The 60,948-nt window shown below is 45.1% G+C and overlaps 2 protein-coding genes across 2 annotated transcripts; both read left to right on the top strand.

Moving 5' to 3' along the window:
* Positions 1-18,497: 18,497 nt before the first annotated feature.
* On the top strand, positions 18,498-31,076 carry LOC119456292 (acidic phospholipase A2 PA4-like). Its single transcript, XM_037717985.2, has 4 exons — positions 18,498-18,640; positions 25,222-25,381; positions 29,499-29,648; positions 30,862-31,076. The coding sequence occupies exons 1-4, from the start codon at positions 18,526-18,528 to the stop codon at positions 31,034-31,036; spliced, it is 600 nt and encodes a 199-aa protein (XP_037573913.2). The 5' UTR covers positions 18,498-18,525; the 3' UTR covers positions 31,037-31,076.
* A 14,016-nt stretch (positions 31,077-45,092) lies between these two features.
* On the top strand, positions 45,093-55,337 carry LOC119455193 (phospholipase A2-like). Its single transcript, XM_037716624.2, has 6 exons — positions 45,093-45,202; positions 46,095-46,217; positions 46,683-46,855; positions 50,016-50,175; positions 51,687-51,836; positions 55,169-55,337. The coding sequence occupies exons 1-6, from the start codon at positions 45,162-45,164 to the stop codon at positions 55,335-55,337; spliced, it is 816 nt and encodes a 271-aa protein (XP_037572552.1). The 5' UTR covers positions 45,093-45,161.
* Positions 55,338-60,948: the final 5,611 nt, after the last annotated feature.

Genomic DNA, 60,948 nt, shown 5'->3' with positions numbered 1-60,948 from the left:
CGTGCAGACGCAAAGCCGGATTGAAACACCGTATGGTCTGGGCGACACTACGGAAGCGGTCCAACGTCAAATCAAGACGTCTGTGCCCGGTTATGGCATTGCACGAGGTCGCGGGTTCAATCACGACAATGGCAGCCGCCTTTCGGCAGGAGCGCAATATAAAAACGGTAGTGCCCTTAGATTTAGGTGCACGTAAACCAACACCAGGGTGTGTGAATTAATCCGGAGTCCACCGCGTGGCCTCATAATCTGATCATGGTTTTGGCACGTACAGCCCCGCAATTCAATGAAAGTTAAACACTTCTGCCACGATGCGATGTGCCATGTGTGGTAATGATAAGGCTCAACTGTCTTGGATATTATGCAAACACGTCTCAAGCAAACACGTCTCCCTTTATGTTCTGTGTACTAAGCAGACAAACAGCAGTGGTGCACGCAAGGTAACGTTTAACTCGCAACTCTCGTATTAGACTAAACGCTGAAGAAATAGCACATTCGCCGCTAACATCGCCGCTAATTATCGTCAATCAAAGCAAACAGCATAGAAAGCTTCGCTTGCAAACATGCCCACAATTATTGTTCTAAAATATTTTAAAATTAGATATATGCTTGTTCCGCCAAGCCACATATTTCTCTTTCTGCAGCAAAAAGTTTAGCGTTTCTTAGGGCTGACTTACGTTCAAACCGCACGCCACACCGAACGCCTGCGGACATGCGGAAAACTGCGCATGTCGCACACATCTGCACAAACTTAGGTTTACAGTGCTTGTGGGAACCCAGTGTAAACCGAAGTTTGTGCGCCTATGTGTGACATGTCCAATTTTCCGCACGTCCGCACACGTGCGGCCGGCGTTCGGTGCACTTGCGGTTTGAGCGTAAGTCGGCCCTTAATAGCTTCGGCCACTAAAGCGATACATTATGGCAGGTGGATTTACATTCTTATTGAGCAGCGAAACACACGTATGGGATTCTGTTATTTATTTTCAAAGGATGCGCGAGCATATGTCGACTTACCAAGTGAATGAAGGCAAATGATAATGACTAGTGAACGTCCATCACGACAATATAATATTTCTTGACAAACCGCAGAAATCTTTCCAGCCGTCCATGCCAATACGCGGAACCTTGTCTCAAACACTTTTCTCCACCTCTTACCCTGAGCACCTTTCCCCAACTACTACTGTGGAGTGGTGGACCCAAGCCATCGGCTTCGAGAGCCAGTGCTGAAAACTCTACCTGCGACAACAACGACAGTTTTCTATAAAACAGGTTTTCTTTCAACCATTACTGATTCCTTTCTTGAAAAATATAGCTATTTCTGAAAAGATCGTTCAGTGAAGAACGCGAACTTAAAACGTGGTGTAGCGCGTGAATGTTTTGGAGGATATTTTTCTTCCATATAATTTCGAAACTCTTTTTAACTGCACTGCATTTTTGTTTCTCAAGAAGTTCAGTGAAAGTGGTTGTTCTTTACCGGGTTGAATAAAGCACAACGTGATCTAAAAGAAAAACAATCTTTAGAGAGGATATCGAAATAGTTCCCACTGTTAACACCTTTGTACACAATACTGAATGGCAAAAAATATCTCGGAAGGTTTCTCAGCTTAGCAGTTTTATTAGACAATATATAGTTCTCGCCTTCTTAAGATTTCTTCAAGAAAGCTCAAAATAGGCATAAAAATTCCCAGTAGCACCCTAACAACTGTTAACAAACTGCATGAGTTATGTAAGGAAGAACTCTCTTCCGTCCGGGGTGCAATGTCAATACAGTACTTAAGCCTCTGGAAAATGTTTGTTTTGAAAAATTGCCGGCGTCAGACATCCCTGAACATGCATTTGGCCTGTCTGCGAAATGATTGACGAAGTTTCTGAAAATTAAATCTTGTGTATGGTTGGGCGATAACAACGCGAAACCAAATGTTGCGGTAATGGAGGCAAATTTTATCCGCAGACAACTTGAGCCTGGCTATAGAGGCTGGCTATTGCTCCACCTGAGCTTATCTTGCAATGTCACTGGTGTTTGTTGCCGCAAGTATAGGAAATCAGTGTCTCCTAATAACGAAATAGGAGAACATGAAGATTCATTGCGGGCTATGATGGACCCTTGCAAAACACAATGTGCTCGAGGCAAGCATGTGGACAACTTTCCTTCCATGTTTTCTCAAAGAGTGCGTACCTTTGCCGGGGTAAATTGGGTGTGAGCACATATAGGGTTCGATGCCTCCTTTCTCGTTGCATGAAGAACAGAATAAACAACGGGCACGCCCTGTCTTGAATAATCATGCTTGCGGATAGGCAGATCATAGCGTTATTGAATGCCGTCCAATTTACGCAGGTTGCCTCTAGACAGAACCACTTAGTTACGCAAGACTCATCTGGCGGAACCCCAAGGGACCTGAATTCAGTGCTCATGACAGGTTTCTTCACTTGACAACCGTGAATTTTTGTAGGATCTAAAAGTGTCGCATATGCAAAAAAAAAAAAAAAAAAAAAAACTGTCGCCAACATCTTCAGCTGTACCAATGAGGGTGAGGGAATCTACTGAAACCTAAACGTGAAAGCTTTGCTAGTGAGCTTGAAGTTTGGAGTGCATGAGTATTTAATATAGGGTGGTAAATATTTTAGCTTTATGTGTACCAGATAGAAACGGTGTCTGTTCTGGATACAAGAACCTAAAATATGAGATTCTATCAACGGCCAACTCACACACGACGATGATATTTTAAAACGTAAAGGTATGTCGGAAACAAGTAAGACATCACAAGGGGCGCCAGTTCCAGAACGCTATAATCGCTGTGGCTTGCTTATTGACTGCTAGTTAGCGCTCTAGTGTCTTGCTAAGAAACTTGCTCAGAAAGAGAAAAAGAAAAAAAGAAAAAAAAGAGAAAAAGAAAAACACGAGTGCTTGTAGCCTAACACATCTGATATGCACAAACTTAACTTATCAAAAATGACGTAATAATTTAGCCACGAAATTTAAGCCATGGGTGAATAGCGCATCATGTTGCAACCTCCCACATTGTCTAGTATTTTTTAGCCGCTTATTTTCCAAGCGAGTGATTGCGTTAATAGTCGTTTAGATCTGCATAAGAACTATACTTGTAAATATGGCTGTCATCTTGCTGACCAGTGCTGCCCTGTCAGGATTCGACAGGTTAGATAATTGAAAAGATATACCGCGTTTGTTTTCTGGGCTTCAAAACCGTTGAGGAACGAGAACGTAGGCTACCTTATAGCCGGCAGTACCAAACCCAGTTAAGAAGGCTACCCTTTCTTCATTGGACACACACAGACATACCGCCATATACAATATACAGATACATACGAAGTTTACAGAAGGAATATAATCATCAACAACACAATAATGAAGCTAACTAGATGCGTGCACCCATGTTAATTATTAGAGTTGATTACCACTGGTCAATAGAAAAGTTATTATACGCGCACACAGGATTGTCATTTTTCTAATATTCCTGAAAGAGAACACTTAATGAAAGTAGAGTTAGCAAAAATCTACATGGGGTTAAATGAAATAAATGAACCTGCTGCCAAAAGGGGAAATCCGATATGGTTGTCAAAGCACATCTTTGTTTCGCAGTCATGGCCATGCACCAAGTATTTTGGGTACAGAGAAATCCAAGTGGCTCATGTTATCGCGCCAAACTATTGATCATATTGAATATGATATGGAGCGAGGCTTAATAAAAAAAAAGAGAGCCAAGTAAAAGCATGAAGCTCTGTATTGTGCGTAAACTTCAAGAATGTTACTGTGGCATGAACTGTTGTATTTTCAGGGGTGACCTGACATCATCAAAAAAAGTACAAGTTCTTTAAAAGTCTGGGAGTGAAGCGTAGAGTTAAGAGTCACAGACTAGTTCCACCAACGAATGTACTACATTCTGTGTTTAATTTCGTACAGCGATTTATTTTATAGTAGTACTGGCACCCAGCATGTCAAGTGAAGCCACAGTAGTACAGTACCATGGCTTAGTTTTTTTAATCCTTCCTGAGACTCAGTATACCTAAGAAGTGAATATGCATGCTCACCGCTACGAGCAGTGACGTAACGCCGGCGGTTACGAAGTCTGCGAAAACTTCAAAGACAGCGGAGAAAACTTAGGGAACATAGTCATTCTTGGTGGGCAGCGAGAAAATGTGCGCTTACTTATTTCGATACCTGAGATTTCCCACGAAACAGCTGTAAGTGCGCAATAGGCAAAATACAACACCAACAACAATACAAAGGAAAAAAAAACTTTGCGTTGGACAGGTGCGCATAAGGAAATATGTGGCTTTCTTATGCAAATGACTGTCCCTTTCAGCATAGCCGACAACAAGGCTGCTGCCGCTGCTGAGGCCATTACAACTTTGCGGGAAATTGCATTTTGTTTAAGAGGCTGCTGTCAAATACCTAACGAGACGACCTGCGTGAAGTTGGTGCACAACTTTCGGGATTTGCATAAATAACGCTTCTCCTTTCAGCGACTTCTGATGTCGTTGGAGGAAAGTATAGTTGACTGCCTCGCACAGTTTACGTACAGTCCGCCTGCGAGTGTCTAGCGTAAGGAGAAAGGTCTGCGAAAAGCACCGATTACAGCCTTAGTGAGTCCTCTGCATTATAATTTTTTATTTCTGTACCTGAACTGGTCCCATCATTGAAGTATATTGAATATGGATAGCAACTTCAACATTGTTATCGTCACTGATAAGCCCATGAAGGTGGTCTAACCAACGATGTTGAGCCATTTATTAAATTGCTGTTGGGGCAAAGAGACCTGCACCGTATCGATAATTTGCGTTCAGTCTATATGTTTGAATTCTAACAGATCTAGGTATAAAATACATTCCGCAAATAGAATTTGCCTGCTTCGTTTTTAGTTTTTCCGGAGAAGTCCCGCTCGTTATTGCATGTTCGTTTCAGATGTTCATTTATGTATTGACTGAAGTTCTTCTTGTACCCCTGACTTTTTGAGCGATTCTCACAATTCACTCGTGACAAGTCTACTCTGCCGTAGTGCACAATATCACAGCCCTCGCGGGACAAAAAAAAAAAAAAAAAAAAAACATTACAATACAGAACTAGGTTTTTCGTGGACATTGACTTCGAGGGGGGGGGGGGGGAGGCATTTTTATTCTCACAACTTCTAAGAAACAATTGTGCACTGATGCTTCTTCGGCTTTGTGCACATTTGACAGCAACGTTGCGTTTCTTCATCGACATAATATGACAGACCACTTGGCATTTTTGAATGCCTGGTTAAACCACAGCCGTTATATGCGCACTTCGTCGTTGGAAGCGAGCTGGTGCAAGCACGTGGATTGGGTTCGCTTGGTGCGGGTAGTAACAAGAAATGTCGATTAAAACCGTTTTGCTGAATGCCGGGGACGCAATAAAAAATGCAATCTTGATTCAAAACAATGCAGTATGAAGCGAAAGGTTGTGAGCGGTAAGCGCTAAAGCTTCTTTAAAGACAGCAGAAAGAAAGTGCCGGTGACAACCTACAACCTACGGCAGTGAATTCAATATTTTGGCGAAATGCGATACCTGATTTTTATGTTCCTTATATGAAAAGCGCTATTTTGCCTGTTGTCCTGCGCGAAGAACGGGACAGACAGACAGACAAAGAACTTTAATGGAGGTCCTGAGAAGCTCTGTTGCCCCCTCTCAGGGAGGCGACGAAGCCGCGGGCCGCACCCACGTCGGGACGGGGAGAAGAACGGGACGTGAAAAGTTTTTCATACGAGGCGCTGACACTGCATTCACAATTGCCCACGGGAGCGGGAAGATATGTAACCATGGAGTTCCAACAAACTCGGACGTAGGAACGGTTACCATGTGTTGTTCTCCATGCACTTAGTGAGCAAATACAATTATCTAACGAGAACAGTAATGCAAAACTGAGGCGAAAATTCATATAAAAAGTTTATTTAGCTTTTCCTAACTATATCTATTTTCCAGAAATGCCATGGATTTCCAGAGGAGCCTTATTTATTTTTGCGGGTTATTACCTTCTTGGATGTGAATATTCTGCGGCGACTTTAGAGATCGATCGGTCTACCCCGCTGAAAAGCGCGGTGGAAGGGGTATCAAGTGTCGTGAGTAAAGCGGCATCTGCTTTAACAAACACGTAATTAACTTTTTTTTCTGTTGCAATAATACTTTCTTGCGGATTTCGCTGCACTCTGTCCTGCCCTCTTTTTTTCTCTTCTTGTGCATCTTGCGTAGGACGTTTACATTTCAAGTAACATTTTTTTCTCTTTTATTTTGGCAAGACCGAGTATAAACAGCGAGAAAGAAAATACATGATCAGATTGAAGTGTTTAAGGACACATTGAAAGTAGTGTTCGCTGGTGTCAATCGCGCAAAAAACAGACGTGGCACGAAAAAATATTTGAACCACTTGCTGAAATGTCCAATTTCATCGTTTCTTTCTGCTATTTACTGCGTGCGTCTTATATCCCAGTGCGCTCCAAACATAAGTGTTGTGTGCTTTGTGCTTGCATGACATTTTGTGTCTTCCAGATAAAAAACTCTAATTGTAGTTTGTAGCTCTGCCAAAATGAAGCCCTCAGTCTATATATTGCTCTCCTTCAAATTAGACGATAAATATTTTCATACTACTGTGACATTGCTGCTAACAAAAAATGTAAAAAGAAAGCATGCGAATTCAACAAGCCTGGTGAGGTCCTGTTCTTGCACCGTTCATGCTGGACATCAATATGTGGGTGAACTGCGCTCACACTTCGAAGGATTACCACCAGTGTCAAATAAATTCTTAGGATATCCGCAAGGTGTAGAGGAAGTTTCATCAAAGGCAAAAAAAAAAAATCTCATGCGCTCGAGAGTAACATTTAGCTCGTGACTTTGTCTTGCTCTCGAGTGCTGACAATCGTTTCTTTCATTTCATCGAACGAGTGTCTCGCCCCACGTAGATTAGGCAAAAATGGCCGCATCGACAATATCTAGCAAGGCCGGACTCGGGAGCATTCAACAAAATCAGCTGCCAAATTTTTGCGCTGCCAAAAAGCATTGCCAAGTTTTGGATGGTAGAAATGCAATCGAATCCCTTCGAAGCAATGCTTACGACATTCGAAATAAATTGGACCCAATTCGAAGGCTTATCTTCTTTTTTTCTGAGTCGCTGCGGAAGATACAGTGGAAGATAGGCATTTATTAAAGCGAAGTTTGCTTAGCGAAGCCACGAAAAATTGCTGATCATGGCTGGTCAGTGCGTCACGTGCGTAATAGAGCACGCGGGTGTGCGTAAGTTTCCATTAGGCCAAAGATGCAGGAATGAAACGGGAGATTATAGTTAACGTTACCACTCTCTTTCGCGTTGTACCTCTCTCTGCATACACCTCTGCTTATACTTTTTCCCTATACAAACATCAAATATAGCCTTTGTCCGCCGACGTATCGCAGTGTGCATCCTGTCATAGTCAGCCAATTCCAGGTCACATAAAAGTGGCTCTGTGCAGGAGCTTATACAGATCCAATTTGTCTGAATGAAAGCATTATCGTCCCAAGCGACGAAGGTCGATTCTGCTTAAAACTTGAACAGCTCAAGAAAGCCACCTGATTTCATACCTATTGCATTCTGAAAGAGCACTGTTCCGTGTTTGTCGATCGCACCTTCAATGCAGAACATCAGTTCATTGTGCGGGAGGAAGTAGAATAAATCTTTAAGTTAAACAGAAAACGCTCTGAGGTCTTCGTTAAGGGTATCCTTAAGGAAGGTAATCACATGGCCCGAGTTGTTAATTAGAAAAGGGTCGCCACCAATAAGAATTTTGAGCTTTGCTATTGCAAAGCTCGAAACCGCCCTCGGCCAGCCGCCCTTTTCAGACACTGTAACACGAAACGGAGAACCAAGTTTGTGGGTCTTCGTTCTAAGGAACGTTTTAAAAGGCAAACCGTCTTTCTTATCAATAGCGGGAGCTAGTGCATCCATTTTCACATTCTGGCACAAACGTAGTGCCGCGTTTTTGACCTTGACAAGTGGTACATGGTCGTTCCTCGTGAAAGTTGAGTTTTATGCCTCGAAAATTTTAGACCTGTATACTTTTACAGGGAGTGCAGAAAAGCCGTCTTCTTTATCCACAGGGGCTAGATGCAATGAATTACTCTGGAGGTAAGCGCCAGTCTTAGTAATTCCGAACTCACTGCCCAGTTGTCTGGGCTCCCTAATGACATCGACACCCGACTCCGGAGCACGATTACTAATCTTTCTCACCATGGCGAGTAGCTCAAGTGTCGACTTTTTGGGCTCGACCGCAAACTTTGGACCCTGGCAGGAACACGACGCACATCGTCAGGTAGAACATCTCCGACAGTGTGCATACGCAACGTTGTTTTCCAGGTGGCCTCGGCGGGAGGCACGCACGAAGCCTTGGTACCGTTTGTCGCCACAGGAAGTCCGTCGTCGGGTTGATTAGGAAGGAGTAGTGCATCCAATTTGCCGTGGCGCAACGGGGCTCCATACTGTTGTGAAGCCGCGGAAACAGTCATTCTGTGTATAGGCAGGCCTGTCATTGCCACTCAGACCCGAAAATATTGCCTATACCATCTTTCATGGCCGGCCGAAGGTTAGCAACCGCCGAACAACAACTAAATGTCGGGAGGCAGAAGTCTATGAGGTAGTGAAAACGAGAGGGCTCGTGAATGGCCCACGGCGTTCGCTGCGAGGGTTACCAGAATACTTGGGGCAACGGAGGAACAGTTAACAGGGCTCGAATAATTAGAAGTGAAGCTTGCAAGAACTGAGTGACAAATGTTGTGCACACACAGAAAAATATTGCTGTCGTCTCGATGAATATTGAACATGGGACAGTGTAAAATGAGACGCTGCAAGTTGGCTTCGCATACGGAGTGGCAGAAGGTGCTTATAGGGGGGGGGGGGGGGGTGCAGAGGCGTCAATGCCTTTAAACACGCAGTTGTTGGTCAGCGCAGTGTGTGTGTGTGTGGTTCTTCCTTTGTGTCTCCTCTTGAAGCGCTGTTTTGTCTGTGATAATGAACCAACTAGCTCGTCAGTCAATCCTTGCAAGCTTCAGTTCTAATTATTCGAGCCCTGTATAATGTTCCTCCATTGCTCCAAATATTCCTGTTACCCTCGCAGCCAACGCCATGTGCCATTCACGGGCCCTCTCGTTTTCACTACGTCATCGACCTCTGCCTCCCGACATCGTGTTTTTGTTCGGTGGTTTTTAACCTTCGGCCGGCCATGGAAGAAGGGTACGTCGGCAATATTAGCAGGTCTGAGTGGCAATGACAGGCCCGCGTATTCACAGAATGCCTGTTTCTGCGCTTTCACAACAGTATGGAAGCCCATAGCACCCCGGCAAATTGGATGCAGTACTCCTGCCTAATCAACCCGACGACGCACTTCCTGTGGCGACAAACGGTACCAAGGCTTCGTGCGTGCCTAGCGCCTAAGTCACTCGGGAAACAAAGTTACGTACAGTGCCCGCGGAAAAAGATTAGCACAAGCGACTGGCGGCTGGAGCGGCAAAATCACGACACGCGGCACAAGTGACGGGTGGCCAGAGTGGCAAAATCACGACATGCTTTCTGACGGCCACCCCTGCTTTGGAAAATGGAATGCGCCGCTCCGGTCACCAGTCACTTGTGCCGCGTATCGTGATTTTGCCCCTCCGGCCACCAGTCACTTGTGCTAATTATTTTCCACCGCGACTGTACACACTGTCGGAGATGATGTTCTACCTGACGTTGTGCGTCGTGTTCTGTACCGGGGTCCAAAGTATGCGGTCGAGCCCAAGAAATCGACACCTGATCTACTTGCCATGGTGAGAAAGATTAGTGATTGTGCTTCGGCCTCGGAATGTGACCGGCGCATCCAGCCCGTATGGTGTCGATGTCATTAGGCAGCCCGGACAACTGGGTAGTGAGTTCGGAAAAACATTGGGAGGATGCTTAAACTTCGCTTTTAAGAGTGGAACGCGATAGCATTCAAAGATCCCTGACGGCTACTCATGGTTCCCGACGACTGCAGCTTATGCAACCGTAATGGTTACTGGCAAACACTGGCGGCGAACGCTATGCACGTAGGCGAGCTTTCGGGTGGAAACACGGCCTCTTGCGCGGACCGATTCCGGAGGTTGTGCACAACCGCGCCAAAGAAATATCATTTTCATGTTTCCGTATTTGCTTCGCACTTTTAATATTTCAGTCTGAGAAGATTTAACATAAACGGCATGCGCTGTGGGTGTTTTGTTTCATGACATTTGTTTGTGGATTGTCATTCTCAAAATTCCGAAGAATAGCTTTGCCAAGAATGCACGACAAGGTATGAGCAACATTGATGATAGAATGGTGTGGCATAGCTAAACGTGATTGGGGATGATTTTCTCGGCCGGCGGGCACCAATGCCGACGCCGACGCCGGATTTTCTGCGACACGGGGCCCTCAACGCTATCGCGTTAATACTAAGACTGTCGCTTACCTATGGAGTAATTCGTTGTATTTAGCCCCTGCGGATAAAGAAGGCGGCGTTTCTGTACTCCCTGTAAAATCATACAGGTCTAAAGCCTCCGAATCCATTAACGCAACTGTCACGAGTAATGACCATGTCTCACTTGCCGAGATAAAAAAAAAGTAAAAAAAGGCGCTACGTTTGCGCCAGGATCTGAAAATGGATGCACTAGCTAGCTCTATTAATAAGAAAGACGGTTTGCCTCTTAAAATGTTCTTTAGCGCTAAGACCCACAAAGTCTGTTGTCCATTTCGGGTTATAGTGTCTGAGAAGGGCAGCTGGCCGAGGGTGGTTTCCAGCTTTCTACTAGCAAAGCTGAAAATTCTTGCTGATGGCGACCCTTTTCTAATTAACAACTCGAACCACGTGATTACATTCCGTACGGATACCCTTGATAAAGACCTCAGAGCTTTTTTTGTTGGCATTAAATATTTATTCTACTTCCTCCAGCGCAATGAGCTGATCTTCTGCATTGAAGATGCGATCGACAAACACGGGACAGTACGCTTTCAGAATGCAATAGGTATGACGTCAGGTGGCTTTCTTGAGCTGTTGAAGTTTTAGGCAGAATCGACCTTCGTCGCTTGGCACGATAATGTTTTCATTCAGACAAATTGGATCTGTATAACTCCTGCACAGCGCCACTCTTAAGTGACCTGTACTCAGCTTAGTACGACAGCATGCTGCTCGCCACTCTTAGTGATTCATACGTTATCAAGAAATTTCGTTACGTCGATGATTTTTCGGCGTTCTTAGATTGTAAACATGTTGACTGCGATTCAAATCTGCAGATGACCCTTGTTGTTTTTCAGTGCTTGACGCCCTTGAATTTAACCAATGAAACACTGGAAAATGAATCAGATTTCTTGACTTGAAACTTCTTTTTGGCCAAAGACATGTCTGCTCGTCATGTGAGCCAAGAGGCAACAAGCCGCTGCTCCCGTTTAGATCTGCGCACACCGAACTGGCAAAAAGAATTATTGTGTCGCATTGCTTTCGGAATGCAATCGACAAACACCGCACAGCTTCTGCAGACAAGTCGAGCGACTTTTGTCAGCAGGATATCCTGAACACGTGCTAATTTCCGTGGTAGGGTGTTTACTAAGGGAGCGCAATGACGCCAGCCGAAACCTGGCAACACAAGATGGCAGACAACGAAAAGTGGCTGTGCTGCCTAACCTGCACGAGGTATCATACAATCTTAAAATGATAGGTCAGGCTGCGGATCATAGTGGGTTTCCTTTCTGAGCCGCGCAAGTTAATTGGCTTATGCGCTAAGGCCAGCTCCGACACGCGCACGCAACGAGCGTGCATGACCATGCACAAAAACTGTTTTGTTGACTGTTTGCAAGAGTTAGTGTATTCGGTGCCGTTGACATGCGGAAAAGGTTTGTTGGCCTGTCAGGCAGATGTTTATTATTTTATTTAATCAATACTGCAGGCCTTGGTGTGGCCCAAACAGGAGGGGCATACAAATGATAAGAAAGCATATTATTATGCATCGACGGACAGGCTACGGGAGTGTAAAAAAAATCTTGCAATCTATGGAAATATCCCCTTGCATTGTCGGCAGTCGTGCATGCGCACCTATTTTTTCGCAATGTGAAGCAGTGCATAGACACTGCTGATAAATGCGCCAGGGAAATCTTAGAAGCTTTTGAGATTAACCGCTTAAGTGTTGACTGCGTCAGCGTCCCGTCTCTAAAGATGTCCAAGAAAGAAATTGATATTCTTGCCACAGCATTGTAATAAGAATGAGTTGGGCGCCAAGGCTATCCTTTGTTTTCCTTTTGTTCCTTGTGTGTTTCCATGGTCTTGTTGGTACTGCCTTAGTCCTCTGTATAAAAGGCTTACCAAGATAATGTATACGCAGACTTTGTTAGAGCACTTTGTGTGTGGTTCATCCCTTATGTGCCGTCTATAGAAGCGCTGCTTTGTCTTTGGGTCCATGTATGTTTTTCACCGACAATCGCAATTTCACAATTATTTTTGATAGACGCCTCTTCATGCTGCTAAACCTAGCGTCGTGTCCTGTGTGTGCTTCTGATTCTAGCGAATTGATATGAATTCTGTGGTTTTACATAGTCAGAACCACCATTTGATTATGAGGGACTGCCGTAGTGGGGGACACTCTGGGGTAATTTTGACCACCAGGGGATTTTCAACGTGCCACCAATGCACGAGACACGGGCGTTTTTGATTTTCTGTCCCCATCGAAATGCGGCCGCCGCGGCCGGGATTTGATTCCGTGACCTGTGCTTAGCAGCGCACCACCATAACCGCTCAGCCACCGCCGACGCGGGTCCCCGTTCTAGTCTTACGAAATTTAGCGCTAGTTAAGTATTTTTGATTGCCGCTATATTTTGCATAGCCTCCGTATTTTCTGCATCAGCGACGTTTTGTTGGCCTTGCTGCGTCACTTGCAGCCTACGTGACCCGCAGCAGTATCCTTATACCAAGGCCAGTATTCTGAAACACTCAGTATTTTATTCGTCCGTTTTTGCCAGCTCCTACGAGTTGCGTATGGTCCTCCAAATACCCTCTGTGGCGGTTTTACAAGAAAGGAGATCTTCAAGAGAGGAAAATCAGAATTAAATAAACCAAGAAAAGGTTTCGTATTACCCCCATTTTTGCGGATTTACCATAATGTACTTGGAGAATGGAGCATAAGTGCGAATCAGGGGTCGTAGATGGCCCCACGATGCTGCACCGAGAAATCTGGTAACAAAATTTAGGATAATGGGAAGTGCAAATCGACAACCCGCAGTCGCCAAAAAAGAAAGGAAAAGAAACAGAGACGGCAAATTGGAAAGGATGGAAACAAAAATGTAATTTGAGATTCACAAACATGGCAAGAAATCACGAGAAAAAGATCGCACTATTACAGACAGGGCAGTGCCTTGCTTTTTGAGGCCCGAACTTGCTGCCTGAGGACAAAAACCTGCAGGAGCAAATATCCGCAGCACGATGAAGCGTGCGTCTGCTGCACCAAAAGTTTGGAGACGACTCAACACATTTTAATGTAATACCAAGATATTCGCCATGACATGATCGTATAGAATGTACACTTTCTAGAAGCACTGGAATTCGAAGCTGATAAGAGCGTTAGCTGGTCAGTGGTCGAGATAGGCAAGAGACCTTAGAGTATTGGTGAAAAAAAAAAGGCAGGAGATAGATGGAGCCAAGTTTGTTACAGGCATTGTTAACTTTACAATACCGATACAGAGGTTTTATTAAAAAGATAGAATGTAAACTAGAGACAGGCAAAATGCTAAACTGCAGCATATGTATATAATAAAACCTGCGTAGCTCAAGCTGGCTAGGTGACTATTTGTCGCCGCCCCACTTTAAATCATAATCATCATTGGAGCCTCCTACATTTCATAGAGTGTGCGTGATGCAAACCCTTCTCAGATGCAGGCTCTCTATAACAAAACGCTGTACACTTTAAGCCATACATACTGATCTGGGGAAAAATAAGGGTTAGCGTTATACCGAAGCGACGCATACACTTACGTTCTTTATGAGAGAAAAGGGGATTACTTAATGGTATTCCGCAATGTTCTGCGAATGAGTAGGAGGTACAATTGCAGCTGACTAAATGCATTGTATCTGTAGGTTATTATTTAATTATTAAATGCGGCAGTATCTATCTATCTATCTATCTATCTATCTATCTATCTATCTATCTATCTATCTATCTATCTATCTATCTATCTATCTATCTATCTATCTATCTATCTATCTATCTATCTATCTATCTATCTATCTATCTATCTATCTATCTATCTATCTATCTATCTATCTATCTATCTATCTATCTATCTATCTATCTATCTATCTATCTATCTATCTATCTATCTATCTATCTATCTATCTATCTATCTATCTATCTATCTATCTATCTATCTATCTATCTATCTATCTATCTATCTATCTATCTAGCCGCCTACGTCTTGGTGATCTCATATCGTATCGTTAACTTGGTATTTTCCAAATATGGCATACTATGACAAGAGTGCATGGCGAACATAAATGATAGGTCATGACATGAATATCATGACATGTGTGTCATGTAGGTCATGAAATTGCTGCATACGTCTTGGTGCTCTCATGGTCGTTTCGTTAACTTGGTATGTACCAAAATTGGCATAGTATGACAACAGTGTATGACGAACATAAATGATAGGTCATGACATGAAGGTCATGACATGCGTGTCATGTAGGTCATAAAACAGCAGCCTAAAATGACACTGACCCAGCGAAAAAACATTAACACTCTAAAACCACTGAAATGAGTTCGGACGTGGGTACTAAGTGAAGGCAACACTAAAGGATGATGCTAGAAGTCATAGTCATGACCATGACTCAGAAAAAATGACAATGACTCAGCGAAAAAGATTAACACTCAACAACCAATGGAATGGGTTCGAATGTGGCACTGAGTGAATGAAAAGGCTAAAGGTCAGTGGTTGAAGTCATAGTCATGAGCATGGCTAAGGCTTTCGCCTTAAGTTCTCCTAGGCGTTCCAAAAGGGACACCTGAGGACTCATGACGTGAATGTGATGACATGTGTGTCATGTAGATCATGACAAAGCAGCCTACGTCTGGTTGCTCTCATGGTCGTTTTGTTAACTTGGTAGGCTCCCCTGCACACTGCTTCGCATAACATCGATTCCCACAGGGCGTGGATCTGCCGGCTTTGTTAAAATATGAATCAATGCATTCGATCGTATTTTCTTTCCCGGAGATGCTCTGTAGCAAATAAAGTGACTACGGTATCGCCTTATAGTCACTTCTTCGCATTCTGGCTTGGGTCAAAATCACCAGAAAAATGAATTGTTGTGTGAAGATTACCTTTATGTTTCTTATGTTTTCTCCCGAAGGAGTGGTAGTAATTCAATTCTAAGCCTGAAAAATACGGCCTTCACTGCGCGTTGCATAGCGCAGCTTCCAACACCGACACCGCGCTCCAATGCCGACATCGCATTCCAGGAGACCTGCTTCTTGAATGCGTCTCTCTCTCGTTCTCATAGCACGCAAAACCTCTTCACCTTTCAGAGCACGAGCGTACGAACGAGCCAGCTGTGGACGAAGATGACGACGCTCGCACGCAATCATATGGCTCGCATAAATGGATGCTCTGTTGGCGTGGCTAGTTAAAAAAAAGAAAAGAAACGTGGCTGTTTAGCCTAGTGGTTACGACGCTCGCCTTGGGACCGGGGGTACGCGGGCTCGAATCCCGCCTCGGCAAGCAAATTTATTTTCTTTCTTGGTAGTTTCTTGCTACGCACCACAAATTACGGCTGGCTTAAACAGCTTCGCTGTTAAAAAAAATCCGTACTGTGAACGTTTTGTCGGCTTGCATCATTCGCTGTATGCAGAGTTCATGCCTGCTGCTTTTACTGAGGTGCTTATTCTCAGGTTTCTACCTTCTCGACGCCATCGCATTGTGACGGACGTGAGGTTTGGAGGTCACAGGTTCGCCGAGATTTTCGAGGACAAAAACGGTGCCGGCTCTCTTACGTGCAACCTACTTGGAGACAGGTGGGTAGTGATGCGATTGTAAAACATGGTTTAAGGAAAAAAAAAGAAAAGAAAATAGGTCAACATGTGATAACATTCAGTTTTTGATGAGGGTACATACGAAGGAGAGAGCAATAACAGTTGTGAACAGCTGTGCCGAGAATTATAAACACTGGTTCTTTTTTTTTAAATAAACATTTATGCAAAACTGGCGTTAAGGATGATATTTGGTTAACGAATATACTAAGTTTCGCAGTGCGATGCTTCTGCAAACACGAGTACAACGACTGCATGCTGATAAAATATTGCTGCTCTTCACGCGTAGTAAGGTTTTAGCAATTTTATTACCTTATAACATAACCCTAAGGTAATGATTCTGCTGGGCGCAATGACATGACTGCTCCTTAGGTGACCAATCCTCATGCGATATTGGCATGCGTTATCAAGTGTCTACATTTAGTTAAAAATTAACGGAAGGACAACATGCAGAGTATTTCAGCAGCCATAGTTACTGCGACGTGTGAAAGGAAAACCGCCTCAGTATCCGAAATTTTTGGCACTGTGTGTCACCTCAACTAGGAGGTTTTATGTTATCAACGAAGTTGCCGATGCATTTGCAAGCAGTGCTGCTGAAACGACCTCAGTGGGCGCGCGCACTGTTTAATTTCACAGCGATTGTATTTTGCCGGGGATCTCGTCATTCGACCCAAGTGTCATTATTGCCATGTGCTTAGGAAGCTTCGAAACTCACGGAGCACTTTAATCCGTAGATGCGTAGATGTAGGAGGTCAACTCTCGGACTGTCTTCCAGTCACATCTGGTGTACCACAGGGCAGTGTGCTAGGCCCTTTGCTATTTCTATTGTATATTAATGATATTGTTGATATTGTTAAACCTGGTGTAGAAATTAGATTATTTGCTGATGATTGTGTCCTGTTTGAGGAAATTATTTGTACTAATTATTTCAACGACCTCAATACTAGTCTGGGTAATATACATGAATGGTGTAAACAATGGGGAATGTCACTAAACATAAGCAAATTCGTCTGCCTTCCAGTTACTCGGAAAAAGAATCCACTATCATATACGTACTTCTTAGGGTCTTTACCGTTACAGCAAGTAGCTACAAATATCTCGGTGTGATACTGACTTCTAACCTATCTTGGAATCTTCATATTGATAATGTTTGCTCATCTGCCTTTCGCAAGCTATGTGTCCTGAAACATAAACTTAGAACTGCTACTACTAATGCTAAACTTCTCTGTTGCACCTCTCTTGTCCGACCAAAACTAGAATATGCGTGCATTACATGGGATCCTTACACTAAACGTAACATTGATAGTCTTGAGCGTATTCAGAGAAAGGCTGTAAGGTTTATATATAACAAATTTTCCACGTCAGAATTTAACGCAAGCTAATGGCATACCACTTTTACAGGCACGAAGGCAAACATTTAGATTACAATTTCTTTTCGAACTTCTGAATAACAATCTAGCTCTAGATGTATCACCGTATTTATCACCCTTAACTAGCAGGCCCACCCGACACCACCAACAAAATGCGCTGACGCCATATTTTGCTCGCACTGACCTGTTTAAATTTTCTTATTTTCCAAGGACCATACACGATTGGAATTGCCTTACGGAGGCAAGTGATTGAGAGTTACCATTTTTTTCCTGCTTCGGTATTGGTCTTTTGTTGCTATTTGTTTTGGCTTTTGCTGCTATGTTTGTATTTGTATTGTCCACGCTGCTTGGACCTTGAGTCCGCAGTATTGAATAAATAAATAAATAAATCGAACGTGTGAACTGAAGGATCACGCAATCCGCCACCACACAGGACAGAAGTCGAAGGAATAAGCCGTGTCCTCATTAGGACTCGGGCAATGGAGCAACCATTCATACCTTCAGTGTGATGATTGGAAGAGCGGCAGTCCTACTTGATATGGCACTATTTTGTACTCTCCGTTGGATGACATAAGTAATAGAAAGTGCGGCCGTTTATAAAATACTATTAAGTCTAATATTTGAGCGTGAGATGCAGCATTGTTGAGTTATGAAATGCTCCTTTTTTATCCTTGTATCTAATGCGCTACCTGTTCAGCTATTATACGATATGTGCAGTATCACAGTGGATTTCTACATTTCTCACTTTTCTTTGCACCGGTTTCTTTGCATCGCTATGCAAAATCATAGCGACATGAGTTTAAATGATCGTTAGAACTGCTTACTTGAATATAAGCAGCAAATATGAATACTATTAATTTTATTAAAGCAAATCTGTACTTTTGCCATCGCCGACTTGCTTCTTTAATGACTGGGTATGGCAAGCAAAACGAAATTACGGTGACTGCATATAACTTATATATGTACTATGCCATGCACACAGGTGGTGTACTTCATCCTAATGTGTACTTCTAGTTCCGACAGCGTTTGTACTCTTCCGACAGGATACTTATAGAACATTTGTTGAAGTTTATTCCAAGCGCGCTTGTCACCGACGTAACGATGGATGAAATGGGAGTGTTCGTGGACAAGTGCGTCGACCGAGAGCCGGAGACGAAACGATCCTCGTTGTTGGATTTGTTAGGCACCGCACTTCAAAGCCTCTTGATATACCCAGGTAAACGTTTCTATTTTACTCATTCGCACCGCATCAACCAATATCGCACGAAATAGCGCTGACGCACGATACAGTGCAACTGCACGAATATGCACATGTCTCTAGGACACTTCGAATATCTCAGCGTGGGAATATTTTTTTCGCTAGCACGAACGCTTTGGCAATCCCTAGAAAATGTCTAAACGTGCAGCTAATACGTGCGCCTACTGAGATGGTGACGACAAGAAAAACAAGTACGGTGACATTTACACCAAAAGAAACAACTGACAAAAGAATATTTGTTAGGAAATAATGTTTGGCGGGAAGCAGTTTGTGACCGTTTATTGCTGTATGTCGTTTGACAGAGTTCACCCATAACAGATATTACGGCTTTAAACACCTGTTTTTTGCTTCCTGTAAAAGAAAGCTAATGCCAAAATATATTGTATTTCGTCTACCACAGGGCATTGATCAGAGCGAACTTAATAAAATCGATCGAACGTCACCATAAAATAGAACCTGCATTGACCGCACAAATGGCGAAATGCGGACATGGACGTCAAAGCAAAACAGTCTGATGATTGAAAAAAATTAGGTGTGATGCAGGATATGACACAGCAAAAAAAAAAAAAAAAAAAAGGTGAATGGGGGGGGGGGGGGTGCTCAGTTCATGTCTTCAATGGTTTCTTCCCCCCTACTGGGCAGGTAATGCAGTGAAGTTAACTAACCGTGGATTAACCTATTCAGCCCCTAATTACCAGTGTACGGCTGGCAAAAGTTAGTTCGATCGATAAGAAGTTCGTCCTAATTAAAGTATACGGAAAAAATTCAGAGCCCTTTCATTACTGTGAAGATGGAAGCCAGTGAAGCTGTGACTATGGTGGGTCTGCTATAGCGAATATTGCTATAGTGAATTTATATATTATCATTATTGATTATATTGAGCATACTCGCATGTTCGTCAAAGAGCAAGGACACCGGCGTCTTGTTTTCGCCCGGCGCGATGGCCGAGTAGTGTGTTTGCTGCGCCGAGTCCGCCCCATCGTCATAGACTAGCGTAGGAGCCACAGCGTTCATAGCCGCGGTACAATGCACTGGTAGCGTCAGGATCCTGTGAGATCTCTCCCGCTCCTGCTCTCGGCTGCTCATGCCCGCAAATCCAACGCGGGTTATGAGCGACATGTGATTTCTTTCTTATCTTCTTTCTCCTCTCTTCCTTATTTCCTTCCTTCCTTCCTTCCTTCCTTCCTTCCTTCCTTCCTTCCTTCCTTCCTTCCTTCCTTCCTTCCTTCCTTCCTTCCTTCTTTCTTTCTTTCTTTCTTTCTTTCTTTCTTTCTTTCTTTCTTTCTTTCTTGTACGTGGATCATCCCCACATATCCCTGGCTCATACCCGCATATTCAATGCGGGTATGAGCCACCCGTGATTTTATTATCGTTAATCGTATCGTAACTGACGAACATGTGATGTTGATGCGATGACCTATCAGTCATGTTAGTCATCCGTTTTGACACCTCTGCTAAGGCACAACTGGCGGGAAACCACCACGCACATGTAGACGAAATAGTGATCACGATAGCTTTCTTCTGCACGAGGACACAATCCTTGGGGACCTAGGATTGTCCTTAACAGCTTCTCTGTGAAAAGGTCAGAGCAGTGCTCTCTTAAGAGCGGCATTATATGGCGTGATTTTAATTGAAGTCGTGTTAAATTTAAACGCTTTCAAAAGATAAACGCGCGTTTCTTTCCAACATGCTTCAAGTGGGGCTGTTTTCAAGCCTGATAATATCCACAAAACGACAAAAAGCTTTTTGTGAATTCGACCGTAGGGCCAGTATTTAGAAGAAGCTCTCACGCTACTATTGTTCGTAAGAAGAAAATCTTGTTTGCTGACACGATATTACTGAAGGCGGCTAGCCAATGGCAGGGGGCCTTTACTAACGATAAGCTTTGTGACAATGGCGTCTGAGATTTCTAACTTTGGCTATCTTGTTCTGGAAAATTTATTTTGTTGCGGTTTCGTGGCCAAGTATATCATGTGATTGGAAATGAGTCATTGGGCCCGAAAGTGTTAACGATACCTTTTGATTATTGTGAAACGATAAAAATATAGAAAGGCCACGTATGTGTATTAACATATCAATAGCAATTGTTGTTTTGATGGTGCCACAGGTAAAGGGTCGAACCCTATAAGGCAGTGAGAACAAAAAGAAGCGACTATACCTGGTCGTTCAATCATTCAATAAAATTTGTAATGTCGGTGGTTTTAAGAGAAGCTGCCATGTCGTTTATTGAAAGAGTGTTACTAGTGCTTTAATTGCAGAGAATCTAAATCAGAATAAAGTTTTATTATTATCACATGTCATTACAGGTTATTAAATACAGAAGGAGGTTTCAGAGTCATAGACGCAATCGGCACCTCTTGTCCATAGTAAACGTTAATGTAGTTAACATGATTATTAGCAGCAGTAACATAACAAACTAATACGCTTATGAACACAAAAATACAACATATAGAGAACTAAGCTTGAATGCAAAAATAAAAATACACTAAAATGAACTACTAAAAAGAAAACATGTTTAACATTTCAGCTACAATCATCGCATAAAATTTTGAATTTCTATTTGTTCTTCTTTAGGTTAAATGTTGTTGTGCCTGCTGTGGTTAAAAATCTCGTGTTGAGTTCACAAAGCGTCCCATTCGTAAGTTCGCTTTGAAATTAATCAGCCATCTTTGCTAATTTTATGTTCCGCATAACGATTGGCTGGAATTTGCTCTTTCTTGCGTAATAGATTTTCATGACTGCGGACGCTGGGGAGGAATACACAAGGCTTTGCGTTGGTAAATGATGTTTACAACTGAACGATGACTTCGCTAATAATATGCTCAATATCACAATAAGCCGGTATGTGCTCTTAAGAGGAAGCGTTGGCTCGGGGCCAACGCCGATATCGCCTATTCAAATACATGTAAAATGCGGAAATGCTTTTATGATACAACCCCTTGACCAATTTGAATCAAATTTCTCGCAGTTGAGAGAGAAATTTAAATATATAGTGACTGTAGGAAGCATAATTTTGACTTAAAGCATGTAAATAAGAAGAATGCTGTAAATCGACGTTTTAAAAAATGGAAGCACGAGGTTTACAAATTCGTAACAACATATCAAGAACTGTTATTGCAGTCCTGTTGAGTGCATCTGTTAAAACATCTAAAGGGGACAAATGTGTTTTGTTAATTTACACCTCACGAAAAACTGTTTACAACGGTTTAGCAATAGTCCTACTCAGAAATTAGTGTTAAACTTCAGAGCAGTTTACATTGCATCAATTGCGTCTGCTATAGATGTATTATTGGGTGAAGTTTGCGGAATTGCGATACATTTCATTGCTGATTGTCAGAGTTGTAAATTTGGAGTCTCGTTTGTCAAAATTTCTCACTTTTCAACAATTTTTAAAAACAAATCAACGGCCTACTGAAAATTCATTTCCCACAGTCACTAGATAATAACTTTTCCTTTTAAATGCAACAAAGCTTAACAGAATCGCTGCAGCGGTTGCCGAAAAAGAATGGTACCTCACTATTGCAGAAGCGCGGGAAACTCATTTCACCGTAGTTCGGAGCCTGGAAACATGCCGACAACTCTTCAGAATTTCTACCCGGAATTCCGCACACCCACTTATTTCAATGATAGAGAACCATGCGGGTGCACAGATACACGCCATGTTTTAAGAGAAGAGCATAGATCACGACTTCTACAATCGGTTATTTGGCACCTAGACCTCTGCTAAACACAAGGAATTCTACAGGCACCAAAAATAGAAACGTCAGTCGACGGTATTAAAAATAAAAGCGACGTTTCCACATTAGCAGCAAAACAATTAGATTAACATAAGCTATTAGGCAAGTACCAGGGATTTATTGACGTCTACACGGACGGTTATGTAATCAAAGAAAGTGCGTCTGCAGCTTACGTTATACCATCCTTACAGGTAGAGTACGCATGCCGGCTAGGACGCACGTCGTCACCAATAATAGCAGAATTGGTGGCAATTTTTCAAGCCACTTATTTTATCAAAAGATATGAGACATCAAAAAAGTGGTTAATTTGTTCGGACTGCTTATCGGCTTTAACTTGTCTTGAAAATGTTGATGACAGCCAACCACACGCAAGAATAACATACGAACAGTTTAATTTTGGCTACTGAAAAAAAAAACCCACTAAGTGATACTACAGTGGGTTCCGGGTCATTCTGGTACAGCAGGCAACGAAATAGCGGACTCGTTGGCAAAATCGGCCCATAAAGATGCAGAAATCCAGCTCATCCCTTTATCCGCAATGGACACGCAACGAATGTTAAGAGTACTAAAAAAGGACTTGTGTATGTCAACCGGGTTCAATGAAAATACTAAGGAATCAATTCTTTATGAAGTGGGCCCTGAACTGAAATACCAGCTAGATGTAAATATTTCGAATAGTACCGTGACACTTATTCATCAACTGTGCTTTGGGACAGCATACACCAAACATTTTCTTTACCGCATAAAACGGACTTCTTCCCCGGCTTGCTCCTGTGGCAATGACGATGAGGATGTTCACCAGCTACTTTTAGGGGCGAAGCTTCTTATAGCGGCACCCGTTCGTCCCCGTCGTAGTAGGTAGCCACGTCTAGTTTTATGAATTGCTCAATAGATGGCGTTGTGTGTCCGTATATGTATGTATACCCATATATACATATATATGTATACGTATAGTATAACCGGAAGCCGACTTCCGCTTCCGGTTCCACTTCTGTTTCCACTTCCGGTTCGGCTTCCGGTTCCGGAAGCCAGCTTCCGGCTTCCGGAGAACGCTTCCGGCGTTTTATAAAGAAAAAAATTCCGAAAGTTGTGTCCGTAGCGCGGAATCGAACCAGGGACGCCTCGCTTCCGAACGCGCGGCGCTAACCACTACGCCACGAAGCGCACATAGACACACGCACCACGATGGCAATAAATACCCAACATTAACGAAAGGCCGCGTTTCTAGCGCGTTTCTAACGCGTTTGTGCTAGCGCGTTACGGCCCGTGTAAGAAGCTGGTGTAAGACGCTGTGGCCTCTCCGCCTTACCTTCAACGCGTTTCGAACGCGCTGCCCAAGGCGGTGGCAAGTCAAGTTCAAGTCGAGGAGCGTTTATGAATACGGGGGGTATACTCTCTCAGCAGTCATGTGATGGCGTCGGCAAACGCGGTGCACGTTCCGGCATGTGTAAATGGCTGCGTAAGACGCTGTGGCCGCTCCCCCTTACTAGAGAGTACTGCACGTTTCTAACGCGTTTGTGCTAGCGTCCCCTTAAGCGGGAGATCCGATGATTCCCTCCGGAGCTTCGCCCACTCATCATCATTCACATCGTGGATATGCTGTGATTTTTTGAATGCCCTGTATATGCGACCCACGGACGTAAACTGGAACAAGAGCTACAATACACTGACTGATCCTCACCTACCTTTCTCGCTCGCCAAATTGCTGGGCCTATGGCCATAGGAAATTGCTCAGTGAATTACTCGAACATTTTTTCGATGACACAAGCTTCCTTAACACTTACTATACATTACATTGAATAGTCACACTGTGTAACTACAACTTGCTTCTAATATTTGTAATTATTAGCGCTTGTATATCACGTGCTATACTCTTTCGTATTCTGCGCAGTCTCATCTGTTTACATGATCATCACAGTCAACATCGCGGCCGCTTGTGTGTGTTTGTGGCTGTTTACAAACTCATTGTGGTGCGACTTGCCTTTGCCGTTTACATTAATATGTTCTGAGAGTGTATATGACTGTGTGCTGTGGGTTTCTGGCCATGTGACGTTGTTTCTTTTCATTTTCTCACTACCTATATTTTTGATATTGTTGCTTCTGTCATGCGAAAAAGGAGTAGCCATCTCCATTTATAAGGTGACTACATCTCCTTCCTTTTATTTGCATTTCAATACAAAAAAATGGTCTCTCCTTTATCATGTAATTATATACATGAGACGCCGAGCTAAAGCACCCTCTTAATTAACAACACTTCCAGTGTAATAAGATTTTCGTGAAGGCCAGCCATCAAATAAATTTATTTATGCAGTGTGTTAGTGTAGTTTCTTGCTCTTGGAAATATTATTTAGGTTGGTGATGTTATTTATTGTTTATTTGATGTTGATGTTTAGTGTTTTGTGATGTTATTTCAGTGGATGTGTATTACTTAGATTACATCCGCACGCGAAAAGCCTATATGAAGTAAATAAACAGCAACATTAGGCACATTTCGGTATAACGCTGATAAATGCAGACAATCTGGTCTCATGGCCGCCAAATCAAGTGAGAGAGGGTTGAACGGTTTTCTGCAGGAGTGAAAAAAAAAGAGAAGAAGGTATGCCTCAGCAATGTATGAAAGCACTGACGTGCACATAACAATCCCGGCGAATTTTTTGAGGCTGCAAGCATCTTTGTTTTTTTTTACTGGCCCTCTCAAAGTTTTCTGTATTCACGCACAGTGAAAGGAAGCAAAATCTTCTTTTGCACGCGCAAGGACGCGTGAAAGAAGTAAAAGCTGATGCTACAAAATTTGCCACGCAGGTACCAAATGGTGTGGAGCTGGCGACATTGCCAAGAACTACGACGACTTGGGGAGGGCCAAAGATATTGATATGTGCTGTCGCGACCACGATCACGCCTCAGACAACATATTGGCATTCCAGACAAAGCACGGAATCAAGAATTATAGGTTCTATACAATGTAAGCTTGACTACAGTCGTTACACTTCTGAAACTTGGCGAATTCCACGTGAAAAAAGAAATAATCTAAGAAAATTTGACATCACCTAAAGTTTGTTTGAACCCCAATTTCAAGATTTCTGACGGTAGCAGAAGGCACGATTAGCTCAAATTATTTATCAAATAAGCCACTATAGATGGTTTAAAAGGCAACGTAATGAAGATCTGTTTTTCATCGGATCTCGCGTGATGCATATTCCGGCATTGACGAAATGACCCCCAAGGGACAGCCACGTTGCTGTAAAACCCATAGTTTCTTACAATATTACTTAGAGGGAAGTGTGGCGTCCGTGTCTATGCGAGTTTTCTAACGTGCTCTATGCCACCATAGGAATGCCTAGAAGTGGGTGTGCGACGCTTGTTTCGAACTTAGCTTGGCTTAAAACATAGTCAGTACCGCAGAAATAAAGCGCTATTTGAATAAAGTAATTACAAGTCTTTCTTTAGGCGTAATACACCTTTCATCATTCGTTATTTTTTATTGTTTATTCGCATTTTATATAACAAGAGAGTGAATAAAAGAAAAAGATTGCGGTGGTTTAGCTTTGGTTAACCCAGGTTGATAGCGAAAGCTTCACCGCCCTGGCTATATAGGCCCATTGTCGAGCTGTGGCCGAGGTGTGGTTTCGCAATGATATACAGACATGTTTGCATTGAATACAGTGTTTATTCATAATTTTTATGCCTATGAACACACTGCGGTGATCAGTAAAGTAGTGAGGCTCGGTTGCAACTCGCAGCCGGGCCCAACTCTACTCGGGCAACGGCGGCAATGTCTCCTTTCAGGCTCCGTAAATGCCAAAATATAGTCTGACGTAGCGTGAACGCGCGCACACGTTATGTCACGTTGGCGAGAACAACAGCGGCTATAGTTCGACCGATGGTTTGACGTACTGGCGCCGCCAACGTAACCGGACGTCGACCAATGCGCTCCGACGCGCCCGGCGTCTGATGACGCTCGCCCGCGTGCCGATGTGCTATAAACACACCTTAATGATCTCTTGTGGTTCGACCTCTAGCTCTCAAGGTGAAAACTGTTGAGTCGCCGACGGCTGCCCGAGGTAGCGTAATGAAGCTTTCGCTTCAAAAATAATGAGCCATTCCACTCTGTGAAGGTGGATGACCAACGAAGCTGTTAAGCACACGACATAGAGGTGACGCAGAATGGGGAGGCCACGTATAGTCCGAACTCCCGAGGAGCAACGCGCCGACGAAGAGCGACGAGAGGAACAGGGACAAGAATTCAATCTGCGCTGGGAGTACGCACTACACGCGGCCTCCCCATTACTACGGTAGGAGTAAAATTCCAACTGGAGAACGGCACATTGTCTTGTATACACACGCGACGGGGCCGCCGCACCGGGAGAGCGGCAGGAAACTATAGGCACGCAAGCACACTGACAAACAGAGGCCGATGGGAAAGTAGACATGGCCAACCCGGGTCGGCGTTTAGAGCTACGATGCGAGCGTAGTATCTGTTGTTACCCTTGTTCCTCGGCCATCTTTGGGTCCCAGGTGCGACAAGGCTAGTTCAAGGGCGCATTACAGGTCCCGGAGCCCACCACAGAGAGTCCACAGGGGTATGTGCCATGGCGCTTAGACCCTTTCTGCACTGTCACCAGGATCGGAGCACATTTTTGCACACTCACGCGAAAATGCACGGAAGCCTAGCAATAAACAGGTTCGCTGTAAAACAATCGATTGCAACGGACGCACGCTGAGCGTAGACCTTGCAGTGTTTATTCCAAGTTTAGCGGTCTTCGGTGGTAAACCCGCCTGATATACTTGCTCAACACAGCACGAATCCTCAGTAAAAAAAAAAAAAAAGAAAAAAACATTCACGTGTTATTAAAGAAAAATAAATGAAATTTTAGACGCTACCTTAGTAAAAAAAATCAATCATTTCGACAGACGGAACTTTGCTAGGAAGAGGCACCTTTAAGGTTTCTTGGCGTTGCGAGAGAGATGCCTGTCGAAAGCCATCACTTGCGCTCATGAAGCAGACACGAAGTGACACAGGGTAGCGCAAGATTCCCTGTGTCACGTTGTGTCCGCTTTATATCCAGTGTTCGTTTCGTCCCTGATGCGTCCTACGCTACTTAGCGCAATAAAAAACGAAAGCATATTCTTATCGTCGAGCTGGGTTATTCGAAGAGGCGGACACTATCAGCACGAGAAACCGAATTGTAGCTGGTGAGTTTGCAAGACGCACCCACTTGAAATGAATTTCCAGAATGACACCAGTTTCTAGATATTATTTGCCAAAGTGTGGGATGAAATACATGGGCGTTCCAGTTACTTTTGTGGTTCAATGTATAAAACAACATTTTGGTAAGAAAGCAAGTGGAACAATAGTGCATTTTTAAGGCGAGTATGATGGCGCATATCTCCAAACTGGTGTCATTCTGGAAATTCATTCCAAGTGGATACGCCAGACAAGTTCACCGGCTACAATTCGTAAATTGTAATATGTGTCGTAAAGTAATTAACTCACAAGTTAATTAGTGAACTTTTGTTAATTAGTTGAATGTGTGTTTCGATTTCTCGCGCTACTAATGTCCACCTCATCGAATAACCCAGCTCAATGATAAGAACCATGCCACACGCCACAGGCAATTTCTAAAAATTCCGTAAACTTAAACACCCTGTATAACACTGTTGGCATAAACAGCGTTAAAGTTGTCTGTCAGGTCATTTCGTCACTCGCGTCGGTCGTGTCAGTCATGCTCATATTGTTGGCTTTCTGCTTTTTTATTTTTTACGCACGCAACAGTATTTCATTTTCAGTGCACACCGGTATGCGTGATGTATAGTTCACAGGTTTCCGCACTCAAGATTGATAAGGGGCAAAGCCAAGACGATCCGCAGAAATGACAGTTTCACTGACGTGCTCGAATAACAGTTCGACGGCAGAGATCTGCAGGGATAGGCGAATTAGGAGACACGGGTGTTTTGAGTGTGATTCTAGGCCCTTCATTCTACGCACAGCACCTGCCCCAACCCATTTCTTTCATCCATCTTGGGATAAAAGATGGACACGCAGGGGTCAAATGCTGCAATTTAATCAGCGACAATGGAAGAGGGCGCAGGAGCACACGTACAGAGGACCATCTCTTTACAGTGGTCAGCGCTTTGCAGTATGTCGCACCAAGTGGCCCAAATTGAAGTGCTCCTCAAGGGTAAAATGCCTTGAAACAGGTCGGCCAACATTTCGATAGGTGGACCTAGCTATCTTTGTTAAAGGCGGCTTTGCAATCCTTTGCGTCCAGATTTAAAAGGTTAGAAGACTGACGTCACCTGATGTCGCTGGCGGTGGCGGCTGTCTGCAAATGAAAAAAAAAAAAAAACTGAAAAGAAAAGGAATAGTTTCATTTCGCGATTCTAGGCATAGTTGGGGAAAGGGCTGAGTTGAAGAAAGAAAGGGAAAAGTGGGGGAATTAAAGAGAGACTAATTAATGTATAAGGGCCTCACAGAAAAGAAGGTATTGCGGGAATGAAAAACTATTGAACTATGGCCCCTATGCAGGAACGAGACTCTTGTGGGAATTTAGAGCTACTATAGGTTGAACTTATTCCAACTTCAAGCCGACCTCTCCGCCTTTCTTCAAATTAACATCTCTCTCTATTCCAATTTGGTTGACGACATTTTGGATATGCAGTAAGGTCCTTACGTTCCGTCTCTTTTGCAATGCACGAACAGCGAAATTTCTCGTGCTTCAGGTTATGTTAAGGTTAAAGCATTTTTCAGGAATATACGTATATTTATTTGGTTTCAGATTCACAAGACAAAAAATCTATATCCCCTGTGTTTTTTTTTCTTGTTGCGAAGAGATTCTGCTCATGGGCTGAGTTGGACGTTTCCGGAGGGCCTAAGAAATTTATTTCGAGTTTTGCTTAACAATGCTTGTTATTTCATGGGCATCATCACGCAAAAGATATAAAAGGAAGCAATAGAAGCCTATAAAAACTAGTCTGTTTTCTGGCCTACAAAACGAACAGGGGTAACATCTACGATAAAGAACATACCCCAAAAGAATGAAAGAGCTCGTATGATTTCCTCCATTTTTTTCCCTTTTCAGGACCAACTGCGACGACGATGAGAAGTTCTTCAACTGTCTTGTGAACTCGAGTAATGTTGTTACGGCATCCGTCGGCATCGCTTACTTTGATATGCTCAGAACCAAGTGCTTCAAGTACGGACATCCTTTAAAATGCACCAGCTACAATCCGTAAGGCTATACGCGTTCATTCGATTGCGCTTCGCATGCCTCGAACGTCCGTATTCCTAGACATGCTAGCTGCACAATCTAACGATGGCTTTCTCAGGTGATGGCACAGTAATCCTCTTACAGTCGCGTTTCATTTCTCTTAAAAATGAGAAAACAAATTGGCTTCTAAACTTGCGGTGCATGGATTTCTTGATAACTGCCTTACACAACACTAAAACTTGACAATAACGTAATGAAAGTGCCGTATTAAATATGCAGCTCTGGTACTACTGGTTTGTTTTAATAGAAAGAAAAATGGCACCGATGAAGCTTTTCGAAGCCTACCATTCACATAGTTAACAACACAAACATATATACCCGAAAGCCTGTGAAGTAACGAAAAGTTGGCATTAACTTCTTTAGCCAGATAATTGCGAAAGATCGTTCACGCTAGCGCCTGTGGAGCTATGCTGGCCTTTTAAATCACGTACAACTTCGATAGTACTAGACCATGCACTAACTGATAATTGGATGATTGATTTTGGGTCATTGGTCTGAAGTGAACAGCGCAGCCGCGTAGTTACGCAATATCTTCTGTTCGTCATCATCACTCATCAGCGTTATTTTAGTAAATTCATATTCTTATCACATCACCAATAAGATCTGCGGAAAGCAAGTACATTTAAGGGGTTATACTTTTTGTTTATCTTATTTGTATTATCCAGACTATCACGACTTTAGCGCAACATTAGTTTGTCAGGTGATTTTTTATATACCTTCGAGCGTTTGCATATACCCTACGCAAGACACAATCAGTTGACTAAATTTATTAAGCTGTCTATAATCTTTACCAGGAGAAAGGTTATTCCATAAATTATCTCCGTTTCTTTACTCGGAGTGAGAGTATAAAGCGAATTTATGTTATGACTGCTACGTTCCATCAGTATTCCATTCTGAGGTTGTATAATACTTTTCAAACTATACATTCCGGTTTCTCAAAATTAAACTGTTCAAACGCTAGTTTTTCAGTCCGGTTCTGAGAGAGGGGATTGTTTTCTTTACATTCATTGTGGCATCCGATTCTTAGTAATCATCCGCAACTGGAATGATAATTACCATAGCGTTCCATGCCAGCAGCTGTCATAATGAAAAACGACTGTAACGTTTTCTTCTCGACCCTCGCAGCAATAATGTGCCAATAATATGCACTGTTCACAAAAAACTTTCTTTGCAGGTTTCGCATGCTGCTTGTTCGACCACCTTGCAAAAGCCAAGTGGAAGACACGTCGAAACCTAAGAGATGGAGTGTCGAGTACCCGCCGAATTTCTTAGAGGCTTTCGTTAACAGGAAGAAGTGCGACCTTAGGAATGCGCTCTCGGCACCAGAGGATGATGGCACGGAGTATTAAAACTGATGATGCCGCGGAACTAACTACACAGCGAAATACGCGTCGTAGGGGCTTAATAAAATTAAATATGGAAGCTTCTAACTTGATTGTGAACATACCGTAAAAACCGGAATATATGTCGAACTTTTTTTCAAAAAACCATTGCGAGAAGTCGACCCTCGTCTTATATACCGGACATTGGCGGAAAAATTATGGAAGTCTTGCAACAATGGGCAGATGAAGCAAATAGCCGCCTTCGCCATCGCATTCAGGCTGATTGTTTACATTTTGTTTGAAAATGAGCGGAAGCCGACGGCAATTCATCGTCGCCTTCAAGAAAAGGGCGATTGAGTGCGCGGAAGCCCACGGCAACCCGCCAGGTTGCCATTGAAAAAGATTTTTGTCATTTTTAGAATTGGTTAGTTGGGGGGTCGACCTATATTCCGGTTCGACCTATAGTCCGGTTTTTACGGTACATCGGCGATTACATGTTAGTTATGGTGGCCGTATTTTCTGCGCAAGTGTCACTGGTGCACGAAAAATGCAGTCAATCTAGCGGCTGAGTTTAGCGGCAACCAGGTTGCGCGCACTGCAGTTCCCAAGTAGCTTTGGCAGTTGTTGTGTGAAATACTCGTATAAGCTCCGATGTCTCGGTGAAAACTCACCGCGGAAAAGCGTCCCATGTGGTTGATGCTTAAACAAAACAACTCATATATAGCATGTAGCTTAATTGCATCAAGGCACCGATCGCTATCAGCTTGACATCAGGTGAAATAGTGCATAGAATGCAGTACCGGAATAAGAAACAGCGCTACACAACTTGTTTCCGCGAAGAGGCGTGAAATTATGGTGAGCTTAATGCGATGATTAACAGGTTTGTGTTCCGGTTAATATTAAATAAAATACATGGTATGGCTACAGAGGACATCAAGAAATAGTCATTTTAAAGTAAGCGCTGTTCAGCGAAACTTGCTCTTATGATTGTGCTCTCTAACTCATGCGTCACTGGATAATATACAGACATGGAATCTGCTGCCTGGAACTTTAAAGGTGTGACCTCAATGCACGAATTTCACACCGTGCGTTTGCATTTTAGCGTTACAGTGCACTGGGATTTTTTTTTTAATCCTACAGCATAATTCACAGCGGGCGCTGGAGAACAGTCGCTGTGCCCCGTCAGCACATGTCTTATAATGTACGGGCACATGTGTTTCCTCCATGAGCAAGCCTAGAAACATTGTGCGTTGCATCTATCTTGTTTTTTTTTCTTTCGTAAAGGCAATTTTTTCTTCCGGAGTATTTATTACGTACGTGTTATTTTATAGTTGCTAGCAGGACGTGATATACTTCGGTACCAGGGAGTGACTACGCCGGCAACGACAAGCTTTGACAGTGCGGTGAATGTAGCTGGAAAGGCTCTAGAACAAGAGTGATATTTGGAAAGCGGTTGGTTATAGCGTAACTGTAGAATGGAGCATTGCAATGCGACATTACATTTCTGGAACTTTAAATTGGTTCACTTTGATGACCATGAATGCTGCTTCTGCGCTCTTGCAGCGGACACACACACACGCACACACACACACACACACACACACACACACACACACACACACACACACACACACACACACACACACACACACACACACACACACACACACACACACACACACACACACACACCACACACACACACACACACACACACGCACACGCACACCACACCACGCACACCACACACACACACACACACACCACACACGCACACACACACACACACACACACACACACACACACACACACACACACACACACACACACACACACACACACGCGCGCGCGCGCGCGCGCGCACGCACACGCACGCACGCACGCACGCACACACACGCACGCATAAAGAAAGTTAGGCAGATTTAAAGCCCATGCGGGAATCTATGTGAAGCGACGCTTTGTTAAATGGTTAATGAAAAGGTACAATCACGAGTCCGTCAAAATACGAAACTAAGAATGTTCATAAGTTCGTAAACTCTGGGTCATAGGATTCACTCCTCTTCAGTTGTGCACTGTAGTAACATCACTGCGGGACCAACAAGGAGATTAACTTCCCATGTTGTCACAGGCAATAAACAACCGCAGAGATTTTATTGATGCATAGACATATCAAAAAAAGAAGAAAGAGGAGATAATGCGCAAGCCTGCCTGTTATAATGCTCCTAAATAGCTGCAATAATGTGTAGCAGACCGAATGTCCTGCCACAGTTATTATTTTTCAGCGTTTTATTTGGACGTTAGCGTTCGTTGAAGCCGGAACCAGGCAAGTTGAAGGTGCTGTGAACAACCGACATAAAAACAAATCACTGGTATTGATATTACCTCGGGTGTTTACTAGATGGTCGTCACGCTGCTTCGAGTGAGAGGACGAGTGTGACGACACCAACGGTTACGTTGGCAAATCAACAGAGTTCTCTCGATGTGTCTATGAGAAGGCTTGTGCTTTTTACTTGACGTCTAAAGTTATTGTAACAAATTCGTCATCTTGCAACGTATCATTCAAAGTACTGTTTTAACAGCGGAGCTGTTTAAGCCGAACGTCAGTCCGTAACGCGTTAACAAAAAAATGTCACAGTTTCGCCCTAAGGGCGAAGCAATGAATGCGATAGCAACACAGCAATGTCATACGAAGTAAGGTGAGCGGCTTTGGTAGCAATATGAATTGTAGTAAACATGAGCTGATTAAGTAAGCAGGTGTGCTGCGGCGTAAGTAGACCGACACGAAGAGAGACTCGACGACCACGAGAAGGCGCGTGTGAAACGGTGGTGTTGATGAGAAGCGCTTCCCGTGGGCAGCGCGTGCAAAGGGACACACCTGTAGCGCTGCACTGCCGATCCGGGCAGCATTGCGTGTGTAGCGTGCGTTGGAAAATGTGGCCCGACTATTACTAACTGAATGAACAAGCGTGGTGTGAGCGCACACAAACACGAAGAGATCACACTGAATGACAGCAGACGACTGTCAAAACGCTGGCAGCAAGCATACGCCGCAGCGGGCGAAGGTACGTGCGGTCTATCGCTTCAACGGAAACTGAGCGGCGAATGCCGTGTGGAGATAAGAGACGGTGCGAGCGAGCACATCGCTGAGCGAAGAGTCAACTGGGTTGCCTAGCAACCCCTCACAGAACGGCGTGTGCTTCACCTCCTATCCGTGCCGCGCACATGTTGCTTTGACATGGGGCTTTAAGGAGAGGGAAGGCGAGCATGCGCGTGGCGCGCGCTGTGCTCGGGAGAGAGAAAGAGAAAATGAAAGTGAGAGAGAAAAAAGAAATTGTAGTAGCACCAACGAGGCAACAGCGCAGACCTGCTGCCGACGCCGTCCGCGTTTCCCCGCGTTCGCGCCGAACGCGTGCGGTGTCCGTGACTGCCGCAGGCGCCTCTGGCGGCGTCTCGGCAGGTTTCGACCAGCCACGCCCCGGCAAGTTTGGAGGCGCAGCTTGGCAGTGACTTCACTGGGGAGATAAAGCTCGGAGCTGCCGCGATGGCGGCAGAACTCTCGTTGACTCTGTGGCGAGTACATATACCCTTGACATGGGAGGACCAAGGAAGATCCGTACACCCGAAGAAGAAGCCACTCATTTTGAAGCGCGTCATGCGGCCAACGCGCATCGGCGGTGAGCCGATTCGGAATACCGTGCCTAGCAGCAGTGAGCATTTCCTAGCAAAACTTAGCCAAGCCTAGTAAAACCTGGAAGAAAAGCTAGGTCGATTACCAGCTCCACTGTTTACGCCAGCCGTGCACCACTAGTGCAAGCGGCCCGCGTTTCTTTTGGAGAAATACAGGAAAAGAGATAATTTCTTCTGACATTGCAGCGAACCTGCAGCAATGGACAACGCGCTTGAATGAACAGTCGGTGTTAAAACTACCCTCGGCAACAGACAACTAGTGCGTGCAATGAACAGGATACAAGCTCGTGACTGCACACACCGTGCTTCTGTTTAACAAATTACTCACATCTGCTGCGATGAGATTGCACGTACACCGAGGTACAATAAATAATTCATGTCATATGCCTTCAATGAGAACGTATATATTTAGCGAAATGCCGCTCATCTTTCAAGCCACCGCGAATGGCCCATTTGTCTCTGCGTAACGTTTACATCTGTGAGTTGCAACCCGTGGTAGCGCGACACGTTTATCAAGAAATGAGGTTGAGTCATTTGATGACAGTTTCCTGACCAACGTCGGCTCATCCAGCGTGCGGTGGAGGCCGCGGAATCCCAAGGGATCCCCGCCGACCTCCTCTAAGCCAGCGCAACCGGTCCTTGGACTGGTCCCCTCTTTTTGGGCGAAATAAAGAATTCACCACCACCACCACCCAGCCTAAATAAAAAAAAAATGTGCCAATGGTGAGCTGGGTAACTAGTATCTTTGAGCGGATGGTGAGGGGTGGCCGTGGCGAAAGGTAGTTGCACGTGTGAAGCTGCATCACATCTTTAGTTGCTTCCTTCCTTTTTTTGCAGGTACTTGCTTGGTAGTACTTTCGCGATGTAAAAAAAAAAGAAAAAAAAAACTTACGTTTGGATTAGGGAGTGGCTTACACTTGATTACCTATTTCTAGTGCTTACCGGCCTCAGGAACAGCCGTGGCAAAGGGTGCCTGCATATTTATGTACTTTTACACTGCTATATTGTCGTGTCATCAATGTCTAGTAATCACGATAGCAGTTGAGCAGCCCTGCAGACTTTCTCCAATCAAGGCTCCCAGTAAGAAAGGTGGCGTAGTACTGCCGCAACTCACAAGAACAGCGACATACCAGCGCAAAATTGAGCAGACAAACGAAGGAGACAAGACAAAGATCAGCGTAATTCATATCGCTGTCTTCGTGCGTGTACTGTTGCTTTTTCTGCTTGTTGCACATATTTTCTAGTCCGGCCTCCGAGAGGCCAAAGAACCTTCTATACTTCTCCTAATTTTTAATTTCAACTGCATATGCGTCCAGAGCTATAGCATGTGTTTTATGGACTTCTGTCTACGCTAACTGCGAGCCATAACTGCCAGACTTAGGCAGCATAATGTGCACTGAAACTAAAAGTAATATAATTCAAATGTGGTAAGTAGAGCACTGCACCGGCTCGGGCTTATCCGAAAGCCCGAACCCGGCCCGGCCCGTGGACCGGGCCGGGCCGGGTAGAACAGTTTTTAGGGGCGAAGCTCCTTAGGGTGTGGGTCTGTCCCTTCTCTGTAGTATGTAGTAGTAGTAGTAGGTAGCCACGTCTACTTTTATGAAAAAAATTGCGAAAGTTGTGTCCGTAGCGCGGAATCGAACCAGGGAACGCGCGGCGCTAACAACTACGCCACGAAGCGCACATGGACACACGCACCACGATGACAATAAATGCCCAACATTAACGAAAGACTGCGCGTTTCTAACGCGTTTGTGCTAGCGTGTTACGGCCCGTGTAAGAAGTTGGTGTAAGACGCTGTGGCCTCTCCGCCTTACCCCCGTATTCATAAACGCTCCTCGACTTGAACTTGACTTGCCACCGCCTTGGGCAGCGCGTTCGAAACGCGTTGAAGGCGGTGGAAAGTCAAGTTCAAGTCGAGGAGCGTTTATGAATACGGGGGTTATACTCTCTCAGCAGTCATGTGATGGCGTCGGCAAACGCGGTGCACGTTCCGGCATGTGTAAACGGCTGCGTAAGACGCTGTGGCCTCTCCCCCTTACTAGAGAGTACTGCACGTTTCTAACGCGTTTGTGCTAGCGTCCCCGTAAGCGGGAGATGGTGCAATTATAATGAAGGGCGCTGTTATAAAATAGGAATGACGTCACATATGGCGCGTATCATTGGTGGAAGTCCATCGTTCGATTTAGTGCGGCGAGACTGGGCGAATTACACGGAAGATTCACGGTTTACCGGTGATTCCCTCCGGCGCTTTGCCCACTCATCATCATTCACCCCGTGGATATGCGGTGTTTTTTTTCACGGGCTTGGGCCGGGCTCGGGCACGGCGTGTGCTTTTTGACCCGGGCCTGGGCCGGGCTCGGGCTTTCTGGTGGTGTGCATGTAACGTGCAGCGAGTTATTCTCGGGTGTCTCAACTCTGAAAAACATTACTTTTCGGTCCCGGGCCGGGTTCGGGCCGGTTTCGAGTCGGGCTTGGGCCGGGCTCGGGCCTAAGGTAAAGGGGTGGCGGGCCGGGCCGGGCGGGTAACGTAGATTATTACCGGGCCCGGGCCGGGCCCGGGTCTCACCAGAAAAGTTTTGATCGGGCTCGGGCGGGCCGCCCAACGTAAAAATGGGCCCGGGCTGAAAAAATCGGCCCGTGCAGTGCTCTAGTGGTAAGTCGTAGCCGTGTTACTAAATATGAATAATCGGCGTGGACATGGAAGTCATTCGTAATGCACAAAAGGCATACGAAGCCTCGATTGCTAGTACTGTCACATTTTCGCTCTGTGAAGAGAAAAACAGGTTAAAAAGAAAAATTAACATTTGCTGTCGTCATTCTGGAAGACGTTGAAGTTTTAAAATTTCTATTGAACAAGAGAGCGGCGTTGGGGCAATAATGTTTAAGTACACCAAAGGACATAAAGTTTACCCGAATAAGTTTTTAGATTGATACGTTCAGCTCATGAAAGTCAGTGTGTTTTGTTTTCCAGGGAATGACAATGTTGTTGAAAAATCTGGAATTGAAGACATGACTTTGCACCGCCAACCTAATTTGCTTGCGATTAGGAAAACACGCTTACGTGAGCACCTTCCTGCCTGAACTCTGAAACAAGCAAAATAAAAAAAAATTACTCCATCTCCCGCTAAAGAGAACCATGTGTGGATCCGAAGCAGCGGGGAGATGGTTAGCTTGAGCGGGAGATGGTTTCGCGGCAGCTGCCCGAGCCCTCATCGCGCTGCTGCACAGGAGAGAGAATGAGGCGCACGCGCTCCGTCATTTTTATACCGCTGAACTACCGTGGCGCCCCGAGCGGAGTATGCAGTTTGAGCGGGAGATGGTTTCGTGGCAGCGGCCCGAGCGCTCATCGCGGTGCTGCACAGGAGAGAGAATGAGGCGCGCGCGCTCCGTCATTTTCATACCGCTGAACTACCGTGGCGCCCCGAGCGGAGTATGCAGTTTGAGCGGGAGATGGTTTCGCGGCAGCGGCCCGAGCGCTCATCGCGGTGCTGCACAGGAGAGGAATGAGGCGCGCGCGCTCCGTCATTTTCATACCGCTGAACTACCGCGGCGCCCCGAGCGGAGTATGCAGTTTGAGCGGGAGATGGTTTCGTGGCAGCGGCCCGAGCGCTCATCGCGGTGCTGCACAGGAGAGAGAATGAGGCGCGCGCGCTCCGTCATTTTCATACCGCTGAACTACCGTGGCGCCCCGAGCGGAGTATGCAGTTTGAGCGGGAGATGGTTTCGCGGCAGCGGCCCGAGCGCTCATCGCGGTGCTGCACAGGAGAGAGAATGAGGCGCGCGCGCTCCGTCATTTTCATACCGCTGAACTACCGTGGCGCCCCGAGCGGAGTATGCAGTTTGAGCGGGAGATGGTTTCGCGGCAGCGGCCCGAGCGCTCATCGCGGTGCTGCACAGGAGAGAGAATGAGGCGCACGCGCTCCGTCATTTTTATACCGCTGAACTACCGTGGCGCCCCGAGCGGAGTATGCAGTTTGAGCGGGAGATGGTTTCGTGGCAGCGGCCCGAGCGCTCATCGCGGTGCTGCACAGGAGAGAGAATGAGGCGCACGCGCTCCGTCATTTTTATACCGCTGAACTACCGTGGCGCCCCGAGCGGAGTATGCAGTTTGAGCGGGAGATGGTTTCGCGGCAGCGGCCCGAGCGCTCATCGCGGTGCTGCACAGGAGAGAGAATGAGGCGCACGCGCTCCGTCATTTTTATACCGCTGAACTACCGTGGCGCCCCGAGCGGAGTATGCAGTTTGAGCGGGAGATGGTTTCGCGGCAGTGGCCCGAGCGCTCATCGCGGTGCTGCACAGGAGAGAGAATGAGGCGCGCGCGCTCCGTCATTTTTATACCGCTGAACTACCGTGGCGCCCCGAGCAGAGTATGCAGTTTGAGCGGGAGATGGTTTCGCGGCAGCGGCCCGAGCGCTCATCGCGGTGCTGCACAGGAGAGAGAATGAGGCGCACGCGCTCCGTCATTTTTATACCGCTGAACTACCGTGGCGCCCCGAGCGGAGTATGCAGTTTGAGCGGGAGATGGTTTCGCGGCAGCGGCCCGAGCGCTCATCGCGGTGCTGCACAGGAGAGAGAATGAGGCGCGCGCGCTCCGTCATTTTTATACCGCTGAACTACCGTGGCGCCCCGAGCGGAGTATGCAGTTTGAGCGGGAGATGGTTTCGCGGCAGCGGCCCGAGCGCTCATCGCGGTGCTGCACAGGAGAGAGAATGAGGCGCACGCGCTCCGTCATTTTTATACCGCTGAACTACCGTGGCGCCCCGAGCGGAGTATGCAGTTTGAGCGGGAGATGGTTTCGTGGCAGCGGCCCGAGCGCTCATCGCGGTGCTGCACAGGAGAGAGAATGAGGCGCGCGCGCTCCGTCATTTTTATACCGCTGAACTACCGTGGCGCCCCGAGCGGAGTATGCAGTTTGAGCGGGAGATGGTTTCGCGGCAGCGGCCCGAGCGCTCATCGCGGTGCTGCACAGGAGAGAGAATGAGGCGCGCGCGCTCCGTCATTTTCATACCGCTGAACTACCGTGGCGCCCCGAGCGGAGTATGCAGTTTGAGCGGGAGATGGTTTCGCGGCAGCGGCCCGAGCGCTCATCGCGGTGCTGCACAGGAGAGAGAATGAGGCGCGCGCGCTCCGTCATTTTCATACCGCTGAACTACCGTGGCGCCCCGAGCGGAGTATGCAGTTTGAGCGGGAGATGGTTTCGTGGCAGCGGCCCGAGCGCTCATCGCGGTGCTGCACAGGAGAGAGAATGAGGCGCGCGCGCTCCGTCATTTTCATACCGCTGAACTACCGTGGCGCCCCGAGGGGAGTATGCAGTTTGAGCGGGAGATGGTTTCGCGGCAGCGGCCCGAGCGCTCATCGCGGTGCTGCACAGGAGAGAGAATGAGGCGCGCGCGCTCCGTCATTTTTATACCGCTGAACTACCGCAGCGCCCCGAGCGGAGTATGCAGTTTGAGCGGGAGATGGTTTCGTGGCAGCGGCCCGAGCGCTCATCGCGGTGCTGCACAGGAGAGAGAATGAGGCGCGCGCGCTCCGTCATTTTCATACCGCTGAACTACCGTGGCGCCCGGAGCGCAGTATGCAGTTTGAGCGGGAGATGGTTTCGCGGCAGCGGCCCGAGTGCTCATCGCGGTGCTGCACAGGAGAGAGAATGAGGCGCGCGCGCTCCGTCATTTTTATACCGCTGAACTACCGCGGCGCCCCGAGCGGAGTATGCAGTTTGAGCGGGAGATGGTTTCGCGGCAGCGGCCCGAGCGCTCATCGCGGTGCTGCACAGGAGAGAGAATGAAGCGCGCGCGCTCCGTCATTTTTATACCGCTGAACTACCGCGGCGCCCCGAGGGGAGTATGCAGTTTGAGCGGGAGATGGTTTCGCGGCAGCGGCCCGAGCGCTCATCGCGGTGCTGCACAGGAGAGAGAATGAGGCGCGCGCGCTCCGTCATTTTCATACCGCTGAACTACCGTGGCGCCCCGAGGGGAGTATGCAGTTTGAGCGGGAGATGGTTTCGCGGCAGCGGCCCGAGCGCTCATCGCGGTGCTGCACAGGAGAGAGAATGAGGCGCGCGCGCTCCGTCATTTTCATACCGCTGAACTACCGTGGCGCCCCGAGGGGAGTATGCAGTTTGAGCGGGAGATGGTTTCGCGGCAGCGGCCCGAGCGCTCATCGCGGTGCTGCACAGGAGAGAGAATGAGGCGCGCGCGCTCCGTCATTTTCATACCGCTGAACTACCGTGGCGCCCCGAGCGGAGTATGCAGTTTGAGCGGGAGATGGTTTCGCGGCAGCGGCCCGAGCGCTCATCGCGGTGCTGCACAGGAGAGAGAATGAGGCGCGCGCGCTCCGTCATTTTTATACCGCTGAACTACCGTGGCGCCCCGAGCGGAGTATGCAGTTTGAGCGGGAGATGGTTTCGCGGCAGCGGCCCGAGCGCTCATCGCGGTGCTGCACAGGAGAGGAATGAGGCGCGCGCGCTCCGTCATTTTCATACCGCTGAACTACCGTGGCGCCCCGAGCGGAGTATGCAGTTTGAGCGGGAGATGGTTTCGCGGCAGCGGCCCGAGCGCTCATCGCGGTGCTGCACAGGAGAGGAATGAGGCGCGCGCGCTCCGTCATTTTCATACCGCTGAACTACCGTGGCGCCCCGAGCGGAGTATGCAGTTTGAGCGGGAGATGGTTTCGTGGCAGCGGCCCGAGCGCTCATCGCGGTGCTGCACAGGAGAGAGAATGAGGCGCGCGCGCTCCGTCATTTTCATACCGCTGAACTACCGTGGCGCCCGGAGCGGAGTATGCAGTTTGAGCGGGAGATGGTTTCGCGGCAGCGGCCCGAGTGCTCATCGCGGTGCTGCACAGGAGAGAGAATGAGGCGCGCGCGCTCCGTCATTTTTATACCGCTGAACTACCGCGGCGCCCCGAGCGGAGTATGCAGTTTGAGCGGGAGATGGTTTCGCGGCAGCGGCCCGAGCGCTCATCGCGGTGCTGCACAGGAGAGAGAATGAGGCGCGCGCGCTCCGTCATTTTTATACCGCTGAACTACCGCGGCGCCCCGAGCGGAGTATGCAGTTTGAGCGGGAGATGGTTTCGCGGCAGCGGCCCGAGCGCTCATCGCGGTGCTGCACAGGAGAGAGAATGAGGCGCGCGCGCTCCGTCATTTTCATACCGCCGAACTACCGTGGCGCCCCGAGCGGAGTATGCAGCTTTCGCACCACCTGTTGAGCGCGCTGCTCCAGGGAGCGTAGGAGAGGAGAGAGAGGGGAGGGGACGCGCATGCACTGTGGGGGTGTGAGACGTGGGCGCCGCGCCGTACCGGATTCCTTGAGGAGAGAAAGGGGGGAGCGCAGGAGAGGAGAGAGAGGGAGAGGGGACGCGCATGTGCCATGGGGGTGTGGGACGCGGGACAACAGACAGAGCCGCCGGCAAGAAATGCTTCGCATTTAAAAAAGGTTGTGTGGTTGTTCAGAGTGGCTCGAGGCATAAAGAAATGATTCACAGAATTGGTGCCTATTCTGGAGAGGCCCTGATTAGCGCAGCCGCTCTGCGCTATTCGAGTCCAGGTCCCAGGTGTTATGTGCATATCCGACATTGGGATGCGTTTGATAACAGCATTCATCTAAAATGAGCACTGTATCTACTCCCTTGCGCATAAGTATGCAGCCAGGGGTTCCGCAATAAAAGCCTATTTTCGTCTCCACATCGGAATGTGAGTTGAAATTGAGGACTGCAGTTAAAACTTGGCATTAGGAACCTTCCGGTGGACCCGTCAATTTCAGTTTGTGCGTCCGAATTACTTTGTTCGGTATAAGTTTGCTTATGCGTTCGTTATATATATACAGTAGGGCCCGTCCCTGCAGCTTGACCTGCAGGGACGGGCCCTACTGCATGTTTTACTTTATTGTTTGAGATTTGTCATCGCGCTCTTTCTTTCCTCCTTCATCCCCTCCTTTCTATCTTTCCTTCTATGTTTCTCTCGTCCTTTCCGAAGAGTAGGCAGGCGTCGCGCCCCTTCAGGTGGCAATTGCCAGCCTTGCTTCTCGCTTTCTCTTTCCTGTGTATATGTTTACAAACCAAATAATATATATATATATATATATAGAGAGAGAGAGAGAGAGAGAGCGAGAGAGAGAGATAAGGAATCATAGACAGGGAGGCTAGCCAGTGTAAGTACCGGATGGCTGCGAAAAGGGTAAAGGGAATAAAATAATCATAATAATGATAAACGCTATACATACCTTATTTAAAGAAACTATAGAAGACTGGCGCACTAATTCTCAAATGACTCTACTCGTTCGTATACCTTAATATCGCTGGCTTCAGCAGCGACTGATCCTTGTGCTCGCTTAACCAGGCGTTAATGTGTGCGCTAAGATTTCGTTGAACTACGAGGCACATTACAACTTTATATGGATGCATCGAACGCAGTTTAGTTACACTTTTTTCTTTGTATTTACCGAGATGATTGACATTGCATCAACCGTGACTGCCGTGTCAACATATGGCAGGAAACAACGACACGGGCATGTGCAATTGTGTTAGTTCTCCGACTACTGATTTTGATTCACGTTAGGTCAGGCAGTTTTTTTTGGTAGGTTCAGGTCATAAATAGCATTTTATAGCCTGCATAACTGATGCACAATTTCTCGCGAAATTTTCAGCAAAAGATCCTTAGAGGCAGAAGATTTCGAAATATGCTGTTCGCAGCAGAGGCTGTTATTTGACACCCCTCCACCTTCATCTTAATGAAGTCTTATTCAGTTATGGCGACGAGCGAGCAGGTCAGGTGTCCCTCGCTTTGTCGGCAGTGCAGGTGCTCAGCACCTGCCTGAAGCGGAGTGCAATGCACTCCGCTTTGATCGACAGGCAGACCACTTAGGGGCACGGCACGTGCCGGTACGATACACGTACAGTGATGCTTTCTGCTCATCAAACTTTATGCTGCGAAATACTGGCGAATGCTAATTTATAAGTATTGATATGCTGCGCTGTTCGTGCAATAGGCATGCTGCCGCTGCAATACCTCGTAGAACCGCTTTGGTCATCCGTAATGCACGAGAGAGCAAACGTCGTCAGTTTTATTTTTCCTGGCACGTATACCATCTGCGAGGCTGTCAGCCGCTTCCGGTGGTGTGTAGGGCAGTCAGAGAGAAAAAGAAACGACAAAATGTCTCGCTGAAGCACGGGGTGTCCGGGAAGCATTGAGGTTCTTAGTATTTTTTTTTATGATACGATATATACCGGCTTCTACTTTTCAGTCCAGGTAGATATAGCCGTATTGGCGGTGTGTTGCTGTCTGCAGTGTTAAGCCAACGTTAGAAAGGTGAGTTAATTGTGCACATGTTTCCATTTTATTAAAGCTGTATACAACTTACTTGTACTTCAGGAATATGATTTTTTAGGCGTTGTTTATGACTTACGCCCCTCTAAGCAATGCAAAAAAAAAAAAAAAAGAGCTGCAAAAAGAGTGAATTCTACACTGTAACGAGATGTTGCATTTTCGAAATTTCGTTCCCGGAAGCATGACTAGTCTAAATGGAAATATAGTTCACTATAAAAATTAAGCGGTTCCCACGCTTATGAGAGAACCACTGTTACGCGACGCCTTTTCTCAAATAATAGAACAAATGTTATGCAAACCTAATATTAATAATACAAACATAAATTCAAATTGGTGCACAATAGATGTTTTATACAAATGTAACGTTAATTTCGCAAAGAGAACGCAATTTTTCCCATATAACGCAATGACGTATATGTTTTGATGTAGGTGGGGCGTTTTATAATGTTATGCAAATGCCCAATAAATTTGTTATCTACAGCACATCTTGTTTTGTCGCATGCACTGTTGCACTATTGCCATGTTTCACTATTGCATTTTTACACTGTTGCATTGTTGTTCTTTTGTACTGCACATAACTATCGTCATTCACAAGATAGTTTGTTCACGTTACACATCGTCAGAAAGGTCAGTGTTTGTAATTGTTGATGAAGTGAATGAAACATGAAGTTTCGGATGTTGTTTCGTTGCACTTCACTGCATGGGGCACTGTCCTATGAAACCTACTGTAAACGGTGCAGAAAACATAGAACCCATTATTACCGCTATTTCACGGTGTAGAACTGCCACTTTTACGATTAAAAAGGATTCGGTCGAAAAGTAAATTAATAAATATAGAACATCCAGGAGTGTAAATGAAGAAAAATGAGTAATATGGCCCTGGAGTTCGGTATTGTTTTGCTCATATTGATGTTAGTGCTATTGTTTCAATATAACTCTCCCTCAATTTTTAAACGCTTCCGCCATATTGCTTTAGAGGTAAGTGCATTCATTCGAACGCAAATGTGCACTTCATTTCAGCTATGAATAAAGCCTCGTTATCGCTACTGCTATTTTACATTGTGTGTTACGGACTTGGAGACGAGTATTTCGTTGTGGCTGGAAAATCAAAACGCTCCGAGCAGCCGTTGAAAAAAGTGATGGAGCTGTTCAATAAAACAGAATCGGCAAAAACAAACACGTAAGTATTGCAGTTTGTTTCCTGGCACAGAGACATTATTGATCTTCTGTTATGCTGATTAGAAGGTAGAGCATGGCGCGGACAAGAACATATAGCCTGCATTGGCTCGGACATGACGCGCATCCCGCCACGCCGTTGTTGTCACTATATATCGGTCACTAGATGCCATGTAATAAGAAAAGAAGAATTGAAAATGAAATAGAACACTAGATAACACGGGGCCTCTGCCGTATTGCCTCAGTCGATCACGTAAACACTGATAATCTCTCTCTAGACAACGCGGCCAACCAGTGTGAATCAGTTGTTGCTGAAGGGGCAAACAAATGAGTTCGCGGATCTAGGCAGGTATAGCGATTGTATTCCAATTCATTTCGCAGTGGTTCGAGTAGCACTCCACTTATCGGTTCTCAATAAGATTGGCCGTGAATCGTGACAAAAGAATGAAGTTGAGCCGAAGGAATTTTATGCTCTAGCGGCCCTAGTTTCCTTGCCTCTGAGGCTTCCCTTATTTTGCCGTTGTGGCAGGCCGGCTCGGATACGCACAGGCATTTACGGCGCAGTACGGGTCTTACAGCAGTCATGCCGTTACATGTAACCTGTTTCCTTCTTAGTGAATTGACGTTGTGACGTACGACAGTGACGTTGTGACGTCACTGTCGTATTCGCTGGAGACTTCGTTCCGGAGGTACAAAAACAATGAAAACTGTGAAAAAGAAGGTCAGCATAATTTGACTGGGTCAGACAATAGAAGAAAAAGGCTAAGCGCTCTGAAATGTTTAGTACAAGAGCCTAATTGTTTTAAGGTTTTATGCACGACATAATTATCCCGCCTAACGACTTAATTTGAGCGTAAATGCATGTATGCTTTCATGTACTGATACGTGGTCTTCAGACAACAGCCGACGGTTCGCCCTCGCATTGTGACGGACGTCAACTTGGATGGCCACCGCCTAGCGGAAATATACGAAGACACGAACACTAGTGAATTCATCAGCTGCAATCTCGTCGGTAACAAGTGAGTCACGGTGAACGCGCAAGTGATTCTTGGAGCTAGAATAAGAAAATGGCATTCGTGGTCTTTTGATATACTATACGTTTGTGTTTTTCTATGAAATACAACAATTAATTAACCAATATTTTACATTTACATTAACATCTAGTATTAACATTAGCAATGTAAAAATGTACAAGACTAGTCACCAGTCGGCAGTTGCTTATAGCAGCCGGCAAAAGTGTTTCCCGTTAAGTTGCACATACGGCTATTGAACAGAGTGAAAGCCGTTTATCCTTGATGCCATTTTATAAAGACGACATGACAATAGGTACCAAACAAAAAGAAAAAAAAGGAACATCACCATCGACAAGATTGAATAAGAACAGCAGGAACCTACGCGCTTAGAATATCGTCCTATAATTAGGTGTCACTGTGATAGTGGTCTTATTGTTTTCCTGTTAAATGTTTTTTTCTTCTTTACAACAGGGCGCTCATCGAGAATATCTTAAAATCGATCCCGTCAGAGTTGGTCACAGACGTATCAGTTGAAGAAATGGATCAGTTCATCGACAAATGTGCGGACAGAGAAACAACACAGGAAGGGTCTTCGTTTTTAGATAGTCTGGGTGATGCATTTCGAAGCCTCGTCATATTCCCAGGTGAAAACCACCACTACTGCTGACTTACAAGTTCGTATATGTAAAACAAGACATTACCTCTTTTCGTACCGCGCCAATTGGGCATGGTTAGCCCTCTGTTGATGGTTTGAAACGCCGCTTTCGAGACCTTCCGCGCCACTCACGGACATGCTGCGCTATCGGACGTGAAGGAGGAGAACTGTGTTTTAGTTTTCTAAGCAGTTCGATTTTTCCTGCGAGGCGGTGATTTTTAAACGCGCTCCGAAATTTCGCGATCGTCAAAGGAGAACGCAAAAATGTTCGGTTCCGGATACGGTGCGCGCGCTTCGGGAGATCGCAGATATCGCGATTCCGCTGCCTCTGCGGCTGATTTTATCGATACATCAAATTGCAGTGAGTCAGAGGACGCTGACGTTTCGTCGGACTTTGAGTCTGAAAGCGACGACGACGCAAACCAGCCCGGAACATCGGCGGCCGCAGCCCGGCATGCCCAACTGTAGTGCTTGCAGTAAATATTTTGTAACGAAATACCTGCTCAATGAAAAATATTGATTTTTTTCGGAGATATTGCCTAATAGACGGTAATTCATTTTGTATATCTCTTAATTTTTGTAAAATTTTTTCTTAGTAGATAAAGGGGTGTCTTTAAGTCTTTGTTCAATTTTATTGCACAATCTTGATTTTAACAATTTATATCTTTTTTATGACATACACCTCGTTAATAAAACTTTTATGCTTGAAAAGTGCATTCATTTATTCATTTTGCTTTCTCTTCATATAGTACATTAAATATTTAGTGCAGTAGTTCCTTGAGAAAAAAAAAAAAAACATCTGCCGTAACATACAAAAAACACCTATTTTCCCCATGGTAGGAAAAGAGTTAAAGTTGACTTTTTTCATGCTCATCTGGCGCGTGCAGACATTCAATTCCTTCGTTGGCGTGATGTATGTTTATTTCATGCTAAACACCTTTATTGCCGTGTTTAAGAGACTGTAAATGGTTTATGTAGAGTCTTTTATTGGAAATAACGTCCTGAGTGGTCATGTATCTTAGGCTACGCATTCCGATTTTCAAATTACTTCTGAAGTGGCCAGAACCTTCAATCATTTCAGAACACACTTCAGATTGCTACTGTCTCTTACAATTGATAAAGTTTCTTAAAACAGTGTTATTAGCGTAGCGAGCAAACAGAAAGTGCGTCATATACAAGCGCGTATTTTTTATGCTAAGAGATACAAAAAAAAAAACAAGATACTTAAACGTAATTCTGCTCGGAGAAGACTGATTGCTTTTGGGAAGGCAAATTGCGAAAAAATGCAGGCTAAGCGAAGATACACGCTGGGTAGGTGCACTGTTTCTGAATTTCTTTCTCTAGATTGCGTCACTAAGGATGCCTTGTCCGCTACCCTAAACGTCTGCAAATCTGTTATTGTGCAGTGTTCAAGTAAAAGCGCTACGGAGACGGTCCCCGGCTCCCGTACGAATATTTATTGCATTACTGAGGCCGAACCTTGGTTCAAAACTAATTCCTCAGGTGAAATTCAAAAGAACGAGGTTTTGATCCATGCAACCTGTTTCAATGACGGGGGACACGTGCGGAAGCTGGTTCGGCACATCGCCAAAATAACTGTAGGGAATCGTAGGGACTGTCTGTTCTTCCTAATATTCGTGCCTCAAGTTGAAGAACTGTGCATATTTTGCATTGGATAACTTACAGCTAGTCATGCTTTGAATGTCTCCTAATGTTTTCTTTTAGCTACCAACCGACCTAACTGTACTTCCCGAGTAACACAGTTGCTTTCTGGCATGCCAGTACAAGCCGAATGCTTTCAGTCGTTTGCGCAAATACTGATCTAGACGGTTGCCGATACTCGTGACCAGGTGGCTATTTGCCTCTGTGGCCTGGAATCTCCTCCAATAATTTCCAATATGTGTCTGTGTACTTCGTCTCTACAAATGTAAGACCTAATTTTACAATGTCAACGCAATGCAGCATTATTTATCAAATGGAGTGAAGAAAATGGCGTTCTTGTGTCGCAGGGATCTTTTCATGCCCAGCAGAGTAACTTGCAGGTGTTCAGCAGACGTATTGCAGGTGTCCAGCAGACGTATTGAGATTAAAGTTCCGTGAGAATGTTTTTAGAGAAGGTCTGAGCAAAATAACTGAGCAAATTACTGTTGGCTCTAAGTGGGTATGTCTGGTCTCACAGAGTGGTATAAGTAATTTGTGTATCTGCGAGCACACAATGAATGATTGTTTCACTCCACTGCATGGACAATTTTTAGACATCTTGTGGAATGGGGGACAAATATTTTTATTACCTAGTCATTTTAGATACTCACCATCCGTTGTACAGCATTTTACTGAAAATATAATTCTTGTTATTTAACTGCCTCTGCTCTTCCATTTAAGATTAACCTTTCCTGAGAGTGCAAAGATCAAGATTTGTTGTCTCTCCCGTATACATAGTGTTTCAGCAAACAATTTAAAAAAAATTAAAGGTTGCCTGTGGCAGATAGCGTAGTTCTAGTTCATGAGCTTGTCTCCTCAAAGAGGTGGACATATCTAGCCCAAATTCACAAATTAAATTTTTAACTAATTACCTTGTGGCCCATATTGCAATTTAGAAATTCTGGCTGTGGAGTTCGCAAGGCGGATCCCCTTGGAACAAATTCTGAGAACGACACCAGCTTAGAGATATTATTTCCCGTACTTTGCGAAGAAATGCATTGGCGTTTCAGTTACTTTCTTAAGAAAACGTTGTTTTATGCATTGAGGCACAAAAGTAACTGGGACGCCAATGCATTTCTTCGCAAAGTTCGGGAATTATTATCTCGAAAGTGGTGTCATCCTGAGAATTCATTCCAAGTGAATCCGCCTTGCGAACTCCACGGCTAAAATTGATAAATTGCAATATGGGCAATACGGTAATTATTTAAAACTTAATTAGTAAATCTTTGTTAATTAGTCGATAATGCATTCCAATCTTTTTGTGTAAGTAATGTCCGCCTCTTCGAGTAGACCAGCTCATGAACTAGAACTGTGCTGTCTGCCACAGGCAACCTTTACAAATTTTTGAAAGTGTTCGCTGAAACACCCAGTATGTAGCAGGTTGCGATTTGTGATTGCTTCCGGAAAAAGAAGCAGCCTGTGATTAAAATAGAATCTTGACCACCCAGGAACAAAGTGGTGCGGAGCTGGTGACGTGGCGAAAAATTACGACGATTTGGGGTCGGCCAGAGATACCGACAAATGCTGCCGTGAGCACGATCATTCTCAAAACAGCATACCGCCATTCAAGACAGAGCACAATGTAACAAATTACTTGCCGTATACGATGTGAGTTCATTGGCCATCAATTTTTCTTTCATTTGGGGAAATAAGCAACTTCGAAAGGAAATCTATAGATGTTAGTAAAATGACCAAATGCATGAATGGTTAACAAAGGAGTAAACTACTAAGATAACTTCGCAAAGAAGATACCTTGGTAAGATAAACTTCGCAAAGAAGATGTTGTTTATTCGAGTGGTATATACGCAATAAAATAATAATTCTATATTTGCTAGCAATTACCCTTCAAAGCCAGTTTGGGGCTACGACGCAGGTTGCTTTGCTGCCTGTTTTTTGACATTTGATACCAACCACACCGCCGCACGAAAATTGTTGTTGAAAACTTCGCTGTAAAACGTAGTGCCTTCCGGGAAATTCTTCACTATAAAAGCTGAAAAGGGTATTTAATTTTGACAAGACTGCGTAATTACGAACTTCACACATGTCCTCGACACATTGTCCTTGTTTTAATGATCGTCACTGAGCGGCAGCGTCAGAATGTGCTTTCTGCTCCCTTGGTAGACAACACATGCTCGGATATAAAGCGGACTCCCACTATAAGCATGTCCGCTATAGAAGACAAGATGCATACTGGCGCACTCACTACTCTCGCGCTTTCGTAGCCACAGACCCGAACACATCTCAGGGACATGATTGCTTTCCAAGTTGGTTCCTATTACTGACTGGTATGTTACGAACTTGAAACACCAATTTTTGATTGTTTAAGTGTTAGTTAAGATATCGAAGCCAGCAATACCATGAACGTGGAGAAAGTAACAGTCTCCTCCTATTCCTCGTCGTAAAAACCGCTTTTCTCGGTGTAAAGGCTGAGATAGCGGTCTAACATTACATGGTCCGTTGGCGTGTTGATGCTGCATCATGGATTTGCCTCTCAACTCGCGGAACTCGAAACGCACTTCACAGGTGCTTTCCTTCTTTTAAGACGACTCAGTGGTTTGGTAACATTAGTGTCGATTCTGTTGAGAGATAACGGCAAAAATATAACTAAGCTACTTTCATACCTTTCCAAATGCATGTGGCTTCATAGCCCCTGCACATCAGTTACTTAATAATGTCCGAGTTAAATGTAACAATCCATAGAAGACAACGAGTTTTAGGAGGCTAGACAGTCGTGAACAAAGTCGTGACAGTCTCGAAGAAGGCTGTACTGATCAGCATAAGTTACTTGGGCGTCTAAAATGGACACACCTTCACAATAGATGCCTAGATATATGAAAACACGGAATAAAATAACAGACGAGATGCATAGAGCGTTATGTGCCTGTGGCGCTTAGGGACTCTCGTTCTTGAGGTAGACGCATGTGGTGCTTTGCATTTGAGAAAGTCAATATGACAATTGCAACGACGAAAAATAAATTCCGTTCCCCTTTCAAGCTACATTGGTAGGACCAATATTGTGGTGTTAGAATCAAATTTGGGCTGCTGCGTGTACTCAAATTTATTCCTCAATAAAGCCGACCTCTCTCTTAAGAACATGACTGTCATCATTACTATTTCAGGACAGAGTGCGTTTACGACAGAAAGTTCTACAACTGTCTGCAAAACGTGAGCAGCCTCCCTTCCGTGACTGTGGGAGTCTTGTTTTTCGACGTGCTGCAAACGAAGTGCTTCGAATATGGCTATCCGACCGAATGCACAAAGTACAACTAGTAAGACCCTTCGGTACTTGATTTGTGGTAGTATTTATGGCACTGCCTTCTGCGTGAATGCTGACTCTTGTATTTTTTTCTTGCTCATAGATGCATTCAAACGTTTGCAGCTATGAAGTATCCTCTTTTGTGGGGCGTCGTACATAACCTGACATTTTGCACACGGGTTTAAATAGAGGGCTAGCTCACGCGTTGAAAAGGAGATGTAGGCAATACAACTGGCGAATATCATGGGCATTGCTTGTGTATCAAGTGAACAAACTGGGCGAATCTTCGATGCAGGTAAGGGCGAGAGGACGTGCTGCATCGGAGACGCATTAATAGGATAGTTGCGGATGCTACTGCTATGAAATGCAAAGGCAGATTATATTAGGCTGCCTTAAGGTAATAAACGATTTTGGGATGTGATAGTTCTAGTGTACGAGGTGAGCATTATATTGTAATTATATTATCCGGCGAGCTTTCACCAGAGGAACCCTCTTCTAAGAGAACGCAAACGGAATGAATAAGCGTAAAAATTGTTGATGTTAATGGACAGCTTTATATATAGTTCTTACCTTGCCTGTTGAACTACACACTTGCAAAAAAAAAAAAAAAGGAATGCTATCGTTAGGCAACCCTTGAACTGATTTGACTAAAATTTGATGCATTTGATACTTGTTTCATTTAGGCCTATGCGTATCCTTCAGTAATTCAGTGCAAACTGTAATAAACAGTTAATTTGAAGATTTTTGGTTCTATTGGCAAATGTCGCTGCTTCTACGCGGGCGTTGTCTTCAGTGAGACGTTTTTAGAACTCTGTTACTCTGTTCCACGTAAACTCTCCCATAGCTTGTATATGAGCTTTCTATTATATTGCTCCATATCCAGTACTTATTTGGCCAAATAAGATTGTTTCGTGTTCTTGGTCGACTCGCTCTATTAGGTCTATTCTAAACGTCAGCTCCGTACCAAGTTCCATTCAAACATGGCAAGCACTCAAATTTGGCTCAATGAGTGCGACCTTACGTTACCTTATATATGTTACTTTCAGGCCAACATGGCTGTCTAGAACAGAACTGTGAATCGCACACAATATGATCAACAATGTAAGACAGCATGGGTGACATGACCACATTTGACAAAGATGGTTTCTCCGGTCGAAGCAGCAGCTTTGTCTCCTTATTCCCTTTATATCAACATTGTGCTTCCATCTATCGGCTTTTATGCCTTGAAGTAGCATTAAGAAGGAAGTGTATTTCTACTGGAGGCGTTTAGTGCCTTTATCTTATTTAGCGCGTCTCACGTTTTACAACCGTTAAAAATAGTAAACATTCATGATCAAATTCACGCATGATCCTTGAATCTAACTTCCAGAGGTCTACAGACTTTCTGCAAATGGGGCTGATAGATTGTTTAAAACGAACAAATTTTATACAACAATGTTAGCTTCAGCGTAACAATTACTTGGCTTATTAAGTTGATATAACTAAACTATGATATACGTACTTCCTGCTAGATTAGTTTGAAGTGCAGCATGTTGGTGTGCTTTAGATGTTCTGCCATTTGCTGATGTCAAGATTGCGTTGACCGCTGATGGTTTAAATAATAAATCGGCCGCCAGTGATAAAAAAGTTAAAAATAGGGGTGACATCGTCTGCTTAATAAAAGCGTACCTATATTTCATCTGCCTTTGATAGGGTGCACAAAAATTCGGAGGACGCTTAAGCTTTGCCTTTAAGAGTGTAACGCGATAGCGTTATCGGGATCCTTTCAAATCAGATCCTTTATGAGTAGGCTTGACGGCAACACACAACGTGGGAAAGCCAGCTTACTAAGACAAAACTTACACTGATCCCCTTAAAGTCGGCTTCACTTCTAATTACAAATGCATTGCTGGGAAGACAATTTTACAGAAGCAATGTAAGCCGTCTTATATTAAAATGTGAAGGCCCTAGGACCTTTTTTATTATTTTAATAATTGTTTGCTGTTGCCCCGAGGTGCGCGCGTGTCCAAAATTTAGTGAGGCTCGGTTTTCAACATTCTCCTCAATGTTGCCTAGAATCAAAGTACAGTGAGGCACCATCAGAATTAGATGACGCTTAAGCTTCGCCTTTAAGAGTGGAACGCGATAGCATTCAAAGATCCCTGGCTGCTTATCAGGCTTTTTTCTCGTATATTCAAATTACAATCCGACGCTATCACGCCTGTAGGTTGTGGTTAAGCCGTACTTTACGATTTTTTTGACGGCCACGCGGAGGGCCTGTGTGGTCGGGGTGCTTCGGGATGATGTGGTTCGGCATGATTATTTCCGCCAGACGCCGATGCTTAAACGCCGACACTAGATTTTCGGCGACGCTGGGCCCTTTACGCTATCGCGTTAAAAGTTAAGGCGATCTCCTAAACACCTCGGTACGGAAGCAGCAGTTTGCCATTGTATATATTTAACTGCTTGAATCAACTGCCGGTAAATCCATAGTGCCACTATATTTGTTATACAAATTTCTGTCTGCTGCAGAAACATGCTGTATTTTTGTGTTTGCCATTCCATCCAAATTTATTGGAGGCCACTTGCCCAAGGTTCTAGCAGAACGACAAATTGGGCTAGCTGTTGGGCTTTCATATTTCTTGCACTTTTGATGGCAGAAACGAATGAAAAGAAAAGCCCAAATTGCGTGTCTATGTCTGTTTATGGGGCTTCTCTTCCTAGTCGGTTTTTCTTTGGTTCCGTTACATTGGGCCGTGAACAATGCAAAAAAAAAAAGAGGAGCATTCATTAGGGGTACATTAATATGGTTTAACTATGCCATCATATTGCAGGAGAATTGCAAAAATGTAATTGAAGAAACTGGCATAAAAATGAACTTTCGGATGCCTTTAACAATATTGGGCACTAATTTCATTCTATTAACCTACTAATATTGAATCTTGTGTCAATTTACCCAAGTTGAATAAGGAGACAATTACTCATATTTTATTTATTTATTAATTAACTACGATAACAAATGGTTCGTTTGATTGCCAATTTTCTCTGTTTCGTTGAATTTCAGCGTGTGCGAAGTGAAAGAATAATGCATTATGTCGGCGTTTTACACGTCTTCCATAATAAATGCATGTGTATGCGAAAAATGTAATTTCTTGTTTAGTCAAAATTGGAAAGAGTTTCCCAGTATACTGTTAGGTTGTCCTGTCGAGCATGTGGTTGCCACCTTGAGTGCTACGGTCTTTGTCAGGCAAATTGATTGTCAATAGCCGTAATCCTTGAGGTTCTTGTAAGTCTCGAAGGGCACATAAATAAATAACAATGTAATGGTCTCCACCTTCAGTTTAGATTATTTGGTTTCTTTTTCAGCTGGCGCATTTTTTTACTGAAGAATCCCTGTGAAGATGAAGAGCCTGACACTTCAAAACCTAAGGAGTGGCACATCGAGAGTCCACCAAATTTTTTAGAAACGTTCATTGAACAAAAGAAAGAAGAAAGGCGTGCGAAATCCTCGACGCTAAATGAAACCGAAGTTTAGTGCCCATGAAAGCTAAGATTGGGCGCGTTATAAAATTATCCCAAATCTGACAGCTGTTACAAGTGTCTAGAGTGCGTAACACAGTAACAGCTAAAATACAGTTCTAACTGTAAGTATACCTGTTGTTTGCCGGCAACTTTTACTGCATGCATGTATGAATGAAATGAAGTGAAGTCTTTATTCCTCTCTTTATCGGTGTAAGAAAGAGCGGACGCAGGAATAATTCCACCCGTAGCAGCTTGAAAGACCCGTTACCTCACACATGACAATGGTCGGCGAGGCACAGCTTAGGTGTTACAAGTGTACATGATTTGAAGCATTTGAAACACCTGCTCAATTCGTCGATAAACAGTGGTACTACAAACACACTGGACGTTTATGCACTAGATGAACATTATGCTGCCATTTCCCTACAGACTACGCTAAACCGGCTGAAACAAAAATGTTCTGGACGGGGGCCATATCTATCACTGGCTCAGAAAGCTATAAGCGCGCTACTGTAGTTCTTGAAGTGCATTGACCTTAGTGTCCGTTTTAAGTCCTCCTGTGCATACTACAGCGTGCGCGAACTGTACATTCTTCTTTTTTCCCCTTCTTTTTATGCTCCTTTTCTCTTACCTCCCGTGCAGGGTAATAAACCGGGCGCTCGGTTCAAAAGCAATGACTCATAGCCCCGTAAGGCAGAGGCTACAAGTACTCGGCAAAGTGAAGCGAACAGTACCTACATTCTTTGGAATCACGCTTACAACGTAACGAACAGCATACGTTTCAATAAATAACAAGCTGAAAACAAGCATCCGATCCACATAATTCATGATAACGCGCTCGTGATATCAATGCGCAGTATGTGGCGCTCCCCGCATACGTTTCCTGGTAAAAATTACTGTTGCACAAGCTGCCACGGCGACGCCACCTTGCGACGGGGGGTGTGACGTCCCCAGCCTTTCGTATATACAATAACCATCCTAGGAAATGATGCCAATGCTCTTGCAGCCCCGCTATTGGAGGTGGCGTGCTGTCAAAATTACCATTTCTCCCATTCCTACAATTACTCTAAAATTACCCTCAACATTACCCTTCAGCAAGTGGTGTGGTGGTTTTCAACATCTTCGCTGGACATCAACTTACGCAGGGCCGGCATGGCGTGCTTTTTTTTTTAATAGCCGGACACGGCCCCGTTGCGAAAGGCATAGAAGATAGCTGCTCGCCTATTGCTCTGGCACTGGCTACTCGGAGCTGCGGGCGAGAATGGATTGCTTTGCGTGTATAATAAAACTTTTTGCGGGGCAGTATAACTTTGTCGAACCCTTTAAGCACGTGTACGACATCGCACTGCCAACTGTTCTTGGCTGAGGACCCATCCCAGTAGCATTTTTAACCCCCTTTTGCACGCCGCCGCGATTTTCGACCACCAACCTCAAGCTAAGCACGGGGGACTGACTTCCATCAAAACCTCGACGAGAAGAAATTATCTATCGTCTCATTGTCACCACATAATGGGTTCAGGGTGTAGAGCACCAGGTCAAATCTGTGAAGACAAAATTTGGAGGACGCTTAAGCTTCGCCTTTAAGAGTGAAACACGATAGCGTTATCGGGCTCCGTTTGCATCACATTTTTCTTTATGAGTAGGCTTTACTGCAACATACAACGTGGGAAAGCCAGCTTACAAAGACCATGCTAACACTGATCCCCTAAAGTCGGCTTCACTTTTAAACGCAAATGCATTGCTGGGAAAACATTTTTACAGGAGCAATTTAGGCCGTCTTATATCAAAATCTGAAGGCTCTAGGACCTTTTTTTATTTTAACATTTCTTTGCTGTTGCCCCGAGGCGCGCGCGTGTCCAAAAAAATGTTGCAGTGGCTTAGCTCGGCTATGCCAGGATATACGTAGCGTTAGCAAAGGTTCAGCTGATAATTCTTAGCTTTCCTGGTTATCTAGATTGTCAAGGATTAGCTTGATTGTCATGCTTACTGCTGCTCCAATGACACACACAAACGCCAGTCAGAAGCGCAGCGGCTCCAGCGCAGTGTCAGACGGCGACTGCACAGCGAGCGCGCGCCGGCGCCAGTGCGTCTACCACGGCTACGACGTCACTCCTCTGGAATGCGCAGACCGGCGGCGGTGAGTCGCGCGCGGCGGCGGCGGAGTGCGCGAGAGGTGCCGGCTCCGGTGGCTCCGGTGCGCAAGCCGTGTGACATCACTGATCCTTGCGCATGCGCAGCACGGCTCTTGATGTGCCGTGCGAAACGGACTTGGCTAGGCCAGTGTAGCTAACGCTACAAAATTTAGAAAGGGTCGGTTTCCTACATTCCCCTCAATGTTGCCTAGAACCAAAGTACATCGACACGCCATCAGTATTAGAGGATGCTTAAGATTCGCCTTTAAGAGTGGGACGCGATAGCATGCAAAGATCCCTGGCTGCGTATCAGGCTTTTTTCTCCTATATTCAAATTACAATCCGACGCTATCATGCCTGTGGGTTGTGGTTAAGTCGTACTTAACAATTTTTTTGACGGTTTTACTTTGAGTAATTCAATTTTTGTTCACTAACGCCTTGCGCCACCCGGAGGGCCTGTGTGGTTGGAGTGGTTCGGGATGACGTGGTTCGGCATGATTTTTTCCGCCAGACGCCGATGCTTAACGCCGACGCCGAAGCCGACAGCGACGCCGACGCCCGATTTTCTGCGACACGGGGCCATTAACGCTGTCGCGTTAAATGTTTAAGACAGGTACTCGACAACGTAGTTTAGGGAAATGAACGTCATTCCTTGAGGGCGACGGAAATTTGCACCGACAAATGTATTCTTTACCTCGGTGTATGTGTTTCTCTCAGACTGCTGTTTTTCCTTCCTTTCTTTTTTGTCAGTTGTATGTTTTATTGCGATAGCAATTATATGGTCACTAAAAAGCAGATTTCTGCCGTCGCCGTCGCCGTGAGGTTCCGTATGACGTCAATGGAGATGAAATCGTCGCCGCGCGCTGAACGCTGTATGTGCAAGTGAAAGGGCGCGAGGGGCGCGCGCTTTCACGGGGAGTGAACGCACGGCGGAGAACAAACGCACGTTCTGCGCCGTGCTCGCTTAAGGGCTGCGGAAGTAGGCGTCTCTTTCCTCCTTTACAATCACCATATATGTAGAGCAAACGCGCCTTCTTCCGATGCTCGAGAGGCCGTGGGGGAGGGGGGGGGGGGGAGGGAAGGGAGGCGACGTTTAGCTGCGGCACCAAGTGCCTATTTATATCAGAGGCTCCGGCAACAGTCACCAACGCCGCACGCATTTTGAGCGAACGCGGGCAAAACGCCGACGGCGTCGACAACAGTTCTGCGTGTTGCCGGTGCTGCTGCATGTCGAAGTTTATATAGCTGATAAAGCTAATATCATTAATCCGTATAGCTCTCTACAAATTTGCTATCGCAATTGATGCTTCACCTTTCAGGTGAAACTGCGACAACTTTTTTTAACTCGTCTATGAATTTGTTCCTACAAGAACTTAGAGCACTTTCTAATTGGTTACTAGTATGTTGCTTTGTTTTACTTTGTATGTTATAAAGTACCTGGTAATGTAAGTTGTCGTTTTCATGTCAACTTAACCTTGGCCACGGTGTTTAGTTGCATGAGTGAACTGCCAGCATGTAAATTGATGCAGGCGTTTCCTCTCCACCAGCCCTCAGGCACATTTAAGTGGTCTATGACCACTTTTCACCTGTGGGGCTCTCAACTATTTTTGACGGAAAATAAAGACTGGAGTGTTCATGTTCAAGCAGGCTATAAAAGAGCACTCGGTAGTGCAACTATGCTGCATAATTTTGTGTGATATAATAAAAAAAAAACATAGTAGGCAAACGACATTCCTCCTCTTAGCAAACCTCTATTCAGCTCTCCACTGTGGCCATAGTTGCCAGAGTTTCCGGGCAGGTTGTGCAATAGGACATAGAAAATGATGGTGGGTAATGGACCGTGACATATTACACGTAGGTTGGACAGACACTGATTGCAACTTTGTCGCGGAAATGATCGACTTTTGAACTGCATAGAGAATTTACTGAAGTCGTTTACGCTCCAAAAGATTAAATAGGGCTTATGATAAGGTATGGAAGCTCAATTTTCAAAAATTTAGCTCCTTATGTAACTGTGACCACCAGACGGAAGCAACAAAGGATTTGAGCGTGAAACACAATGCTTTATTGCAATACTATACAGGGCATTATCATTAGTTCTTACAGTTATAGCTATCACAATGCTCGATGAAGAGGGTTTATTGTAGCGAGAGCTGTCATAAGGGCACTCCATGTGCGTTCACTTTCTCACAGTAGTTATTTATCATAGTTAGTGTCATTTGATGGTCATGACCATGTAATGATGTCTACGATAAGAAAAACAAAAATATCCAAGAAAAAGTACTTGCGCAGTTTTCGGACTGCTTTAGGACCTTTTCGAACTGATCAAGAATATCTGTCTGGAAACTGACACTCGCAGAAACTGCATTGCAAAGACAATGACGAAGAGCGCCGGCCACATAGTGATTAAAGCTAAGTATCCGTGCACGCATTATACAACAAAGAAAATGAAATGATTTGAGCTTAAGAAAGGGGAAGAAAGAAGAGAGAGAGAGAGAGATGAAATGGTATTGCAATGGGACCTGTAACATACCGATTGAGGCACTAAGACAGAACAACTTTGTCAGCGCTTAGCGCACTCTGGTGCAGTACCGGATGAGCGTTGCCCAAATTGTGGCAAATTCGAGACTACACAGCACGCTACATGGCGCTATAAGGAGGCACACACTAGAGTTACTGTATATGAGCACGCACCACTCGTTGGAGCAGTGGCTATGGCGTGGCTCTGCTGAGCACGTGGCCGCTGGTTCGACTCCCTACCTCGGCGGCCGCGTTCCCATAGGAGTGGAACTCAAAAGAGCTCATGCACCGATGGTTTAGGTGCACTTTTCATGAACCCCAGGTAGTGAAAACTAATCCGGAGGCCTCCACTACGGCGTCCATCACGACCCACCGCGCAGCTTCAAGAGGTTTAAAAAATTATTTAACGGAGAAAAACTGAACAGACGCCGACCAAGGTGAAGAAATATTAACAATGTGATGTTTCTATTTCCGCACTGGAGCCTTGTTTACAATATGGGCTTCCCGTGTACAAAGGGCGGCTATAAAGGGGGCCGGAAGGAGCCGGCCAAATCCTCCAATATTTCCTCTGGTCCCCGCATCGTCCCTCCAACCTTTTAGTGTCGAGTGGTGCAGTGCCATCGTGCATCACCAATATTTCGTCACCTTTTCCTTCACCATGCCTAGACTAGACTGCAACCTAGTCCTAGACGGCAACTAGACTTTCCTTAATTGTTTCTAATTATTACTGACACTTAATTAGCTCTTTATTGTACTAAACCTCGGCTTTGATTTCATATATATCATCAGCCATAAGTAAAACTATCGATACCTACCTGTTCTGACTTTTTATGATTTATTTTTAATTTCGTCCCACCTCTGTGACAAAGCGGAAATTGGTCCCTAACCGGCAGTTGCGGCGCAATAAACAAGAGTGTCACTCGGTGCTCGTGCCACTAAAAAAGTTGTCGCAGTTTCACCTGAAAGGCGAAG

This window comes from Dermacentor silvarum, chromosome 6, assembly GCF_013339745.2.
Source record: "Dermacentor silvarum isolate Dsil-2018 chromosome 6, BIME_Dsil_1.4, whole genome shotgun sequence".
Lineage (NCBI taxonomy): Eukaryota > Metazoa > Arthropoda > Arachnida > Ixodida > Ixodidae > Dermacentor > Dermacentor silvarum.
This window is presented reverse-complemented; position numbering and strand designations above follow the sequence as displayed.

Coding starts and splice junctions, on each gene's coding strand:
- LOC119456292 (XM_037717985.2), top strand. CDS start 18,526: ATGGATGAAATGGGAGTGTTCGTGGACAAGTGCGTCGACCGAGAGCCG. Junction 18,641..25,221: donor AAGCCTCTTGATATACCCAG/GTAAACGTTTCT, acceptor TTTGCCACGCAG/GTACCAAATGGTGTGGAGCT. Junction 25,382..29,498: donor AATTATAGGTTCTATACAAT/GTAAGCTTGACT, acceptor TTCCCTTTTCAG/GACCAACTGCGACGACGATG.
- LOC119455193 (XM_037716624.2), top strand. CDS start 45,162: ATGGAGCTGTTCAATAAAACAGAATCGGCAAAAACAAACAC. Junction 46,856..50,015: donor AAGCCTCGTCATATTCCCAG/GTGAAAACCACC, acceptor TTGACCACCCAG/GAACAAAGTGGTGCGGAGCT. Junction 50,176..51,686: donor AATTACTTGCCGTATACGAT/GTGAGTTCATTG, acceptor TTACTATTTCAG/GACAGAGTGCGTTTACGACA.